The following is a 72089-nucleotide window of genomic DNA, read 5'->3' as shown; positions in this document are numbered from 1 at the left end:
TCTTCGTTGCATGGATTTCTTGGCCGCAACGAGATGTGCCAGCCGGCTGTCCACTCTGGACGGTTGGGGAGCGCCGTCGTCCACGGCTCCGCGGGATCTGTCTGCCTCTGCTTTGGTTGCTTCTTGTCGCCAGTCCGTCCATTCAATCTCATCGGTGGCTTTCTCTACGTCCGCGAGTAGTACTCTGCACCATTCGCTGATGTCTTCAATCGGGCCCTCCTTCTTATCTTGTTCTCTATTTTTCCGGAATCTGTCCCAGTCTACGATTCTGGCCTTTCGGCAGACGTCCTCTTCGCTTTCATCCTCTCCCACGGTCACGCACAGGATCCTGTGGTCACTCCCCAGGTCCTCGAAAGAGTTTGACGAAGTGACCACGCCCGCGCCTGACCAGACGGAGAGGTCGGGGGATGTGTTGCGGCCCACTCCCTGTCCGATCCTGGTGTGCGAAGCCGGTTCGTTGAGTACAGTCAGGCCGAGCTTGTCCATCAGTCCGGCTAGCCTCTTCTCTTTCGGCGAGTCGGCTCAGTATCCCCATTGCGTGTGCGGCACATTGAAGTCTCCACATATCAGCAAGGGACTGGAGGCGGCCTTGGCCATCGCTTCGCGGAACAGGGCGTCGAAAGTGTGAGTGCGGTATCTTTGCGACGGGGAGCTATATACGTTGAGCACAAAAAGGCCGGTTTTCCTTCTTCCAATTCTTGGCACGACTTCGATCAGTACGTGGTCTATGTCCGACCCTTCGTGGAACACGAGTTCGTGTTCGATGAAGGCCGTCCCGCGTTTAACCAGGGTGCACACCCTGTCGTCCCTCCCCATGCACTCGTAGGGGGGACCGCACGTCACATAGACCGGGAGCTGGGCCCGGTCGAACGGTTCTTGCAAGGCAATCACGCCAGGAAGTTTGTTATTGGCAAGCGTTTTCATGTATTGTACCATCGTTGCTTTCTTGTTTTTGAAGCCCCTGCAATTCCACTGCCAGACTATGCGTCTGTTGTCGGACTTGTGGGAAACAGCATGATTGTTATGCAGAGGTGTTGGGGGGACACAACTGTCCGTGGGTCCCTCCTGCGCCGGTGCGGGTGGTGTTGGCGTTGTTGTCGCTGGCGAGGATGGCCGGTGCGTTTACCGCTTGTGACGATGGTACCCCGGCCCTTCCAGGCAGGTGGTGGTGATGTTGCTGTTGTTTCAGCTGCATCGTCCCGCGTTCCAGATCTTCGATGCTCTTATTCATGGCCGTGAGTCGGGTGTTAACCGCTGCGTACTGCGCGTGACCAAAGTAAATGGTGCATCTGCACCCACCTCTTCTTCATCACTTAGCTCATGATTCGATGTTGTATCATCGTACTTGCGGTCTTCTAGGTGAGGTTTCTTGCTCTCGGCTTCCCCGTCAGCCATTATTCTTGAATTCGCTGAAATTGGTTCTGAGTTGTGCAGAACCAAACGTGCTGGCTTTATGAAGCTTTGTGACGCTTGCAAGGCCCCAGGATTTTCATTACGGCCCATAGCATCATTCATATGGCTCTTTACGATTGGACGAGCATAAGGCTCGTGACGATGTTCTCGGCTTCCCACCACCGTAGCGGCAGGGTAATAGCCACGTCCTTAAAAAAGAAATGTAGGCCGCCTAGCTCGTTGAATCTTCACCCGAGGTCTTGTTAATCAATCGTCGTCAATGGTAACCGTAAAGGTCCAAAAGCAAGAAAACTGACAGCACCACATAAAAACAGTGACCGAACAGATACACTTCTTCTTCTTCCCAGCTAGAACCCTTGTGCGCGCACTAGCTTCCATCCGGCCACAATAATTAATTACTGTCTTCGTTGCCTCACCAGCGGTAGCGTGCCAGTTTGTCCCATTCTCACCTCGTGGCAGATAAGGCTTTGGAACGCTGTCGTAAACTCCACCCGCGCACTTCGGAGTCGGCTTTCATTGCCCAGTCATTTCCTCGTAGCAGAACGCTACGAAAACGCTGCGAGATATTGTACCGAATTCGGGTTCGGTCCAGGTTGCACCGTCTCTTTTGGGATTAAAAAATTCACCGATAATTACGGTACTTCATAATGCCAAATGTATACGTGTTTGCATTTCGCGATATACTGGCTGTAGTGGACAATGTGTCTCGTGCTCACATTGCAAATGGCGCGAAGTGTTGCGCGACTACTTCGCTTACCGGGAGATCGCGAGACGCAGCGCATGAGTGATGTGTGGACGCGGTTCACAGCAGCTGCTGCAGACAGACCTCCGCTCATGCAGCGCTTTGTTTCCTAACAGCACCTCGCGCAGATGAGCTATAATAGATTCAGACAACTACTGAACCCGCACTTTTCATCGTAACAAATATGTGCATCTGTACATATGTCATGTGTTATAATACGTGTCACATATGTGTCATGTATCTCTCTCTTTCTTTCTTTTTAAATTTGCTGTTTCAATTTTGTTTGTATTATGTTCTCGCGATAAGTGCGGTATTTTGCGCGAGTGATACGCCACTTTTTATGTTACCGTGCACTGTACTTTTCATTCCTTTCCTGACGACTCTTTGTATTGCTTTAGCGTTTTTATTTGTAACACGGTTTTGCAAGCACTTTATCATTATAAACAACATTTGCTCTCAGATTTTTACCTCTCATGTAACGGTTTTGTGTTGTCATTTGTTCAACAACGCCCCCCTTACTCAATGCTCCTCTTGGGGCCTGTAAGGTACTTTGAAATAAATAAATAAATAAATAAATAAATAAATAAAATATATGGTATTGATGGACGCGGTCTTCGCATGCCACCGGTGAACGGACCACTGCGCGCTACTCTGGCGCCATCTTGTAACGGTCGTCGCCGCAGGACCCGTCTTGCGCGGCAGTACGCTTTTCTTCTCGCACTCTCGCCATACTCTCCTCCTCCGCTTTCCTCTCGGCGCTCTCTTCGCTATCGCCGTCTTTCTTAGCCCGCTGCGCTCCGTGTTCGCTCTTTCACCCTTCGCTGGGCTCATTCGCTCGGTTACACCAACGCAAGAACGGGAGCCTAAAGGCCCAACCACTGGCACGCGTCGGCAAGTTTCGGCACGTGCCAAAGCGTCAAAAGCGTCGGTCGGGAACAGGGCGAAGCGTGACGACGCGTAGCGATTTTGTCAACTGCCGATGCTAGAAGTTAGCAGACGCAAGGCGAAGCTTCAACCGTGTGTACCAATGAGAGGCTGCGACGCGTCGCCGACGTTGACCAATCAGAGGCTGCGAAGCCTCCGGCTGCTGTGCCTATGATGGCCACTGATACGAAGACGCCGACACCAACGATCGTCCCTTCGGACGGACGACGCGCGCGACGGTGTTCCTGAATGGCTGTGTTGTGATAGTAGGCCGACAATTGCACGACCGATGACGGTGGGTTGTTGCAGTGCGACGTGGATCCGAACCGACTTCAAACGACGCCGACAAATTCGACCTGTCCACTTGGTTCCACCGGCTACAGTGCGATAGTCTGCTAAAACATCCATTCGAATCACGAGTGCCACAACGACTGTGCTTGGTGTATGTGCATATTGTCGTGCTCAAAAGGAATGGAAACATGCTTCTGAACTCCGCAGCCAGGATAATCAGCACTCGCCTACCGCCGATGTTGTTTACGGACCGCGCAGGCCTAGTCTGTCCATCGAGTTAGTATCGGGTGAGTGAACGAGCCCAGCTGGAAAACTCTGCCGAATGAAATGAATTTTCAGTTGCGTTTCGCGCTCCAGCGATTTAAAATATGGCACTCCTGACTTCGTGTGGTGTGTGATGTGGTCAATGAACCGTGTGGAACTTCAAGTGTTGAACCGCGGCGTGTTTCGTGTGGTCTCAGTTGACTCAAGTTTAACGGGCGAGCTCTGCGCTGTTTCGAGTGGCAAAGATAACTTTCGAAAGCGAAAGACATTTGTCCAGCCCAGTGTCTGTTGTGAAGTATTGAATGACGCGTTCATCTCTGTATTTTCGGATTCTGTGCTGTGCGCAAGCGCTGTTTTTTCTGATGTGCATTATTTTCCAATGCTTCCTATTACCATTGACCTTGATGGCGTTGTAAAGTTGATACAGACCTCAAAAGTTTCTGCATGCAGCGGAATAGATGGTATCAACACGAAATTTCTTAAAGGAACAATTACTTATTCAGCGATAATTCTGAGCGAAATCTTTGCTCAGTCACTTCAAACCACCATCCTTCCGAATGATTGGAAGGCAGGGATGGTGATTCCCGTACATAAGTCTTGCAGTCGGTACTCCCCACTTAATTACAGACCTATATCCCAACCAGCGTTCCCTGCAAATTAATGGAGCACATAATTTACTCACACCTGGTTTTACTTCTCGAGTAAAACATATTTTTCACCCCCTACCAACACGGATTTAGAAAACACTATTCCTGCGAAGCACAGCTTTTGTCATTCACTAATGATTTATTCCAGGCGATGGATGCTAACGTTATTATTGACTGCATTTTTTTAGACTTCGCCAAAGCATTCGATTTGTTTCACACGAATTACTTTTAACTAAATTAAGTAACCTCAACATGACCCTAACGTGCTTGCTGGGATCAAGTGTTTTTTGTCTAACCGTTTCCAATTTGTTTATGCTAACGAATACTTCTCTTCCACTGGTCGAGTAACCTCCGGTGTACCCCAAGGCTCAATTCTAGGACCATTATTATATTTAATTCATATTAATGACCTCCCAGACGAAATTAAATCATCAATTAAGTTATTCGCTGATGACTGTGCTCTCTATCGTGTCATTGCTAACTCTGGCGACTGCGATACTCTTCAATCAGACATTGGCATAGTAACATCATGGTGTGCTAGATCCCAAATGAAGCTGAATTCTAATAAATGTAAGGCGATGCGCGTGTCCCGTGTTGTAAGAAATACCACCCATCCTACGTACAATATCAACAACGTACCTGTAGAAAATGTATCATCATGCAAATATCTTGGTATCTACATTACACACAATCTTACATGGAACATTCATATAAATTACATTTACGGTAACGCTAATCGCATGCTTGGGTTTTTACGGCGTAATTTTTCATCGGCAACTGCAGCTGTAAAGTTATTTCTGTACAAATGCTTAGTGAGGCCTAAACTTGAATATGCATGCTCCATTTTATTTTGGACCCTTCTACTCTGAAGCTAAAAAACACCATCGAATTCATTCAGAACCTAGCTGCTCGTTTTATTCTTTCGAATTATTCTCGTCATGCAAGTGTCTCATCAATGAAATTAACCCTTGACTTGCCTAACCTAGAGTTACGTCGTAAATACTTTCGCCTATGCCTTTTTCACAAGATTTATTACTCTAACGAAACACTTAAGGACGAACTAATCTCCCCGCCATCATACATATCGTCACGCACGGATCATCGTTTTAAGGTTGAAGTTCCAACTTGTCGCACCAACTTTTATTTTGATTCCTTTTTACCAAGAACGACGAATGACTGGAACCGCCTCCCTGCCTCCATCACTGACATTTCTGACGTCACAAACTTCAAGAATATTGTTCACGAATTTATTTGTAATAATCACCACTCCTCCCTGTAATGCCCCCGGGCCTTGAGAGTATGATAATAAATAAATAAATACACACTAGTAGCCGAACAATGGGAACTACGTGCGTCATCAGCAATGCCGGGTCAGCTGACAGTGCGTTATTCTATTCGGCGTGTGAATCCAGTTCAACAAGTTCACAGTACTCCTTCACTCACTTCTTACAAGCTCATGGTCTAGTTGGGGATAAATTGCTCGTGCAGGACTCAAGAATGCTGACGCACTGAAGGAAACATTACACAGCACAGTCATGTTCGAGTCAGGGTGTTCTTACACTTGAGCACTGCAAAAAGAAATGATCTGCTTGCAATAAGTGCATCGTGTGCAATGCATAAGAAGACCTGCTTCATCGAAGGCCTATGAATACAGCCATGTATACCAGCATTGCTTGGATGCCTGCTTCTGAGTGCATACTGAGGCGAGTGCATTGCGGGGGACGTGAAACTGTGTCATCAGTGCTTTGTGCAGTCGGTATGTTTAAACTCCCCAAATCTCTTCAGCTTCCAGCAAAATGTTTCTCGCTCCGATACAGTAAACTGTACAGTCCGGAAAAGATAAAGACCAAATGCCTAATGTATATTCGCTGAATGTGCTTAACAAGTTAACATTTCCACTGTAATATTACGCCGGTGTATAGCCTATATGCTTGAAATAAATACATTCCGTAAAGGCGAATGACTGGGCCTACTGTAACATACTTTGTAGAAGCACTGCAGTAAGTCCTACCATGAGTATCAGCCACAACAAAACTGATGCGTGTCCAACCAACTTCCTCTGAGGCACCCCTATAAAGATTATTTGGGCCCTTCCCATTCCAGGTGTAGCATTCTGTCCTTCTCTCGACTTTTCCGTATATGTCACCAGCACTGTATCTAAGGACCATCGCATTCTTGGTTTTGTGTCCCATGTCTCCCTTCCCTGTGGACCTGAGGTTTTCCGAGCACTCTACACTTCTATCATTATGCCACGGGTTGAGTACTGCTCATCAGAACAGTCCCTGCATGTAACAAACTCTCGTTGCTGACAAACTTGATTTTGTCCAGCGCTGGGCAACACGCCCCCTCTACTCCCGTCTTTTCGGTCGTCGAAAGCTCATGCCAGCCTACGAGGAGTGCCTCAAAGCCCTCAAGTGGCGCACCCTGCAATATCATCGCAACATTGCAAAAGTCCGTCTATGCTGCAGGGAGCTTGGCTGCTGTCGAGACAGCACTCGTCTTTCTTCTTCAGTCCGTCTGAACAAAAGGTCAGCCCAGCCTGAGCACCATATACGCCTGTACGGCCCGATACTGCAACTCCATGATTATATTTTGTTCGTTTGTTTGTTTGTTTATTTGTTTATTGACAAAACCATGCTCAAGAGCGGTTTGTCTTGGTGCCAAGGCAAACGGCGGCACTAAAAGCCACCTGACTAGTCCTTTGACACCAGACAGCACGCGCAGCACACGACATGAGCGCAATATGCTTCAAAACACACTGCAAAATATCAAAAACATACAAATAAAGATGCACGTACAGAGTATCAAACACGGTAAAGCAAGATAAGGAAGTATGACAGAATTAGTCGTCAACACATTCGTCATCAACAAGACACATAACTATTAAGGCCAATGGACTACAATTGGATTGAAGAGATCAAAACAAATTTACAACAAAATTACAACTGTTGGATGAAATACATTTTAGTGAGTTTTCTGAAAGCAAGCAAGGAGGGAGAACTCTCTATTGTATCTAAATACCATGGATAACAATTCAGAAGGTTCGGAATTTGCCACTTTAATAATTGCATACCGTATCTTGTTCGCGTTTTAATCTTTACAAAGTTTTTATTTCTGAAATAATATGGTGTCTCCGTATTTGCGTATGTACGAGAACACAGCTCACGATTTGCTTTTTATTCGAGAAATATAAATTCCAACAAACGCTGTATATATAAGATTTCTATATGAAGTATCCGGTCCTCCGCAAAGTATGGGGATGTATGATCACGATTAGGTAGGTTTTGAATGAATTCTATATTTTTCTTCTCCATTATGTATACTCGTTCCAAATTATACTTTGATGTAACCCCCCAAACTAGCAGACAATATTGTCACGTGGTGGTGACATTGAAGAACACAGTAGCAATACTGTGAAGGACAAAACCAACATTTATTGGGCGAACCTGTGCCCACAAAAACAGGCTACACTTATAGCACAACGATAGCGGCGAACACGGTCGGCATTCATCGAGCATCTGATCAGCGGTTCCAGCGCGTCGGCTTTTATACAGAGTTCATCGAATGTTCCAGACTAATCGTTGGGACTCGCGTACCTTCCACAAAGTTCTACACCATTCGGGTCACGCGATGAAATCAGATAACACAAGGTTCGGCGACAACAGACAGCGGATAGAAGCATCAATAACTTTCCAAAAACTTCGGACACATGCAGGCGCGTCCCGCGCTGTGCGATAAGATTTGTTAGGCGGCGAAACCTGGTCGCCCGATAAATATAAGTACACGTGTCAATATTGTATACGGGAATGTACACTTCTAAAATAATGTTGCCGTTTTAATCTTACTGCCAACAACGTCCGAAACCTATTTAGCATTCCAATTGATTTAGCAATGATACCTTTTATAAACTTCACGTGACTTGGGCATCGAATATTTTCATGAGAGAGTACCCCTAAAGACTTGTATTCTGAAGGCTGCTCTAATGGACATGATTTAAATGTTATAGAGCTATCAAGATGAACTGGTTTATTAACGGATGAGAAGACAATGTATTTGGTTTTCCTAACATTCAATAAGAGTTTATTTGCATCTAACCAGCAGGACAACTTTTGAAGCAATAAATTAACAGTATGAGTGAGAGACGAAAGGTTATTAGATGTGAAAGAAACATTTGTATCATCTGCGTAAAGGACAATGTCTGTGGTCAGGGGGGTGTTGACAGTATCGTTTATATAGAGCAAGAATATTGGTCCTACTATAGATCCTTCCGGAACTCCATAACTTATGAATTCCGTATCCGACTGTACATTCTTAATTACAACGAACTGAGTACGGTTAGTCAGGTAACTACGCGGTAACTTAAGTGGGAATCCTCTTATTGCATAATACGGTAACTTTGCAAACAGTATGGGATGTTTAATAGAATCGAAGGCTTTGTTAAAATCTAAGAAAATGCCTATCGTATACAGTTGATTTCCTATATTGGTTAGAATTTTTTCTCTGATGTTTAATAATGCTGACTCAGTCGATTTTCCTTGCCGAAATCCGTACTGGTATTTGGATATTAGGTTGTACTTACATAAATGTGGAGAACATCTAGAATTTATAACTTTCTCTGCTATTTTGGAGAATAGCGGAAGTACTGATATTGGTCTGTAGTTAGAAATACAGTCAAGAGGACCACCTTTATGCAGAACTGAAACCCTAGCAACTTTAATTTTATCCGGAAATATTCCTGTCAACAAAATAATATTCATTAGGTGCCAAACTACGTCGGATATCAAATCTGAGACCGCTTTAGTTGCGGCTGCTTTGATGCAATAGAAACCACACGAAACATTACTTTTAAAACTGGTAATTATACCAGCAATTTCAACTTCGGTAACCGGGTAAAAAAATAAAGTTTGTGGCAAACTGTTTTCTATAAATGCTTCAAAATCCTCACAGGTGGTCCCTTCCGATGCTCCAAAAGTCAAAAATTGATGGTTAATCTCATTAGCGAGAGCCTTACCAGTGAATCTCTGCCCATCTATTTTCATTTCTTGAGGGACGTCAGTTGGCGTTTTCCGTAGTAGGTCTTTGATAGTGCGCCAGGTTTTCTGAGGGTCATAATATATTTCAGCAAATTTACTAGCATAATGAAAAATTCGGGACTTCTTAATATCCGATCTCAGCTTATTTCTTATCTTTTTAAATTCTGTAAGCATTGCCAAGTCTCTGTGTTTTATAAGTTTATGGAAGAGTTTTTTTCTTCTTTTACTCGACGCAATAACTCTCATGTTATCCAAGATTTCTTTGCTTTCTTACACTTCTTAATTATTTTGATCGGAAACGCACCATCATATGCTCCAATAATTTTATCAAGAAATCCATCATAGAGGTCATTAGGATTAGTCTCTTGCATTAATCTACCCCAGTCTATCAACGATACAAGTTGTCGAAAATTATCAATACAACTCGATGTTATGGGCCTAACAGTTGTGCTTGTAGCTATGGGTGTCACCCTATGCACCGAGCGTTACGGAGCAAAACAATAAAGAGACATATGGTCACTGATAGCAGTAGTAAGTACGCCAGCATTAACATCGTTTTTATCAAGATTTGTGAGGCATAAGTCAATCAGAGTCTCAGAAGTGGCCGTTATGCGTGTGGGAACATCAATAACATTCGAAAAATAATTTAACGATATAATATCGACAAATTCTGTAACTAAATCAGTTTGGTTTAAAATGTTTATATTGAAATCACCTAGTATAATTACTGCCGATTTAAAAGATGAAAAATATTCCAACATTGGTTCAAAAAAGCGGTAAAATTCTTTTAAGGATCCAGAGGGCGGACGGTAGATAACTCCAAGTGTGAATACGTTAGCTGCGATGAAAAGGGACACAAAATCTGGATTAACAACAGAGTATTCGGGTATAACATTATATGAAAATTCATTTCTGATATAAAGGGCCACGCCACCACCCCTCCTGTTTTTTCTACATAGTGCCTCGCAATTGTAGCCATCGAGCTGTACGACATTCCAGTCACAACAAATAAACCACGTTTCACTAAACGCCAGTACATCGAAATTGTAGTGTACAGACGAAAAAAAAAGAGTGCACTTCTTCCTCTTTATTCCTTAAGCTCTGCGCATTTAAATGGTAATAAGAAAAAAAACTTGATTGCTTCTGTTGCACAGATACAACGTTGCGGAAAGATGCGATATCATGATAACGGCAGGAATCTTTGCGACGGGCGCTGGAAATCACTATCGCATTTAAGAACGGAGGCTTGACCGCCTATACCATTTTTTCGAGGTCATGTTCGTTACGGATACGAATGACGCCATCGCCGTCGTCCTTACCGACAAGCACATGCCCATTCTTTTGCCACACAAAACGGTGGCATTTTTCTTCCGCCTTCTTTCGCGCAAGCCACATTAGATGTTTGTTGAAAGCAGTCATGTTTTCAAAGATACGCATGTTAGGCTTTTTTAGCTTAAGGACAGAGCGGCTCTGTAACCACGCTTCCTTAAGGGTGGTTAAACGAAACGGAACAATTACTGCAGATTCTTTACCGGGCCGTGCTGGCAGTCGGTGAAGGGCGTCGACGTCGTCGGAGCTCGTTATTTCGGGCATTTCCAGTGTTCGGGCCAGGTCGTTAATCTTTTCCAGCAAGTCTTCAATCTCAGTTTTTACAATACCGTGAATTTCAATGTTCAGGCGTCGGCTCTACTGCTCCAGGTCATTCAGTTGATGTTTCATTTGCTCAACTACTGGCGAGGTACCCGATTCAACGCGTTCTGCCCTCTTCTTCAGGGAAGTAGCATCCTTCTCTTGTTTGTTAAGTTGGTCCAGTATTTGGTCGTACTTTTCAGAGATAAGAGCGAGTGACGATTCGATGCCGGTCACTTTCGTGACCAGTTCAGCAAGGGCGTCTACTTTTGCGACAAGCGGAAGGAGCATGGAAAACTTATCGCTAAGCTCAGTTAGTTTGCACTCAATGCTAGAGGCGTTTGATTCCCCAGGAACACATGCGCTTCTACTACTTGCCACTACACAAGGTGCACAGTTCCAAGTAGCTTTCAAAGAGTCCTTTTGTTTGCGGAATTTAGAGGCGCGAAGGCCAGAGCGACCTCCAAGGTGGTAAGGGTAATCACAGGAAGCACACGTCATGAACAAATCACCCTCAGACACTTGGCCATGGCAATTTAGGCACTCTATCAAGCTTTCCTTAGACATCGCAGAGAAAACGGCAGCGGCATTTGACATACAGAGTTCTCTCCTCCCACCCCGCCCTTCTACTCGGATTCCCCTTGCTTGCGACGTGACTGAATTGCCCCTCCTGCGTGTTGTGCACCCGTCGGCTGTGTGCTTGTGTGTAGTGCTCTGCAATTGAGCAAATGTGAGTGTGTCTGCACGTGGAGGGGGAGAGGGGCGTCCTCTGTACTCTGCGAATTCCTCTTCTAGATGGCTGGCTTTCAGACGGTGTAGCCTACAGGCATCAGCCTTTCTTTAGTCTTCCAAGCTGTCTCCAGTGCCATTTTACCACTAAGATTATTATTATTATTATTATTATTATTATTATTATTATTATTATTATTATTATTATTACCATCATCATGATCGTCATCATCATCATCATCATCACTACGACCACACCGAACGTGTTGAAACCAGCGTGACACGTAATTCACAATATTTCTGGAGCTTCGTGCGCTCTCGCTCTTCTAAAGAGGGCCCCAGTGATGTATGCCTTCTTTATGAAAATCATGGTAATATATCAAACACTGCGGATGGCTTTGCAGAACATCTATATTCTGTGTAAAAGATGCTTCAAGTAACCTTCCTTCTCAGGCTGGAACAGTGTGTGCGCTATCTGTCAATGAAGACTGTTTTCAAGTCCATGAAGCGCCTCAAACCATCCCTTTCTTGTGGTGCTTATGGTAATCCTTCAGCTGTGCTTAACCTTTTCAGACGCTGTCTACACAACTGTCTACAGCAAGATAGTGCATCAAGAGCGAAAGCACTGACCAAAGTAGTGATATTTAAAGTGTGTTGCATACATCTTCAAACACTTATTATGGGAATTGTGCTGCAATTTTCAATAACACGCAGAATGTTTTAGCAAAATAAGTAGGAAGGTAGATGGTTGGGTTTTCTTACTCTGTGTCAGTAGGTTGTATGTAGCGGGTTCACTCCTTTCATTGTTTCGCACAATGGCATGCACCAGGCATAATTTCCAAGTGGCTGGATAAGTGCTTCTCAACGTTTTCAAAAAAGGAAATAATTTATTTTCTCAGATTTGATGTCCCTGTAGCGAGTTTTTGCATTGAGTCGAAATTATGTGAACTTGACAAAACTCACTAAACAATTGAAAAGTCTTCATCTTTTCTGCAGCATTAAACTTTCTATGATTCTGATTATCCAAGAGAGGTGGCGAAAGCAAGTTTTCAATCAACGGGATAAGGTGGTGTCTGAAAGGGTTAAGACGTTTGGAAGCGTACTTGTTTCCTCTTCTCGCAAGCATCTTCAATAGTTCCCTGAAGTCTGGTACGTTTTCTAGCACTCGGAAGGTAGCATGGACATTGCCCATGCACAAATCGGGTGCTAGACATGCAGTTACTAACTGCCGGCATAAATCTATCATCTGGAGTGCGTCATAAGTATTTGAATCGATATTGCATTCCTTGCCTTCTGTTAATGCTTTAATACTTTAGTACACTATAATAAATGAACAGTATGGCTTTGTGTGTCGACGACTCAAAACTATTTGAGACTGTCAGCAATGTTCACCACTGCATCAACCTCCAAAAAAGACATTTTTTTCACTCTCGAGCAGGTGCAAAAACAATAAGGTGCTCTTAAATGCTTCCAGTGCTACGGCTTGAAGTCATATGCAGAAGGCACGCCATGTGCAATTTTCATAAACTCTTCGGGATGCTCCACTGCCCAGGTTAATGAAATGAGAGATCTTGGTGTGCGTACTTCAACAAAACGCTTAGCTTCTCTTCACACAGATATCCCACAACGTGATCTAGACGCTCTTGGTATTGTATGTTGTATATTGCATTATTTCCACTCTTCTCTTATATTTCTGAAATTGTATTCTGCTGTGTGCCTTCCACACTAGAGTATGGCTCTGCAAGGGGGGGGGGGCAACATGCAAATCTAATTCCGACCTCATTGAACGCATCCAGAATAAATTTATATCTATCTTGAAGCACAACCTTTGCCATTCTGGCGACACCAGTTGAGCCTTCTCAATATATACGTAAACTCGTATCTCTAGATTGAATAGTTAATTAATCGCACATTTTGTTCCTGTTTAACGTTGTCCACCACATTTCCTAAAACTTCTTGATAATATGTATTTGTACGTGCCGCAACAGTATATCAGGCAGCATTCCACATTCGTTGCCTGGCCTTGTTGCAAGATTTTGTTATATAATACTTGACTCCAAAACACATAAGAACTTTGCCTGTATTGACATACTTCAGAGTTCATTTCCTGTGTTTTGTGTATCTGTAGATAATGATGTGTGATTAACTCCCTTTTACGCTTCCTTGTTTCCTTTTTTCCCTATTTGTTTCTCTGTCTGGCATTGTTTTATCTACCACATTCATGTTTTCTGTACACCTTGTCTCACATATTGCTCGTTAAGTGCACCAGTAAGAAGGCTCTCTAGCTGCTCCTGGGCACTATAATAAACATTTCAATGATTGATTATTATCCTGGCATATAATCGTGCTTTTGAAGTATGTACTAGTATATCATTTCAGCACAATAGCTTTCTGTGCAATTAAAAAAGAGGCATGAATTAAGAATGTGCCATAATAATATGCTATGTACCTGATCATGTGCATTGTTCTATTAATTTCCTCTGAGTTTTAATAGTGGTTGGCTACTGTATTCTGTGTTGTACAAAAAAATAAGATGCCACAGCAATAATTTAGTGCCTCACAGAACAAATTGAATATATCTTTCTCAGTCAAAACATGATAGCAGGCTGAAAACAATAAACTGGTTTTTTTTGTGACGACGAAGTGTATAAATTGTGAAAATACCCTGTTTATATATATATATGTATATTTCTTATATTATGCAAATGAGATACCCCCATACATTCGAATAAGCACTTCAATAGTACGACTTGGCGAAGGGCAACGAAACACCCCTATTTACCCCCCCCCCCCCCCCCCCCCCTAGTTCTCAAGCTTGTATTATCTCACGGTATGCCATTCCATTATTGTCCAGAAAGACGAACTTGACATGTGGAAACCACTTATTATAGAACATGGCCTTTAGACTGTGAAATTTTTTTCTTGCAATACACTCAGTGTGAAGGCCTCCCGATGTGGTGTTTATGCATCAACACAACCTAGAATAATAAATGAGGTGTTCCATGGGCTAGATTTGGCAGAATCAAGAATCGGGAGGACACAAGCTACGAATTACGTAAATTTATACATTCTAGATTCCTTTTTTTTTTGTGAGTGCTGCAGGTGTTTCAACTCTTTCTTGCTGATTTTCTCAGAACCCACTTTTTCATGTTTCTTTCATGCACCAACAAGCATAACTATATCGACACGGACACTTTATCTGTGGTCGGTGACCGTATTTCACCGGCTAAAATATGTTAAACGCCATCGCTCGGTGCAGGATGCGCCTGGACGTATCGGAACTTTCGCGAATGTTATCGATGGTTCTGTCGGTTGTCTGTTGTCGACAAACCTTGTATAATCTGATAACATACGCGACACGAATTGTGTAGTAGTTTCTGGAAGGCGCGCGGGCACTAGCGAATGGAATGAAACTTTCGACGACTGATGTCTGCAAACCGACGCGCTTGACCCACACATGAGAATTTTCGACGATTGCCGACATTGCTCGCCGCTATCGTTACAATTGAGTCTGTATCATTTTTCACCGTTTCTACTACGTGACAATATTTCAAACACAGATTCTTTCAATGATGCTTTGCACGCCTAATTCCTAAATAATTGGTTGTGCAATGAGCTACCAAAAAAATGAAACGGTACAAAAGTTTTTGGTATGGAATGGCATCGTCGTGCAGGTGTTTGCAAAGCGATCTTGCAGACAGACGGGACGCGCGAGCGCAGATGTCGATATTTTGTGCACTATTGTTACTTCAAAGATAAAAACAAACTGTTGCGGCAAGAGTGCATTCGTTATTTAAACGTGTTTTACATATCTAAAAGAGCATACACACCACTAACTTGTTGTTTCAAAGCAGGCTATTTAGGCCCGACTTTGACGGATGAAGACAAAATAGTCCAGCAACAGTGCGCCGCAGCCGAGGAGCGTCCTTCGGCGCGCGTCAGAGCTTGTGTCCAGTGGTTGCGTGCACTCTCCTCCGACCAACGCGAAGCGAAGCGTTCGCTTGTCGGCGCGAGCCGAAGTTTGCTGACGCGTGCCAGTGGTTGGGGACTTAGACGCCTGTTGCTGCGTTGAGAGACAGCGTCGGCGTCTATTGGGCGTAACCGCGCAAACGAGCACAGCGAAGGATGAAAGAGCGATTGCGCAGCGCAGCGGGGATGAAAGACTGCGATAGTGAAGAGAATGCGAGGAGGAAAGGGGAAGAAAAGGGGGCAGCGGAACCAGGAGGTGGAAAGCGGAGGAGGAGGGTACGGCGAAAATGTGAGAAGAAAAGCGTAGTGCCGCGCAAGACGTGTTCTGCGGCGACGATCGCGACGAGGTGGCGCCATTGTGGCACGCGTCGTCTTTCCATCGATGGAGCCATCGACAAGGCATGCGGCAAGTGCGTCCACCGATAACGTCGGCACCAGGTGCGTCAGCGACGGGCTAGAGTTACTGTATACGCTACCAAACGTCGCAGAGTTGCGCGTCTGTTTTATCACGCCGCTATCGCTTCTATTGGCAGAACGTTATCACGTGGTAGTCAAGCAACCGTGCCCTGCTGTGAAGCAGATGCTCGGGCAAATTTTTGTATTTCCCGACGCCGCTGCTGCAGCGAACTGGATTGACACAAGTTATCGTCAGTCAAATTGAAAGCCACTCCGGCCAATCTTGGCGTTCGCTGTTCTAATGGCTTTTACATGCGGGCTAGCTGCGGAGCAACAACACAACGTGCGCAGCGCATCTCGCAGTTGGTTCATCGCAGTGTCATCGTAGTTCCATCGGAAAGATATCATTACTGGGTGCTTTGCTCCCAACTGCACGAATCGCTCTGAAAGTGGAAAATCTTTTTATTCGAACCCATGTGGGAGATCGGTTATTGTGCGGCGACTTCAGTGGTTGTTTCTCATGCAACGCTTGAAAACTGTGTCAAGAGGATCAAGAATATGCGAGGTAAGTTTTTCTTTGAATAGTCTAAGAGAATGCTTCACCATTTTTTTTAAATATAAGGTTGATGTTTGTATTTTTTATTTACAAATACTGCTATCTCATTTAGAGACATAGCAGAGGTGGGTTACCTAACTTATGAACACAGCATGTCAACCAATAAGGTTAGACAGTTCATCCTGAAATTGATTAGTCGGCAATGAACGCAGAGAACCATCGAAGTTATTCCATAATTCAACAGTGTGTGGAAAAAAAGAAAACTTGTAGCAATCTATTTTTGGAACGAAGGGATCTATGTTTAATGGGTGAGTAGGTCGGGTTACTCGCGCAGTAGGTGTGGTTAGCCAGATAGGTGCTTCAATGTTAGTCGACCCATGTACGATTTTGTGCAGCAGGATTAGACTGTCACACGTGCGACGAAACGACAACGGGTCCAGTGATAAAGCATGTGCGTGGGAGGACGGTAAAAACATACGGTCGCAACGGCCATAAATAAATCTAACAGCTTTTTTCTGAATGGCTTCTAGTTTGGAAATATCCTTTATGCGAAAAGGCGACCGCACTACAGAAACATACTCTAAAACAGGTCTAATTAGTGATTTATAGGCCGTAAGCTTGCACTCTTTAGTGCCGTGTTCTAAAGTTCGTTTTAGGCACCCTATTTTTCGCATCACTTTAGAGCACACTATATTGATGTGATTATGCCAACTAAGGTTAGTTGTGATAGTAATTCCAAGGTATTTGAACTCGCTAACTTCGTTAATACTGTATCCTCGTGTGCTGTAAATAAATTTTAGGGGTTGTTTTTAATTAGTTAAAGACATTACCACAGTTTTGCTGAAGTTAATGCTCATCTGCCATGTGTTACTCCACTCTGAAAAGGATGAAAATACGTTATTAAGCACTTCTTGGTCACGAAGAGTACCAATGTTAGAATAGATCACGCAATCATCTGCGTAAAGACGTACGTATTATGTAATGAACGCTTAGAAATGCCGATATTGTTCCGTGGTTTACGATATACAGTATTTGTCAAAGCCCTCGTTGTGAACGCACGTGTATATCGACAAAATGAGATACGTTAAACATTCGCGTTGTTTTGTTTTGACAAAAATATTGCGTGCTACGACGACGAACCTGGCAAGTGTTCCTCATAGATTCGTGGGGTGAAGCCCTAGACCCGTCGGCCCACGTATGCCTCTCCCCCCCCCCCCCCGCCCCCCTCCCTTTTTCTTTCTTCAGCAGCCCTGATGCATACGCTTCTTTTGTTTGTGTTTGAGCAGCACCTGGGGGCACGCGCCGATTACCTCGAAGTGTACAATGATATGGAAGCATGGGAATTGTATGTGAAAGTAGGGCGCTGACCGTTTCAGCTATTCCTAAGCCTTTATTATACTTGAGTTGCTCAACAACACGCTCGAGGAGATCGCCGAGGCGCAGAGAATCGCGCAGCTGGAGAGGCTGTCCAGCACCGTAACGGGAAGACGAATCCTGGACTTGCTCGGGTTTCGATATCACGAGGCGCGTGGACTGAAAGAATCACTGGTACCGGAAGTCAGGGACGCCATACAGACGGAAAACATGCCAAAGAATATGCACCCGGTGCATGACGTGCAAAGACGTATACGCAGGGCGGTAGCAATCCTCGAGAAGCATGGAAGACAAGAAGGCGTCCTCTTCGTCGATGCAGCCAGGTACCCGCGGCCAGTCGGTGACTCTGATGGCGACGAGGGACGTCGACCACCACCGCCGCTACAAGGGAATGTGCGAGACGAACCGCAGTCACCAGCACCACCACCACTACAGCTACTACGACAACAACGGCAGCAGCAACAACGGCAACATCGACACGGCCGGCCGACGGCGGCGGCGCCCGCCTTCTCCATGGCAGTCGTAGATACAAGGGGAACGATCCGAGTCACGGCATCAACGAGGCTGCCATCGGCCGAAGCAGCGGAAGAGATGGCCATAGCCCTCGCGGTACTCCACGGAGGTGCGGAGGATAACCTGATTATCAGCGACTTCAAATCAGCGATTCGGAATTACACCAAAGGTTGGGTGTCCGCGGATGTGGCGCGCATGCTCAACGCCCGGGCCGGGGACTTTGGATCCGGCACGCTTACAAACAAGTCCCTCAAGTGGTTCCCCGCGCACGTCGGGGAGCTTGGAAATAACAACAACAGCCGCGACAATAATGACAACAACAATGCTAACGGCCGAAGACGCACCGACACTCCACCCAACCACAACGAGCGCGCCCACCTCGTCGCGAGGCAGCTTACCCACCGCGACGCGGTCCCCCAGAGGGTAGCCGCTGCCGTTGTTGTGCGGGACCCCAGCGGAGGAGTGACGGCGACGGCGGCTGCCACTCCGTCTGATGCGGCCGCTGTCGTTACCAATACAACACAAATCGCGGCGGATGGAGTTGGGGATCACGCGGACGCCGACTGCGATGTCAAGGAGTTTCCGGCAACGTACAGAGAGGTGACTGGTCACTACAGGAAAGAAAGAAGAAAATATCCACAACCCCACGGGCGTCTAGACAGGTCCCAGGCGGTCGACCTAAGACGGTTGCAGACGGGCACTTTCACCAACCCCTACCACCTGCACCGCCTGTGGCCCGCGCTGCACCCGTCGCCCGGCTGCCCGTGGTGCGAGCACGAACGGGCCGATATGGCCCATGTGCTTTGGGAATGCCAACGCCACGTGGAACAAGGACAAAGAGGAAGGGGGGATACAACAGCGCAACCCTCTGAAGCGGGGCGCCTCGCTGAGAGATGGCAAGCCGCCCTCCTCAGCGAGGCACCCGAAGACCAGGAGTGGGCCGTCCAGCGGGCCAGGGCCGTTGCCGAGGATCTCGAAAGATCTTGCTCGGGCGATGGACCCCTGGCAGCCTAGCCCCGGGCACCAACATCAACAACCGTTGGACAAATAAAGTTTATTCCTATCCTCAGTGAATTGGACCCTCGAACGTGTGGTAACACTTGGTAGTATAGTTCTGTGGAGAGGCATCTGTTAAGGGGCGACACTGTTAAGGGGCTTCTGATAACGAGTCCTCAGTACCGCAGTTGTATAGCACTGTCTTATCCAAAGTCTTGGCGCTCTAGCACGGCGGATCGCAGGGTGTCGGGTTATTATCTTAAAAATAGAAAATAGAAATATATTTAGCGTGCTATTTTGCTGCATACGTTACGCAAGCCAAGCACGATAGAGTTGATAAACGAACACTGGTTGACAGAAAGATGTATAGTACAAAACTTAGTGGGTAGTGGTGCCAGGCATTTACATTTTGCGCCACGTATGACGTGTGCTCGCTCACCGTGATTGTTTGCTTGCATGCAGGATCATTTCACACCCGGTCAGTTTCTTCCCGAAGGACGGAATGGGAAAAACGATTGAAGGCAAATGCTGTCCCTAGCATATGTTCGCGTAAGTATACAGCAGAGCATGCTAATGCTGTCCTTGTTAAAAAGGGGCTGCCGTACCTTGAGTCAATATTCACGAATAGGTTTCAATTGCCGTGCCTGTAGATTCATCCTTACGAGTAACACGTGGAGCAGCACCTCAAGGCGTCACCACATCAAGATCAGGTGAGACTACAGACCCAAACCAGGCATTCTGAGCACCAGCAACTAGTTTTCTGTAGATACACTTGTTCTCCAACTTTTCCTGGTGTATACTTCCTTATCGTACACACTGATGAACACTAGAAATGGCGCAAGAGACCCCTCGCGCCTCTGGCATCTGCAAGGCTGCGTCAGCGCCTTTAGGTGCGATAATGCTCGTGGTCTACACCTAGCAGGCCAGACGCAGGTCTTATTATTTTCTGAAGCCTGCGGTCCAGTCCTCATGAGTGAACACAAATGTTTGCTAGTGTTAAATTGCGTACCGAATAATAAATGCACCTGGCATTGTGAGTACCCCTGAAAAGCTTTTCCTAATAAAGATGTTCCTCGGCGCTTCTCACGCTACCACTTCACGATAAGACACGATAAGACCGGTAAGCTTCACATTGCATTAAAAAAAATTTGTGGCATGTAAATTGGTTGTCAGTCCCTTTAGGTACGCCTTTTGCAATTGTGGACGCAACATTCCATTAGTACCAAAGACTGCACCTCTGGTGCAGATTTGCTAAGTGGCTAAAATTCACTATTTGCTGCATAAAATTCTGATCTCTACTACTTGTAACAGTTTTGTTAAATTGTTTATTTTGTCTATGATTTGTGTGCCACGTAATGCCTGCCTTGAAGGGTAATTAGCGAAAAATACGCAGTGGTGGTATCTGCAATAGGCGATTTAAAAAATATATACTGCTCACCTTTTGGAACCGGTATGTACTAATCTGGTTCCACTTTTCTGTGTAGCCTGCCCCTGTATTAAATAATTCTGAATGGTCTTATTTATGAATTACCTGTGTCTGCAATGAAAATGAAATGCTTTGATGTTCTCATGCATACGTGGCCAGTGTGTTATTCTTGTAATAAACAAATTTTATAAATAAGCTATTTTTATCACATCTTCATTTCAGATTGAATGGAAGCTCCCCTCACTTCTCTTGCGAAAATAGTAAAAGCTTGTCACATAGGCGCTGATGCTTGCTGCAGTGGCCTTGTGCACTTCACTCTTGTATGTTATCGTTCTTGTCCTGGATGCTTAACATATCAGCATTGTGGTTGGTCGAGCGAATTCTTTGAATATTGAAGAAACAACTGTAGATAGTTCGTACCAACGTGTTTGGGTATAATAAAATATTTAAAAACTGCCTCGTGACGCCTTACTGCAATAATTTACTTCTTCCTATTGAATTCCTAAAACTATTGAAGGTGTTTCGGGTAAAAACACCTGAACAAAAAAAATTTCAGTCAACTGCTTATGACGTCATGAGCGGTTCACATGAAATTGCTTGACTAGCCTGCGTGCTTGTGTAGGCTCTGCTAAAGAATTCACAGGTGGAATACAAAAGGCTACTGAGAGTCTGGATTTTTTTAAATAATGGGAGCACAAGAGTTACACTAAAGTTTTAGTTGGAAATACCAGTTTTGTGCATTGAATGCACCACACTGCTTTCACAGAACTGCTATCAAAAAGCTTAACATGATAATGAACCACTTGGGTTGTTGTTTCTGAACATAAAAGAGGTTCCTACTATGTAAAGATACTGCTGCTGGAGCAGGAGGCAAGAGGAATGAATGTCGGCATTTAACATATCGTAAGTGCCTAACTGTGTTTTGCGTTATTACCTATAATGTAGCCAGCCATCTCAATCTTGTGAGAAAAAAACTTTCACTACACTCCCACAGAAGGTTACTTCTGGAATCCCTGCATTGAAAAGGGACATAATGAAATTCCACTTGCAGGAGTGGCTGATGTCAAGTGCCTGCTGGTCGGTGGGTACGTTTCTACAGCAAATATAATGGGGTACCAGAGTCGCAATACTAATTGCTGGTAATTCATTCAGCGGTAGTATTTTAAAACGACTACACGTTGACAGCTTTCGCACATAATCAGGTATGGGCCTCATTATGTTTCGTGCAGTTCGCTTTGTAAACGACCACAAATTGATAAGGCTCACTATATCAAAATATTCGCACGCACATGCACTACTGTTTTTTTTTCTGAAATTTGCATTATGGTTTTATTTCCAAAATAGAGGGAGTTTGCGGCTTTCTGGTTTTTTTTCTGTGCTTTCTGTTTTGTTTACATGCTAAGAGAGCACTGCACTACACTTAGTAGCGTATTTCTCTCTGTTGAAACAAAATCTGAGGGCCAAGCAATATTCAAGCGAAGGAAAAATATTAAAGCATCTGATTGTTTACCTTTACTGATAACGTTTATCCAGGTTTTAATACATTATATTATTTCGAACGTTATACTGCCTTGTTATGTAGCTTTCTCTCAAGGAACTATTTTTTAGGATTTTTGTAGTCCATAGAATATCATGAACATATTCCCTAGGACAGTTCCGTGCGATCTAATTGTTACCGTAGAGGTTCATGAATGGTACATCTGTTAGGCGTATATAGAATACACAATCTATTCTATACACGCCAGTGCCCATACGTTATTAGGTCAAAAGTTCAGAGAAGGTGCGCAGGTGAATGCAAGTCTAAAAAACAACTGATAATATTTGGCGCAGCCTCTTACGCCGCGTCCTAAAAAAGAGCAGCTTCTTTTTCTTTTTCAGTTTCGATGCGCTTTGTTTGCGATTAGGCGGAAAAGTGGTCCACAAGCGCTGCAAAAGCGCCCACGGTCGATCGACGATACGTTAGGCATGTCGCCTGCAAAAACAGAGTACGGCTTCGCTGCATAGATTTGGTTGCTTCCCAAGCAAGATGGCGGACCTATGCGCAACTCTTCTACCTTTGCTAGCATATACAGCAATTCTACGATGGATGTATGGATGGTTGGATGTTATCAGCGTCCCCTCTGGAGCGGGGCGGTGGGTTGCGCCACCGAACTCTTGCTGTTATACTGCTTAATGTCCCACCTAAGTTAAACAATAATAAAAAAAATAATAAACAATATGACGGGCTGGGGAACAGCGCGCGAACGGCAGAACTCAGAGCACTGACATCGGGAACAGACGACGCGACGAGAGCGTTCATGGCGCTTCCAGCAAATTTTCACTGGGGTTGTAAGGCCTGAAGCACCGCAAAACACATTTTCGTGTGTCTGCTTTGGAGGAAGGTCGCCGTTTGTACGAGGCACGTCACATTTATGCCGCCAGGTAATAGATAAAGCAGAAAATTAGTGCAAATTACGAAGCTAGTGCACCCCGCCAACAGAGCTCACTGTGGTAAGCTAAGACGTCGAACACCAGCATTTATATTCCAGGGATTAATCCTGTGCATGTTTATATTGTCGCATTTAATCATCTCAATAGAGGGAGAGCAAAAAAGAAAAGATCACTGGTGGTGAATGGAAAGTGTAGAAAATGCATGCCACTGAGTATGTATATAACCACTGGGACGTTGGGTGTGTGCAACTGGCTATGTGCCCCAGGGGCACGGAGTAACACATTTAGGAGGTGAAACTCCCGTCAGCGTGAGCGAGTGCGGGCGACCAGATAAGGTCACAATTTTTTTATGCGCCGAGGGGGCCGTATACAGTGGCGGCGCCATGCGGCACGTCGTAGAAGCCGCAGCGAAAAAGAGAATGCCGCGCCCGGGCAGGCGGCTCCGGCGCGCTCTCAACGGCGGTAATTTCTTTCCAGGCCGCCAGGCGCCGCCAGCACGATAACGGCTCCGCGGGCTTGTGACCTTTTCTGGTCGCCGCAAACAGCGGAGTTTCCACTCCTAAATGTTTCTTGCTCCGTGCCCAGGGGTCAACGGGCATCTGCCGCTGTTCAATAAACCTTTTTTTTGGCGTCAACTTGTTGGCATGCACTGCAAGTATCCCAACATCGCACCTAAACGGTGACATTACCATAATGCGATTTTTCTTGCTAATCAGGATTGGCGTCCACGTTGTTGTTTTTTTCGGCTCTCAAAAAGCGCGTCCTTGCCAAATATGACCTTCAGCATCGCGTTTGTGCTCTTTAAGGCTTTGCGCGGGATCTTGGCCTAAGAGGTTTTCGCTGCTACCGAAGTGGTTGGCGAACACTGCTCTGATGTTGTCGTTAATCATACAATTGTGTACTATTTGTCAGAACACTGCAACTGATGCCAGAGGCGCTGCGGTGGCTATGAGCGATAACACGTAGGCTTGTGCGCGTATGATTCGGCTCCAATAGCAGTGCACGGTTGTTCAGATCGCTCTGCATACATAGTTCTGATGCTGCACGCACACCAGCGCGATGTTCTAACCATACGCAGGCTTCTCGCATGCCGACGCTTAACTGCCTTCGAGCACCTCTAAAACAAATTGACCTGTATAACAGAGGAATAACCTTAGAAAAAGAAATTCAACAAGAGGGGACACTCTTGAAAGACTGGCAACAGGAAACACGTCACGCCTAGTTTGAATTCATCCGTTAGTTCAGGCGAGCATCAGAAAAAAAGAATGTGAAATAAACTTACAGACAACATTTAATTTTCTTTTTCTTTCCCACTAAATGTGAAAAAGTTTTGCGTGCAAATGAACTTTTTGTGACTTATTGTTGTTGCGTTGCTTAGCAACAAGCTAACGGCACGCCAGACGCGCGTACATACGCATGTGCCAGGGAAGCCGCAGGAGTGAGCGAGGCCGGTTGCGGATGTGAAGCTCGTCTGCCGGCGACCCCTCTGTTCTGGATGTAGCCCGTTTTTTGCGCTCCCGGCGTTCTTTTTTGATCCGTCTGCATTTCGACACGGCGCAGCTGTACTACTGGACTACAGCAAGGTGAGGTTGACAGTCATCGACGCCCTTCAAGCACATTTAGGCTTACTGCAGAAAACTGAACATATATGGTGACGCAGTTATCGAAAAACAGCTCCGCCGTCCAAGCCTAGCTAATTTGAGTTAATTATTCGTAGTGGGAGATGTTTGCGACGCTTTCTATGAGCCCAAGCATAATTAAAACTTATGTCGGTAGTTTTTGGGCACGCTCGCCGCACCCGCACCTGGCTTTGTCACGCAGTTTCGCGTGTACTGAATCTTACCGGGGCAAGTTTGGCGCTTTCTCTGACCCCAGACATTACCGTAAATAATTTCAGTACTTTTTGGGGTACTTTTCAAGCACAGTGGCCGCGCTCGGCGTAGTGGCGCAGTTAGCGAAAAGCAGCTCGGCTCTGTGCAGCAGTTAGTTTCGCGTGTACTGAATCTCAGTGGTAGAAGTTCGTGACGCATTCTCTGACCCCAAAAAGTATTGTAATTCATTTGGTCACTTTTTCGGTTATTCTGAGGCATGCTCGCCACGCCTGGGGTTGTGAAGCTGTTAGCAAAAAAGCAAGCCAGCCATAGTGAGTTAGTTTTGCGTGTACTGAATATTAGTGGGACAAGTTCGTGACGCATTTTATAGCCCTGCAACAACAGATACCTTATTTCGGTACTCACGCTTGTCGAAAACGCGACGAGCGATTGCCGAGAGTGATAACACGGGAGTGTTGCTTGCGCCGGCAAGACGCGTAAAAGATAACACGGAGGAGCTCAAAAACTTGACATTTGTGTACTCAGAGCGACTGAAAACGCGCTTTGCACTCGCGAATCTGTCTTGAGTGTGACTAGAAGGCATTCTGCGAGCGTGTAAGATGGTCTGGCTGAGCCTGTGTTTTAGCCACCTCTGTGTACTTGGCATACCATCGCGTCGACTGAGGCCAAGTTGTTTTGGAAATGCGCAGCCACCCGTGTATTAGTGCTCTTAAGGTGCAGGAAATAATGCCCGGGAAAGGAGGGATGCTTGACAATCGGAGGTTTTCTTCAGATTTTATGGCATATTGGGAGGAGACTTTGCTGCGAAATGTACGTAAGAAGTGAATTTATCTGTAATGCCGCTCATTCACCACTTACGCACGTTTCGCCTCTACACGCAGTATTCATGTTAGGTAAATATACCAAAATGATACATGCTTGTAATTTCTTTCAGCTGATGGCATCCGGTGGAGCTTCGTACGGCAACGACTGCTGCTTACCTGGTGCCACAACTTTGGGTGAGTGTAGAAGCCCGGAACGAGCATTTATATAGAGCAAAATAAACAGTTCATCATTTCAGAAGACGTCTTGCGTTTTGTTTATGAAATTGCACCTGACAGATTCGGCGGAGTCTTGTAAAGGTCGTTCGCAATCATTTTTACTAAATAATGAAACGTTCCTACGCCAAGGCCACGCGTGGTTCAGCAGAAGCGAAAAAAAAAAAGAAATACCGCGCCGATCAGCGGAGCCGGCGCGGCGTGTACCAACAGGTGTTCGAAACGCGCGCGCCCAAAACCGAAACCGGAAGGTGTTAATACCATCCGCTTGGTGTGCCACAGTCAATTCGGCCACTGGGCTCTATGGGAGTGTCCGCTCTTGTTGAAATTTCTTAGTGCTCCATGACATCCGTCCACTTGCATATTTCTGACGCCGCACGCACTGCAGCGCGGTATTAATTCTAATCGTACGCAGGCTTCTCGCATGCCGACGCCCAATTGCAGTCGAGCACCTCTGAAACGAAATGACCTGTACAACGCAGGAATAACTCTGTCCATGTTCTTGTGCGAGTTCTGCGATGCGCGACACTTACAAAGAAGTGACCTCTATAACGAAGGATTCCGGAAGCCCCAAGGACTTCGATATAAAAGCAGTCGGCTGTATTACGCTTTTTTGACACGACGGACAGTTGGGTGTTGGTCACGTCGCACATAGCATGAGCTAGAGCCCTTGCGCGGGCACTTGCTTCCATCCGGCCACAAGAATTAAATACATTATTCCTTGCGTCACGAGCGGTAGCGTGCCAGTTTGTCCCATTCTCGCCTCGTGGCAGATAAGGCTTCGGAACGCTGTGTTTAACCCCACCCCCGCGTTCGGGGTCGGCTTTCATTTCGCAGTCATTTCCTCGTTGCAGAACGCTACGAGACATTGTACCGCCTTCGGGTTCGGTCAAGATGTACCGTTTCTTTCAGGAGTAAAACATTCACCGATAATTACGATACTTCCTGATGCCAAAAATATACGTGTTTTCATTACGCGATATATCGGCTGTCTGTCTCGTGCTCGCATTGCAAACGGAGCGAAGTGTGGCGCGACTACTTCGCTAACCGGGAAATCGCGTGAGGCGGGGCCTTAGTGATGCGTGGACGCGATTCACAGCAGCTACCGCTCATGCAGCGCTTTGCTTCCTAACAGCACCACGCACAAATGAGCAATGATAAATGCAGACAACTACTGAACCCGCAATTTTCATCATAGGAAATATATTCATTTGTACATATGTCACGTCTTATAATAGGTGTCACATATGTGCCATGTATCTCTCTCTTCTTTTGTTTGAATTTTGTTTGGTTTATGTGCTCGCGCTAAGTGCGTTATTTTGTGCGAGTGATAGGCCACGTTTTATGTTACCGTGCACTGCACTTTTCATTCCTTTCCTGACGACTCTTTCTATTGCTTTAGCGTTTTTATTTGTAACACTCTTTTGCAAGCATGTTATCATTGTAAACACCTCTAGCTCTCACATTTTTAGCTCTCATGTAACGGTTTTCCGTTGTCATTTATTAAACACCCCCCCCCCCCCCCTTACTGAATGCTCCTCTTGGGGCCGGTAAGATATTGTCAAATAAATAAATAACTAAACAAATTTATGGTATTGGTGGACGCGATCTTCGCATGCCATCGGTGAACGGACGACTGCTGCGCTACTCTAGCGCCATCTCGTAACGGTCGTCGCCGCAGAGCCTGCCTTGCGCGGCACTAGGCTTTTCTTCTCGCGCTTTCGCTATACCCTCCTCCTCCGCTTTCCTCTCGGCGCTCCCTTCGCTATCGCCTTCTTTCTTGCCCCGTTGCGCTCCGTGTTGCCTCTTTCACCCTTCGCTGTGCTCGTTCGCTCGGTTACACCGACGCAGGAAGCAGAGCCTAAAGACCCAACCACTGGCACACGTCGGCAAGTTTCGGCACGTGCCAGAGCGTCAAAAGCGTCGGTCGGGAACAGGGCGAAGCGTAACGACGCGTTGCGATTTTGTCGACCGCCGACGCTTGAAGTTCGCCGACGCGTGGCAAAGCTTTGCCCGCGTGCAACAATAAGGGGCTGCGACGCGTCGCCGGTGTTAACCAATCGGAGGCTGCCAAGCCTCCGCCTGCTACGCCTATGTTGGCCGCTGATGCGAAGACGCCGACACCAACGATCGTACCTTTGGGCGTACGACGCGCGCGACAGTGTTCCTGAATGGCAGTGTTGTGATAGTAGGCTGTAAGAGTTGGGGTCGGTCATGAAATAAATGGTAGCTGACCCGTGCCGTCGTCCGAATCATCCCCGCTGAGGACATTGTTCAAGGGATGGACTTGTTCTCAGCGATAACGAGGAATATGGGATATATTTACAATATAACAGGAAGAGTGGAGAAGGTTACATTTCATAAGTCTAGTATGACTGAAAGCGAGGCACCCGCCGTGATTGCTCAATGGCTATGGTGTTAGCCTGCTGAGCACAAGGTCGCGGGATCGAGTCCCGGCCACGGCGGCCGCATTTCGATGGGGGCGAAAGGCGAAAACACCCGTGTACTTAGATTTAGGTGCGCGTTAAAGAACCTCAGGTGGTCGAAATTTCCGGAGTCCTCCACTACGGCGTGCCTCATAATCAGAAAATGATTTTGGCACGTAAATCCCCATATTTTAATTTTTTAACTGAAAGAGAATGCACACCGAACAGCCGACAATGGCTGCTTAAAAACACTCTGTCCTCCCTAGATCCCTAGGTGAGGGAAAATGGCCGTTTAACCTTCGACCAATAGGAGCGTCCGAAGTCATCGTAGTCGACCCGCCTTTGAGGGGTTGCGTTGACGCACTCACTTCCGTACTTTGGTTTCACTGAACACAGCGAGGTGAGAGGGTTCTCGTTGACAGAGGTCTTGACCCAAGCAGGCGTCTCTTGAACCCAGAGCTGACCCCGCAGTCAGTAGCCGCCTCGTCTCTCCATTGACTGTGACGACTTCCGGGGCCCGTGAGAAAGCACCGCAAAGCATCCTTTTTCAGGAGTTCTCTCGCGCCAAGCAAACCGTGAAGGCGACAGCGAATCGACTAACAATACTCGGTCCGCCAAACGTGGCTAGTCATGTCGGTGCCGTCGTGTTGTTGAGGAGGCAAGCATTGTTGTCTATGCAAAGCGAGTCGTCGCTGCGGGCCGGGAAAATTCTTCAGGTGGGCACTCCTGCAGGCCGATCGTAACAAGACCTACAATGGCACGACCGACGACGGTGGGTTGAGGCAGTGCGACGTGGATCCGAATCGACTTCGAACGACGCCGACAAATTCAACCTGTCCACTGGGTTCCTCCGGCCTCAGTGCGATCGTATGCTAAAACATCCAACCGAATCACGATCGCCACAGTGGCTGTGCTTGGCGTATGTGCATTTTGTCGTGCTCAAAACGAATGGAAACATGCTTCCGAACTCCGCAGTCTGGATAATCAGAATTCACCTACCACCGATGCTGTTTATGGTACGCGTAGGCCTAGCGTGTCTATCGAGTTCGTAACTGGTAATTGAACGAGCCCAGCTAGAAAACTCTGTCGAATGAAATGAATTTTCAGTTCTGTTTGGCGTGGCAATGCTTCAGGATATGGCACTCCTGACTGCGTGCGGTGTGTGATGTGGTGAATCAACCACGTGGAACTTCGGGTGGTGAACTGCAGCGTGTTTCGTGTGGTCACAGGTCGGCTAAGTTTAATGGGCGAGCTCTGCGCTGTTTCCACTGGCAGAGATAACTTTAGGAAGCGAAAGACACTATTTGCCGAACAATGCGAAGTACGTACGTCATCAGCTGTGCAGTCCGTTTCAGCTGATAGTGCGCTATTCTCTTCGCCCTGTGAATTCAGTTCTACAAGTTCACAGTATTCCTTGACTCATTTCTTTCAAGTTCATGGTCTAGTTGGAGATAAATCGCCCGTGCAGCGCTAAAGAACGCTGACGGAGTGAAGGAAACATTACACAGCATAGTCGTGTTCGAGTCAGTGTGTTCCTATACATGAGCACTGGAAAAAGAAATGACCCGCTTGAAATATGTGCACCGTGTGCAATGCAAAAGAGTACATGCATCCTGCAAGACCTATGCATGCAGCCGTGTATATCAAGATTGCTTTGATGCCTGCTTGAGAAGCAGCACATACTGAGTCAATGAAACTGTAATTGGCCTTTGGACGCTTTATTTTTATGGTGAGAGCAGATGGTGCGAGTGCATTGCGGGGAAGTGAAAAGGTGTCATCAGTGCTTTGTGCAGTCGGTATGCTTAAACTGTCCAAATCTCTTCAGCTTCTACTAAAATGTTTCTCGCTGCAACACTATACTCTGGAAAACACTGTACTCTGGAAACTGTACTCTGGAAAAAGATCAACTTGAAACCAAGTTCCTAATGTATATTCGCCTAATGTGTTTTACAAGTTAACGCTTCCACTGCAACATTATGCCTGTGTGTACAGCATACGTGCTTGAAATAAGTACATTCCGTAAAGGCGAACGACTGGGTCTTGTGAGGATTGGGGGCTCAATGCCTCCATTCGTAACTCGTTGTCAAGATTGGAGTCGGGCATGAATTAGAAGGTAGCTGGCCCATGCCGTTGTCGAACTTATCCACGATGAGGACGTGGTTGAAGGGAAGGACTGCTTCTCATCGGCAACGAGGAATATGGGTTTATATACAGCATCTACATCAGACTAGCATGACTGCGAGAGAAAGTACATCAGTCTAACATGACTGCTTGAGAAATATGCAACAGTCTAACATCACTACTTGAGGAAAGTGCATCAGTCTAACATGACTGCTTGAGAAAGTGCCTCGAGCATCCGCACAACAGCGGTTTATAACCATTCGGTCCCCCCTCGATTCCAAGGTAACGGAAACGTTCGTCCAGTCATCCTAAACAAGCCGCCTCTCCGCGGGACGGCTTACACACACACTCACCCACAGGTTCACGGTCCGGAACCGACGTCACATGGACTTCGTAGAACTCGGAGCTGACCCCCGCAGCGCGGCCGGTAGCCCATTGTCTTGCGTCTCGAACCCCGCGTGGGAAGACGCATCAGTAGACGTTCCCGCGGGCACTCCCCCGCTCGCGGCCAACCAGGTGGGCGGTGGCGGGCTCAGTAACAATAGTTGGTCCGCCGACCGCGTTTAATCACAATGGCGACGAGGCTAGAGCGTAACGGTGGCGTTCCAAGCAAAGGTTGCCGCCGCTGTCGCAATTGGCTGGCAAAACTTGCACCTGAGCAGGCCGTTCTTAACAGCCTACTGTAACATACTTTGTAGAAGCACTGCAATAAGTCCTACCGTGAGTATCAGCCATAACAAAACTGATGAGTGTCCAACTTTCTTCGTCGGAGGCGTCCCTATAAAGACAATATTGGCCCTTCCCATTCCGGGTGCAACATTCAGCCCTACTGTCGACTTTTTTTACTCGTACCGTGGCCACACCTGTCACTGGCACGAAAAGCGAATTGTGTATTAGTGCAATACTTGAATTGCACCGGCTTAAGAAACGATTTATAGAGTCCCTGTGCATAGTGTCCCGCCCACACGCACTCCGTGCTCACTTTCTCCCCTTTTCCTCTTTCTATTCCCCTTTCTTCCACCCCCAGTGTAGGGTAGCAAACCGGATGCTCTTCTGGTTCACCTCCCTCCCTTTCCTGTCCTTGCTTTCTCTCTCTGTCACCAGTACGGTATCTAAGGATCATCGCATTCTTGGTTTTATGTCCTGTGTCTCCCTTCCTTGGGGTCCTGAGGTTTTCCGAGCACTCCACACTTCTATAATTCTGCCACGGGTTGAGTACTGCTCATCAGTACAGTCCCTGCATTTAACAAACTCTCGTTGCTGACAAACTTGATTTTGTTCAGCGCTGAGCAACACGCCCCCTCTGCTCCCGTCTTTTCGGTAGTCGAAAGCTCATGCCGGCCTACGAGGATTGCCTCAAATCCCTCAAGTGGCACACCCTGTCATACCGTCGCAACATTGCAATAGTCTGTCTATGCTGCAGGGACCTTGGCGGCTGTCTGGACAGCGGTCGTCTTTCTTCTTCAGTCCGTCTGAACAAACGGACAGCACTGCTTGAACACCACCACCCCTGTACGGCCCGACACTGCAACTCCATGCTTATATCTGGCATACAGAGGTCGCCCCCCCCCCCCCTCGGGCCATTCGGATTCCCCTTCCTTGCGACCGGACTGAATTAGCACTCCTGCGTGTTGTGCACCCGTCGGCTGCGTGCGTGTGCAGCGCTCTGCAATTGAGCGAATGTGTGTGTGTGTACACGTGGAGGGGGAGAGGGGCGTCCTCTGTACTCTGCGAATTCTTCCTCTAGATGGCTGGCTTTCAGGTGCTGTAGTGTACAGGCATCAGCTTTTCTTTAGTCTTGCGAGCTGTCTGGAGAGCCATTTTACCACTGAGATTATTATTATTAATATTATTATTTTCTATTATTACTATCATTATTGTTATTATGATCATCATCATCATCACTACGACCGCACTGAATGTGTTGAAGCCAGCGTGACACGTAATTCAAAATATTTCTGGAGCTTCGTGCGCTCTCACTCTTCTAAAGAGGGCGCCAGTGATGTATGCCTTCTTTTTGAAAATCGCGGTAATATAACGACACTGCTGATGGCCTTGCAGAACATTTATATTCTGTGTTAAAGATGCTTCAAGTAACCTTCCTTCTCAGTCTGGAACAGTGTGTGCACTCTCAGTAAATGAAGACCTTGTTTTCAAGTGCTTGAATCGCCTCAAATTTTCCCTTTCTTTTGGTGCTGATGGTATTCCTTTCGCAGTGCTTAACCCTTTGAGACACTGTCTACACAATTGACAACAGCAAGATAGTGCATCAACAGCAAAAGCACTGACCAAAGTAATGATATTTGAAGTGCGTTGCATACATCTTGAAACCCTTATTATTGGAATTGTGCTGCAATTCTGAATAACACGCAGAATGTTTCAGCAAAATTAGTGGGGATGTAGGTGGTTGAGTGTTTTTACTCTTTGTCAGTATGTTGTATGTAGCGGGTTCACTTCCTTCGTTGTTTTGCAATATGTCATGCACCAGACATAATTTTTAAGTGGCTGGGTAAGTGCTTTTCAAGGTTTTCAAAACAGGAAATAGTTCTCATAATTGATGTTCTTGTAGCGAGTTTTTTGCGTGGAGTCGAAATTATGTGAACATGCCAAAACTCACCAACAAATTGAAAATTCTTCATCTCTTCTGCAGCATTACACCTTCTATGGTTCTGAAGATCCAAGCAATGTGGCGAAAGCAAGTTTTCAATCAACGGGATAAAGTGGTGTCTGAAAAGGTTAAGACGTATGGCAGCATACTTGTTTCGCCTTCTCGCAGGTATCTTCAATAGTTCCCTAAAGTCTGGTACGTCTTCTAGCACTCGGAAGGCAGCATGGACATTGCCATTGTACAAATCGGGCGCTAGACATGCAGTTGCTAACTGCCGGCCTCTATCTATCCTCTGCAGTGCTTCAAAAGTATTTGAATCGGTATTGCATTCCTTGCTTTCTGCTAATGCTTGAATATATTAGTACACTTTATTAAATGGACCGGATCCGTTTGTGTGCCGACTACTCAAAACTTTTTGAGATTGTCAACCGTGTTCACCACTGCATCAACCTCCAAAACAAGACATTTTTTTCACTCTCGAACAGGTGCAGAAACAATCAGGTGCTCTTAAATGCTTCCAATCCTATGGCTTGAAACCATATGCAGAAGGCAGGCTATGTGCAATTTTCATACACTCTTCGGGATGCTCCACTGCCCAGGGTTGGTGAAATGAAAGATCTTTGTGTGTACGTCAACAAAACGCTAAGCTTCTCTTCACACAGATATCACACAACGTGCGCTAGACGCTCTTGGTATTGTATGTCGTATATTGAATTATTTCCGAACCCCGAATTATTTCCGACTCCCGAAGAGTCCACCTGCAGAGGATGTGGGGCAGTCAACCCGGACGATCAACACCAGTGCACGCCAAAGTGTGGGTTGTGCGGGGGCCCACACCCTACGGCGGACAAAACGTGCAAGGAGAGATTCCAGGTCCCGTACATCGTCAGAAGGAGACGATGGGAGAGTGCGACGGTGGAAGCTTCAACAAGTGGGGCTTCGTCAACACCACATAGCAGCGACATGAAGAATCACTTCGAGCAACTTCCACCGCAAGAGCCTAGGGGGCGCTCCCGATCCAGGGGACGCTCTGGCTCCAGAGGGAGCCCACGGAGTCGCTCTCAATCCAGAGGGCGCTCTTGTTCCAGAACAAGGGCCAGATTACGCTCCAGGGGTCGCTCCGGATCCCGGCGCGGAGGCAGTCAAGTCCGGTTCAGGTCCTGCTCGAGGTCCTGCTCCAGGGATCAGTGCTCCCGAGTGCTACCCAACCTGGGCCGACCGAGTTCGAGGAACGCCGGAAAAGGTAACGCGGGGCTCACCGCCAGGGCATGATAGAGGTAACAACAGACTAGCACAACTTGAGCGCGAAAACGAGATGATGAAGAACACGATAGCTCGACTGATGACAGAAATTGCCGAAATTAAGAAGGGCAGTCAACCCGTCATGGCTGACAAGCAGCCAGCCACTCCCCAGCCAATGGAAGTCCCCATGGTTGAGAAGAGCGATACGGATAAGCAACCGGCATCTCCCCAGCCAATGGAAGTACCCATGGTTGAGATGATCGATACAGAGAGGCCCGCTAAGAAGAGGGCAATCGCTAACGAGCAAGAAAGAGCACCAGGCAGGGCCAAATCGGAGATTCGCGAGTTGCTCTCCGCTCTAAGTGACAGCATAAAGCAGATAAATGAAAAGTTCTCGCTCTTCCACAGCAACATGACGTCCATGGAGGAGCGCACTAATCGGCGGATGAGCAAAATTGAATCCTTCTTAGAAAACGTCGTAGCACCTGTGCTGGTACCTAAACCTCCTACACTCCCAGCAACAGCATCGACTAGTAAGAGCTCGGGGGCGATCGGCCCTACAAAGGTTAGCACAGCACCTCAAGAGCAATACGATGGCCACTCAAACTAGCTCATTCAGAATGTGGCAATGGAATTGCAGGGGTTTCCTTCCCAAGAGGGCTCCCCTGCAACGATATATTCGCTCACACGCAGAGAAGCCAAATGTTATCGTTTTACAAGAAACATTAACATCTAACGTCACGCTGTCTGACTACAAGCCCGTAGCAAAACACGATGACGGACGGGGGATCGCCGTACTGATTAGCAACAAGCTGACCCACATCACTCACGACCTTAACATGACCACAAGTAAAGTCGAATACATGATGATAGAGATAATTCCTAGCCCAACTAACCGCGAAAGTATATTCATCCTAAATGTCTACAGTAGTCCCAAAGCTCCAAGACAACGCTTCAAAGCCCTAATCACCAAGGCCACGCAACTAGTGCGCGACTCCCCTTTGATCATAGCTGGTGATTTCAACGCGCCGTACCACACCTGGGGCTACCCATATAACACTAATAAGGGGGAGGAGCTCTGGCGTGAGGCTATAAACCTAAACTTGATGCTAGTCACGGACCCAGCGTTCCCCACCAGATGCGGAACATCGTCGAGCCGTGACACGACACCGGATCTCACCTTTGTCAGGCAGGAGCAATGCAGCCGTCAAGTGGACGAACCTCGGGGTAGACTTTGGTAGCGACCATTATATCTTGGCCACGCACCTCCAAGTCGAGCAGAAGAGACAGCGTATGTTCCAGTACACAGACTGGGACAAATTTCGCAAAATTAGGGAAGAGCGAACGGAGAGTGTGGAGAAGCCTAGCCTCGAAAAATGGGTTGTACAGGTTAGACAAGATATCAAAGCTACCACCAAAGAGGTTTGTACCGATCTTCCAGTGGAAAAGATGGACAGCCGTCTGGCTCACCTGTTGGAGGCCAAGCAGTCGCTCCTCGCCAGGTGGAAAGGACAACGGCTCAACCGCAGGCTAAGAAAAAAGATATCGGAAATCAACAGAACTATAGAGGAACACTGCAGAGCCCTCTCTAAACAACAGTGGGATGAGGTGTGTAACTCGATCGACGGGCAGCTGCGCAACGGGGGCACCTGGAACCTCCTAAAGCATCTCCTCGACGAGACGAACACTAAGACCAACCAACGCAACACACTGGCGCGCACTCTACACACAGCAAAGCGAGAATATTCGAGCAATGAAATGTTATCCATACTAGTGAAGAAGTACCTATCAGTCCCATCGGGCCCTACACCACCTTCCCCTGACTACGAAGGCTCCGACAACCCTGAGCTCGACGCAGAATTCGGGATTGAGGAGATCAGGCAGGCGCTCCATGCCCTCAACGGCAGATCGGCTCCGGGTCCGGACAAGATCACAAACAAAGCTCTACGGAACCTGGACGAGAAGTCCATCGAATACCTAACGGACATCATTAACCAAACATGGAGCAGCGGTAAAGTCCCGGAAATGTGGAAATCGGCCAACACCATTCTCATCCCCAAGCCAGGCAAGCCGCCCAGCCTCGATAACCTCCGCCCAATTTCGCTCACATCGTGCGTGGGGAAGGTTGCTGAGCACGCAATCCTAAACAGGCTTTCACGCTACCTGGAGGACCACGACATTTACCCACACAATATGATCGGCTTCAGGGTCGGACTCTCGACGCAGGACGCGATGAAGCTCATCAAGCATCACATTATTGACTGTAATACGCGGGACACGAGAGCCATACTACGTCTAGATCTGGAAAAGGCCTTCGATAACGTTCTTCACTCGTTCGTTTTGAACACCATCTCGAGTCTCAACCTGGGGAAGCACTTTCATTCCTACACGAGATCTTTCCTGTCAAACAGAGAAGCCACCCTTAAGATCGGGGACCTGACTTCAGACATGATCAAGCTGGGGTCTAAGGGCACGCCACAAGGGGCAGTCATATCCCCAACCCTCTTTAACCTCGTCATGATTGGACTATCCAGGACACTCTCTGCTATCGACGGTATCAGTCATACCATATACGCAGACGACGTTACCATCTGGTGTACGGGAGGTAGTGACGGACAGGTAGAGACGGCCCTGCAAGAGGCGATTGATGCTACCGAGAGATACCTTGAGTCCACGGGCCTTCGGTGCTCACCGCACAAGTCGGAACTGCTACTTTATCGACCTAAGCGCAGAGGCCCGAAACCAAAGGGGTGGAAACCACTCGCCGAATGCGACATAAAACTGCGTACAAACGACGGAGGATATATTCCGAGGGTGGATGCTATCCGGATTCTCGGCATGATGGTAGAGTCGAATGGTTCAAACAACCAGACAGTGCTGCGACTCACTAAGAAGACAGACAATGCCATCAGACTAATCAGAAGAGTGGCCAACCGGCAGCAAGGCCTCGGAGAAGATAACCTCGTGAGATTGGTACATGCGTTCGTAATGTGTCATTTCACTTACGTCGCGGCTATGCACAACTGGCAAAGATCGGAGCGGGATAAGCTCAACGCATTAATCAGGAAGGCAATCAAGAGAGCTCTCGGCCTCCCCATATACACTCACACGGAACGCTTACTTCAACTTGGCATGCATAACACGCTAGAGGAAATAGCGGAAGCACAGGAGAGGGCCCAGTTCATCAGGCTATCTACGACACAAGCTGGAAGACACATTTTACAGGAGCTGGGCGTTCCCCCAACAGTAATCAAAACAAAGTTCTGTAGCATCCCTCGAGAGCAGCGGGACCGCATCATTGTCGCCCCGATCCCACGAAACGTCCATCCAGAGCACAACGTGGGAAGACGTCGGGCGCGCGCGAAGGCTCTCCTGGACAAGGCTCGTGAACAGGCTTCGGAGAACAGTTTCGTAGACGCAGCGCGCTACGCCGACGGACAGGCCTTCGCTGTAGTTAGCGTAGACCATGAAAGGCAGATAACGAACGCAATCTCGATTCGGACGACGTCCTCTGAGATTGCAGAGCAGGCTGCAATAGCGATGGCTTTATTGGACAACAAGAGGACATCAATCTACAGTGACTCCATATCAGCTGTTAGGGCATTTGCCAAAGGAACCATATCCGAGCTGGCCCTAAGGATACTAGGAAGCAAGGAGATCAAGCCACACACATTGATCTGGTTTCCAGCCCACATGGGACAGATCGAGGGTGCCCCGCCCAACCTCAACGAGTCGGCACACGGAGCTGCGCGAGGGATCATCAACCGCGTAGCTACCGGGCAGCGTGACGCTGTGGGTACTGACAATCGGGACTCTCCTTCCACGTACACCGAAATTACTAAGCACTTTTACTTGGCTCGGAGGATCTACCCCCTCCCACATTGCAAACTCAATAGACATCAGGCTATGACACTAAGGCTTCTACAGACGGGGGCTTACCCAAACCCCCTACTTCTTCACCAGGTGTACCCCGAAATTCAGACAACAAATGCATGTGCACTATGCAATGATTTAGCGAATTTACCTCACATGCTCTGGCGATGTCCCGCGTTACACAGCGATGAAAACAACACTTCTTCACGTTGGGATGCGGTCCTACACAGCCCCAACCTCGAAGAACAGTTATGGGCTGTCCAACGGGCCCGCGACGCGGCGGAGAGACTCGGCCTCTCTGTCCCGACGTGGGAGTGGCCCGCTGCGCGCTAGTGCGCGCCCTAAAGGACACTAATAAAGTTTTTCATCCATCCATCTGTTATATTTGTCAAGTTGTATTCTGCTGTGTGCCTTCCACTACTAGAGTATAGCTCAGCAGATGGGAGTGCAACGTGCCAATCTAAATCCGACCTCATTTAACGCATCCAGAATAAATATATATCTACCTTCAAGCACCACTTTTGCCATTCTGGCGACCGCAGTTGAGCCTTCTCAAATATACCTCAACTCGCACGTCTAGATTCAAGACTTCATTAGTCACACCTTTTATTCCTATATAGGGTGGTCGCGAGGGATCATCAACCGCGTAGCTACCGGGCAGCGTGACGCTGTGGGTACTGACAATCGGGACTCTCCTTCCACGTACACCGAAATTACTAAGCACTTTTACTTGGCTCGGAGGATCTACCCCCTCCCACATTGCAAACTCAATAGACCTCAGGCTATGACACTAAGGCTTCTACAGACGGGGGCTTACCCAAACCCCCTACTTCTTCACCAGGTGTACCCCGAAATTCAGACAACAAATGCATGTGCACTATGCAATGATTTAGCGAATTTACCTCACATGCTCTGGCGATGTCCCGCGTTACACAGCGATGAAAACAACACTTCTTCACGTTGGGATGCGGTCCTACACAGCCCCAACCTCGAAGAACAGTTATGGGCTGTCCAACGGGCCCGCGACGCGGCGGAGAGACTCGGCCTCTCTGTCCCGACGTGGGAGTGGCCCGCTGCGCGCTAGTGCGCGCCCTAAAGGACACTAATAAAGTTTTTCATCCATCCATCTGTTATATTTGTCAAGTTGTATTCTGCTGTGTGCCTTCCACTACTAGAGTATAGCTCAGCAGATGGGAGTGCAACGTGCCAATCTAAATCCGACCTCATTTAACGCATCCAGAATAAATATATATCTACCTTCAAGCACCACTTTTGCCATTCTGGCGACCGCAGTTGAGCCTTCTCAAATATACCTCAACTCGCACGTCTAGATTCAAGACTTCATTAGTCACACCTTTTATTCCTATATAGGGTGGTCGCTGACATTCCCTAAAGCTTCTTGATCATATACATTTGTTCGTGCCGCAACAGTATAACAAGCAGCATTCCACATTCGTTGCATGGCCTTATTGCAACATTGTGCTATATAAGATTTGACTCCAAACCACATAATAAGAACTGTGCTTGTATTGACATACTTCAGAGTTCATTGTCTGTGTTTTGTACATCTGTAGATAATCATGTATGATTAACTCCCTTTTACTCTTAATCGCTTTCTTTTTTCCCTATTTGTTTGGTTTTATTGCATTTCTTTGTCTACCACATTTATGTTTCTGTAGATCTTGTCTCACATATTGCTCGTTAAATGCACCAGTACGAAGGCTCTCTAGCTGTTCCTGGGCTATATAATCATCATTTGACTTATTGATTATTATCCTAGTATAAAATCGTGCTTTTTAAGTATGTATTATTATATTATTTCAGCGCAGCAGCTTTTTGTGCAATTAAAGAAAGGGCATGAATTGAGAAAGTGCAATAATAATATGCCATGTGCCTGATCATATGCGTTGTGATATTATCTCTTCAGAGTTTTAATAATGGTTTACTGCTGTATCCAGTGTTGTGCAATAAAATAATATGCCACAGCAATTATTTCGTGCCTCACTTTAAAATTGATAACATCGGTCTCAGTCAAAACGTCATAGCAGGCTGTAAACAAGCAACTGGTATTTTTTTGTGCTGACGAATTGCATAAATTGTGAACATAGTCTGTTTATATTATATATATATGATGCAAAAGAGATACCCCCATACATTGGAATAAGCACTTCAATAGTACGACTTGGCAAAGGGCAACGAAAGACCCCTATTAAAACCATCCAATTCTCAAGCTTGTATTATCTCATGGTATGTCGTTTAATTAATGTCTAGAAAGACCAACTTCACATGTGGAAACCAGTTACAATAGAACATGGCCTTTACACTGCGAAAATGTTTTCTTGCTATACACTCACTGTGAAGGTCCTTCACTCAATGTGAAGGCCTCCCGATGCGGTGTTGATGCATCAAAACAACCTAGAATAATAAATGATGTGCTACATGGGCAAATTTGGCACAATCAAGAATCGGGAGGAGACAAGCTACCAATTACGTAAATTTTTCCTATTCTAGATTCCTTTTTTTTTTGGGGGGGGGGGGGGGGGGGGAGTGCTACAGCTGCTGCAATTCTTTTTTCCTGATTTTCTCAGAGCCCACTTTTCAAGTTCCTTTCATGCACCAACAAGCATAACCATATCGACACGGATACTTTATCTGTATCCGGTGACCGTATTTCACCGGCTAAAAGATGTTAAACGTTATCGCTCGGTGCAGGATGCGCCTGGACATGTCGGAAATTTCGTGAATGTTATCCATGGTTCTGTCGGTTGCCTGTTGTCCACAAACCTTGTATAATCTGATGCATACACGATACGAAGTGTGTAGTAGTTTCTGGAAAGCGCGCGGTAACCACCGAATGGGCTGGAACTTTCGACAACTGATGTCTGCAAACCGACGCGCTTGACTCACAGATGAGATTTCCGACTATTACCGACATTGTTCGCCGCTCTCGTTGCGATTGAGTCTGTATCATTTTTCACCGTCTCTATGACGTGACAATATTTCCAACGCAGATATTTTCAATGATGCTTTGCACGCCTAATTTTTAGATAGTTGGTTGTGCAATGAGCTACCAAGAAATGAAATGGTACAAGACTTTTTGATATGATATGGCATCGTGGTGCAGGTGTTTGCAAAGCGATCTGGCCGACAAACGGGACGTGCGAGCGCTGATGTCGATATTTTGTGCACTGTTGTTACTTCAAAAATAAAAACAAAGTGTTACGGCAAGACTACATTCGTTATTTACATGTGTTTTTCATACCTGAAAGAGCATACAGATCACTAGCGTGTTGTTTCAAGCTTGGTTTACAGCAGGCTGTTTTAGGCCCGACTTTACGGATGAAGACAAAATAGTCAAGCAACAGTGCGCCGCAGCCGAGGAGCGAACTTCGGCGCGCGTCAGACCTTGTGTCCAGTGGTTGCGTGCCCTCTTCATCCGACTAACGCGAAGCGAAGCGTTCGCTTGTCGGCGCGTGCCGAAGCTTCTTGACGCGTGCCAGTGGTTGGGGCTTTAGGAGCCTCTTGCTGCGTTGAGCGTCAGCGTCGGCGTCCTTTGGCGTAACCGAGCAAACGAGCACAGCGAAGGATGAAAGAGCGATTGCGGAGCGCAGCGGGGATGAAAGACTGCGATAGCGAAGAGAATGCGAGGAGGAAAGTGGAGAAAAAGGCAGCAGCGGAACCATGAGGCGGAAGGCGGAGGAGGCGCGCACGGCGAAAGCGTGAGAAGAAAACCGTAGTGTTCTGCGGCGACGATCGCGACGAAGTGGCGCCAGAGGAGCACGCGTCGTCCGTTCATCGACGGAGCCATCGACAAGGCATGGGGCAAGTGCGTCCACCGATAACATCGGCACCCGACGCGTCAGCGATGGGATAGAGTTGCTGTATACGCCTCGTGCACCGCCTGTAGAGGCGCCACTGAGAGCCACCTAGTGGACGCTTCCAACAGTACACGCGGGAGCAGTAGCAGACGACAGCCCTTTGCAGCAAGGATTGCTGAAGTTCGCGGCTACGATTTCTCCTTTGTTCGGGTGCGAGGCTGCTTCTTCTGCGGTGACAGCTCTAGAGAAGATGCTGACCTCTGTGCGAGCGTGTATGAACACGATGTTACCGGTGTTTGGGACAACATGGTCCACATACGCGCAAGATGTGTCCCGCAGACAAACGCCATGAATCCCATTTACATGACGTGGAGCTCATGTTCACTAGCCGATAAATTTTGTTCGATGGTTTTTTTTTTATTCTACCATTGCCGCAATGCTGCTTCTGTACCTGAATAATAAGCTCCCGTCGTTAGTGCATACTTATATCAAACAAATCCGCATGGTGCAATCTCTGCATATGCCGTTGTAATTTTTCTGCCGAGAATCCCTGGCTCCGGACATGCCGCCATTGGAAGATCAACCTGGCAACGTTTAACGCTAGAACGTTATCTAGTGAGGCGAGTCTAGCAGTGCTATTGGAGGAATTAGAGGGCAGTAAATGGAATATAATAGGGCTCAGTGAAGTTAGGAGGCAAAAAGAAGCATATACAGTGCTAAAAATCGGGCACGTCCTGTGCTACCGGGGCTTAGCGGAGAGATGAGAACTAGGAGTCGGATTCCTGATTAATAAGAACATAGCTGGTAACATATAGGAATTCTATAGCATTAGCGAGAGGGTGGCAGGTCTTGTTGTGAAACTTAATAAGCGGTACAAAATGAAGGTTGTATAGGTCTACCCCCTACATCCAGTCATGATGACCAAGAAGTCGAAAGCTTCTATGAAGACCTCGAATCGGCAATGGGTAAAGTCAAAACAAAATACACTGTACTAATGGGTGACTTCAATGCCCAGGTAGGCAAGAAGTAGTCTGGAGACAAGGCAGTGGGGGAATATGGCATAGGCACTAGGAATAGCAGGGGAGAATTATTAGTAGACTTTGCAGAACAGAATAATATGCGGATAATGAATACCTTCTTCCGCAAGCGGGATTGCCGAAAGTGGACGTGGAGGAGCCCGAGCGGCGAGACTAGAAGTGAAATAGACCTCATACTCTGCGCTAACCCTGGCATCATACAAGATGTGGACGTGATCAGCAAGGTGCGCTGCAGTGACCATAGGATGGTAAGAAGTCGAATTAGCCTAGACCTGAGGAGGGAACGGAAGCAACTGGTACATAAGAAGTCGATCAATGAGTTAGCGGTAAGAGGGAAAATAGAGGAATTCCAGATCAAGCTACAGAACAGGTATTCGGCTTTAACTCAGGAAGAGGACCTTAGTGTTGAAGCAATGAACGACAATCTTGTGGGCATCATTAAGGAGTGTGCAATAGAAGTCGGTGGTAACTCCGTTAGACAGGATACCAGTAAGCTATCGCAGGAGACGAAAGATCTGATCAAGAAACGCCAATGTATGAAAGCCTCTAACCCCACAGCTAGAATAGAACTGGCAGAACTTTCGAAGTTAATCAACAAGCGTAAGATAGCTGACATAAGGAAGTATAATACGGATAGAATTGAAGATGCTCTCAGGAACGGAGGAAGCCTAAAAGCAGTGAAGAAGAAACTAGGAATTGGCAAGAATCAGATGTATGCGTTAAGAGACAAAGCCGGTAATATCATTACTAATATGGATGAGATAGTTGAAGTGGCTGAGGAGTTCTATAGAGATTTATACAGTACCAGTAGCACCCACGACGATAATGGAAGAGAGAATTGTCTAGAGGAATTCGAAATCCCACACGTAACACCGGAAGAAGTAAAGAAAGCCTTGGGAACTATGCAAAGGGGGAAGGCAGCTGGGGAGGATCAGGTAACAGCAAATTTGTTGAAGGATGGTGGGCAGATTGTTCTACAGAAACTGGCCACCCTGTATACGCAATGCCTCATGACTTCGAGCGTACCGGAATCTTGGAAAAACGCTAACATAATCCTAATCCATAAGAAAGGGGACGCCAAAGACGTGATTATAGACCGATCAGTTTACTGTCCGTTGCCTACAAAGTATTTACTAAGGTAATTGCAAATAGAATCAGGAACACCTTAGATTTCCGTCAACCAAAGGACCAGGCAGGATTCCGTAAAGGCTACTCAACAATAGACCATATTCACACTATCAATCAGGTGATAGAAAAATGTGCGGAATATAACCAACCTTTATATATAGCTTTCATTGATTACGAGAAAGCGTTTCATTCAGTAGAAACCTCAGCAGTCATGGAGCCATTTCGGAATCAGGGTGTAGACGAGCCGTATGTAAAAATACTGAAAGATATCTATAGCGGCTCCACAGCCACCGTAGTCCTTCATAAAGCAAGCAACAAAATCCCAATAAAGAAAGGCGTCAGGCAGGGAGATACGATCTCTCCGATGCTATTCACAGCGTGTTTAGAGGAGGTATTCAGAGACCTGGACTGGGAAGAATTGGGGATAACAGTTAATGGAGAATACCTTAGTAACTTGCGATTCGCTGATATTGCCTTGCTTACTAACTCAGGGGACCAACTGCAGTGCATGCTTACTGACCTGGAGAGGCAAAGCCGAAGGGTGGGTCTAAAAATTAATCTGCAGTAAATTAAAGTAATGTTTAACAGTCTCGGAAGGGAACAGCAGTTTACAATAGGTAGTGAGCCACTGGAAGTGGTAAGGGAATACATCTACTTAGGACAGGTAGTGACTGCGGATCCGGATCGTGAGACTGAAATAATCAGAAGAATAAGAATGGGCTGGGGTGCGTTTGGCAGGCATTCTCAGATCATGAACAGCAGGTTGCCATTATCCCTGAAGACAAAAATTTATAACAGCTGTGTCTTACCAGTACTCACGTACGGGGCAGAAACCTGGAGGCTTACGAAAAGGGTTCTACTTAAATTGAGGACGACGCAACGAGCTATGGAAAGAAGAATGATAGGTGTAACATTAAGGGATAAGAAAAGACCAGATTTGGTGAGGGAACAAGCGCGAGTTAATGATATCTTAGTTGAAATCAAGAAAAAGAAATGGGCATGGGCAGGACACGTAATGAGGAGGGAAGATAACCGCTGGTCATTGAGTTACGGAATGGATTCCAAGGGAAGGAAAGCGTAGCAGAGGGCGGCAGAAAGTTAGGTGGTCGGATGAGATTAAGAAGTTTGCAGGGACAACATGGCCACAATTAGTACATGACCGGGGTAGTCGGAGAAGTGTGGGAGAGGCCTTTGCCCTGCAGTGGGCATAACCAGGCTGATGATGATGATGATGATGATGATGATGATGATGATGAATACATGTGACATCACCGAATAAGTGCAGTCGAAGTCGCCTCAAGAAGAGTAATTGCCAATTTATTGATGGAAACGCGTACACTAGCCAACGAGGTCACCAAACACACGGGTTAATAAAAGCGCGTGTTAGTGCTGTACCGCCGATGCAATTCTGCTGCATACGCCGATGAACTACCAATTTAAAATTGCACAAACTGCAGCGGGAACCGCTGCAGTTTGTGCAATTTTAAGTTCCCCAAGGGAGCTGCTTGGAAATGCACAAAGCTAAAGACTGACTAACTTTTCACTACTTCTTTATATTACTAGAGAGAGGTCCCACATGATATATTTAAAGGCAGAGCAGCGCCAGTCAAAGTAGATGAGCGCTGGCGGCAAGACCCGGTTTAGTCGTCTGCAGCGTAAGTATAAGAAAGAATTCAGTTGAGTACAAAACTCACATGCAAGAAGGGACTACGTTGTGAAACGAACAAATCACTCGACGTGTTAAGTTTTCTCTGGCCGCATCGAGGTGTGATGACTTCCCAAACGGGACGCGAACTTTTCAGCGAGGAATGGAACAAAAATACCATATTAATAAAGGGAAAATCAGACATGCACCCCTTCGTAGCAATTTCTACAAAGGAAACCCATACGGGTTCCTCGAAAGAGAAGCCTCAGAGTCGAAGAAAAATTCGTCCTGGTCCGGGACTCGAACCCGGGACCACCGCCTTTCCGGGGCAGCCGCTCTACCATCTGAGCTAACCAAGCGGCTAGTAGATGGCAGGGCGAAGTCAAATTTGTCAACAACACACGAAGCAAAGGCAAGTGTTTGACATAGTAGTTCTGCGGACACCCGCAGGTTTTCGGGTTTCTGCGGGTTTCCGCAGAACTACTACGTCAAAAATACCATAAGCAGCAGCTATTAGCAATTCTCGCCCGGAACTACCTATTTTCTAAACACGTTTCCAAAAACGCAAACAATATCTAAGATGCCCTCGGGCGAAAAGAATAAAGCTGTTAAAGAAGCACTTCCTTGGTATCGTTCCGATAAGACACAGCGTGATTTATACCCTTCATAAACAAGGCAGGGTGAAAACTTCGCAGCTCAACAGAATCGACAAGAGTTATGCATGGAGCAAGTAGCAACAGTTAAACATGTGCGAAGCCGCGGATAAAATAGATATAAAGACATGAAGTGCACGACAGCTGGTGCGAGGATTTACTGCGACACATGAAACCAACAATTTCAGTTCTTGCAAACTTCATTAGCTTGAACATACAACGCATTGCACTCGTGCAGTCGTGCTGCCTAGCTAGCGCAACGCGGTAAAGAAGCGGAAAACAATATAAGCAGCAAACAGCATTCCGAACTTTAGCGAAATGCCTTTAAACCTCATGCAGGCGAACTTCGTTGCTCACAGGTCTACTATGATCGAGTGGAAAAAAAACACCGACGAGACAAAGGAAAGGATGAGAACAATAAATTTCCCTTCGAAGCGACGATCCATTTTTGCTACCGTTGCTCCCGCTGATGAGGCTTTGCCGGGAATGATTAGAACCGTACCGCCGGCACGTTTTCACCGGTATTTGAGCCCCCCACCCTGCAACAATTGTTCTTCGACATTCCCTGAAGCTTTGGCCACCCCACACGTGCGAATGGTGTTGCCTATCTTGCTCTGAAAACGTGAATAAGACAGAGAAGCACGATCAACGACACAACAAACTACAGCGCGCGCCAGGCTCCTCTCCCGCATGTTCTGCGCAAGGCCGCCACCAGTGGCGCGTCCGTCGGTGTGCACGGCGCGTATACGCTACCAAAGGTAGCAGAGTTGCGCGTCTGTTTTATCACGCCGCTAGCGCTTCTATTGGCAGAACGTTAACACGTGGTAGTCAAGCAACCGTGCACTGCTGTGAAACAGATGCTCGGGCCAATTCTTGTATTTCTCGACGCCACTGCTGCAGCGAACTGGATTGACACAAGTTATCGCCAGTCAAATTGAAAGCCAATCCGGCCGATCTTGGCGTTCGCTGTTTCAATGGCTGTTCATGTGCGGGCTATTTCTTCAGCAGGCCTGATGCATACGCTTGCTTTTGTTTGTGTGTGCAGCACCGATTACATCAAAGCGTACAATGATCTGGAAGCATGGGAATTATATGTGAAAGTAGGGCGCTGACCGTTTCAACTATTCCTAAGGCTTTATTATACTTGAGTTGCTCAGTGAATTCGCCCCTCGAACGTGTGGTAACACCAGGTAGTATAGTTCTGTGGAGAGGCATCTGTTAAGGCACGACTCTGTTAAGGGGCTTCTGATAACGAGCCCTCAGTACCACTGTTGTAAAGCACTGTCTTATCGAAAGTCTTTGCGCTCTAGCACGGTGGCTCGCAGGGTGTCGTGTTAACATCTCCAAAATAGAAAATTGAGATATATTTAGCGCGCTACTTTGCTGCATACGTTACGCAAGCCGAAAGCGATAGAGTTGATAGACGAATACTGGATGACAGAAAAATTGATAGTGTTTCATTCCACGCCAATTGTCCCAACCTTGGTGCTCGACTATCACCATTTCTTTGAAAAAAAAATTGAGGACTATTTATTTAAAGCAAGAAGACTTTCTGTAAAACATTGTCGCAAAAAAGAAAATTTTTAGCACCGCTAGGAACATGTGAAGTTTTTTAGAAAGCTCGAAAGTATGAGTCGTAAAATACATTGTAAAAAAATTTTCTCTTCTTAAATTGGGCGAGCACACAATTTTCCCTTGAGAATGAAAATAGGCTTTACCCTTAAAAATGATGGGATCAAGATTTACGTTTCCGTCAGTTTTTTTTATACGGAACTAAATATGCAATATTTGGTGCATATTGGGAATTTTTTTGGAGACAGATAACTTCTACCGAAAGGTTATATTTTTTAGTAACTAATTGCCAGCAAGTTGTACCGTCAGCGAAAAATAATTTGCGACGAATATAATGTGAAATGGCCGGTACAGCTGGCAACAAATTTGCAAGAACGATAGTTTTAGCCTATGTTTAGTTGTAAATTTAGCATTCAGATGGTTGGGATAAAAATACGCTAAATAGTGTATTTATTAGAAACTTCCATTGTCTACAAACTGAGTAATTTTAATCAAATTACTTTTTGTTTTAAGCAGGAAAAAAATTTTTGAATTTGTGTTTTACCGGTCTCTGTGCTTGCACGTTTTCCCCTTCCTAGGAAAGCCTCCTAGCGGTAAGTACAACTTGCGCGGACGCAAAATTTCCTGAGTCGGTGGAGGAACATGTAGACAAGATAATCAGCTCCTCAAGTTTTTACTTGAGTGCATTATTAGAAATTATTAGCCAAGGCAATAAATAACGTGAGTCCCGATAGAGCGCATTTAAGCGGATGTCACCGTACACCGACGGCCTGCATAGCGTTTTGCACAGTGTCATGCACCAGGCATACTTTTCAAGTGACTAGATAAGTTCTTCTCAAGGTTTTCAAAACAGTAAATAGTTTATGCTCTCATATTTCATGTTTTTGTAGCGAGTTTTCGCGTTGAGTAGAAATTATGTCAACTTCACAAAACTCACTAAACAATTGAAAATTCTCGAGCTTTTCTGCAGCATTACACTTTCTGTTATTCTGAAGATCCAAGAGATGTGGCGAAAGCAAGTTTTCAATCAACGGGATAAAGTGTTGTTTGAAATTGTTAGGACGTATGTAAGCATACTTGTTTCTTCATTTCGCAAGCATCTTCAATAGTCCCCTAAAGTCTGGTACGTTTTCTAACACTGTGAATGTGTTGCATGGACATTGCCTATTCACAGACTGGGTGCTAGACATGCAGTTACTAACTGCCGGCCTATATCTATCCTCTGTGGTGCGTCAAAAGTATTTGAATCGGTATTGCATTCTTTGCTTTCCGTTGATGTTTAATACTTTAGTACACTTTAGTAAATCAACAGCATGGCTTTGTGTGCCGACGACTCAAAGCTATTTGAGACTGTCAGCAGTGTTCACCACTGCATCATCTCCAAAAAGGCATTTTTTTCACTCTCGAACAGGTGCAGAAACGATGAGGTCTTCTTAAATGCTTCAAATCCTATGGCTTGAAGTCATATGCAGAAGGCACACCATGTGCAATTTTCATACACTCTTCGGGATACTCCACTGCCCAGGGTTGATGAAATGAAAGATCTTTGTCTGTACTTCAACAAAACGCTAAGCTCCTCTTCCCACAGATATCACGCAACGTGCCCTAGAAGCTCTTGTTATCGTATTTCGTATATTGCATTATTTCCACTCATCATTTATATTTCTGAAATTGTGTTCTGCTGTGTGCCTTCCACTACTAGAGTATGCCTCTGCAGGTGGGAGTGCAACATTCAAATCTAATTGCGACCTCATCCAACGCATCCAGAATAAATTTATATCTACCTTCAAGCACCACTTCTGCCATTCTGGCGACCACAGTTGAGCCTTCTCAAATATACCTCAACTCGCACCTCTAGATTCAAGAGTTAATTAATCGCACCTTTTGTTCCTGTATAGGGTGGTCCATCACATTCCCTAAAGCTTCTTGATCATATGCATTGGTTCGTGCCGCAACAGCATACCAAGCAGCATTTCACATTGGTTGCCTGGCCTTATTACAACATTGTGCTATATAAGATTTGACTCCAAAACACATAATACGAACTTTGCCTGTGTTGACGTACTTCAGAGTCCATTTCGTGTGTTTTGTCTATCTGTAGATTGTTGTGTTATTATCGCCACTTGAGCGATTGCGGCGGCTCGACTATCGCTACAGCTTGCTATATTAGCCCAGTCATGCGGCCACCGGGCCGCATTCCACTACGAGCCGTCATGGAATAAACCACGTTTGGTTCTGCTTACACCTCTACCTTCGGCTGCGGTTTTCACCCTGTGAAAACACTTCATTGGCGACGAGGATGGCATTCTGATTAATTCGGCGGCAAGCTTACATGGCAACGAAAGGTCTGGCATCGGCGGGTGCACTGGCGCAAATCGTGGGTCGACTGGGACACATCGAGCCCTTTGACGAGTCCACAAGCGACTGGCTGTCGTACAAGGAACGCTTGTCGTTGTTTCTTCAGGTCAACCGTATCCCCGAGGACGACAAGGTACACGCTTTTTTTGAGTCTTATAAGCCCAAAGACGTACAGTCTTCTCAGGTCGTTGACTACGACGGAATTGCCGTCAGCTAAAGGTTTCGAGTTTTTAAGTTGACTTCTTGGTGACCATTTGTCACCGAAGGCGTCGGTAATAAGTGAACGCGCAAAATTTCACTGAAGAGCACAACTTGAGACTGAATCAATTTCGGAATATGTTGCGCAGTTGCGGAAATTGGCACAGACATGCGAATTTAAATCCGCCCTTGATCAGTCATTGCGGGACCGTTTTGTCGGTGGTCTGTGCCGAGAAGATATGCAGCGCGTGTTCTTCACGGAGGATAACAACCTAACCTTCTAGAAGGCCGTAGAACGAGCGCTAGCCATTGAAGCGGCGAAAAAGGGCGTTGCAGAAGTGCACGCTTCGGAATCAAGCGTATCAGACGTTCAGAAAGTCGGAGCGGTTGGGAAAACTGATGTGACGCAGGGAAATTGCTACCGCTGCGGATCTGCGAAACATGCAAGCAGACTGTGCCCGCACGTAGCGGCCATCTATTTCAAATATGATAAGAAAGGGCCCATTCAAAGAGCGTGCCAAGCTAACAAGAAGAGAACGACGAAGGGAGCGCGTCGAAACGCGATGAAGGGGTTGAGTTCCGTCCAAGCTTCTGTTAGCGTGAAGGGAATTGTTTCGCCTGGTATGGAGCCGATAAATATTTCAGTGCAAGTAAGTACAACACGTACCCTTGGAAATGGAGCTGAATACCGGGGCTACTGTGTCTGTAATGTCTTTGGATCAGTTTCGTCAAATGTTTCCCTCCATCAAGGTCGTGCCAACGACGCTGAAGCTGCGAACGTTCGATGGAGCCATCATCCAGCCTGTCGGAGTGGCTCACGTTGCCGTGCAGTACGGAGAGGAGAGGACCCAGCTGCCTTTTTACATCACAAGAGAAAAGGGACCCCCTCTGCTAGGTCGGCAATTGTTGCAAGCTGTGGGAGTTGGAGAAAATCCCAGCGCTGGCGCCAGTTGTAGGAGTTGAGGAGGACTTCGGGATGAAACACTTGGGAGGTTTATTTACATTATTTAAAGTGAGACTCAACAACAGTCTTACAGTCATTACGGGCCGGCAGCAACTCGGACGCTGCGACCCGTCGCAAGAAGTTCGAGAGAGATGAATCAGGGAATGCTCTGGAATCCTCTGGAATGCTCTTCTTGCTGCTCCCGGTCTCTCTTTTAAGCCCTTCGATGTCTGGAAGACGCGTCATGTTCGGCCAATGGGAGAGCCCGCTCAGATGACGCCATTTTCAGCCAATGGAAGGCGCCCGTGCGATGGTGTCACACCCGGCAGCTCCCTGCGGTCTTGCCTTGCTGACTTGCAATGCGTCGTCACAACGAGAGAACGCGGACGACGCCTGGGCCCCAATCGTCCGAGGGCCCTCTTCAAAGGCGGCCGGGGCGACGCTGCCAAGCCTTCCCGGTACATCACAGCCGTCTTGCTTCGGGACTCACGTTACCTGGAACAGTGCCGGGCTATCCCTTCGCTTTCTGGAAGAGTCATGCATTGAATAGCCCAACCGGCGGCGTACGAAGTGGGGGTCTTCAACTTGTTTGCCCGTGCGCGCCTCTGGAATGTGGCATCCGTGCTTCTGCGCTTCTCAATTAGCTGTGGTGCGATTCAATGTGGTCTGGGGAAATAAAAGGGGGCTCAGAAAAAGGTCCCGTATCTAACAGCTCGTCCTCGCCCCGGAAGTTCGGAATGGCCGGTGAACTCAATTCGCTGGCCATGAGGAACGCTGAACCTGCAGGGTACTGGGGTCGAGCCTCGTTAGACGAACTTCGGGATCCTGGGCCCTGGAGAACATACGTCAAACAAACAAAACAACACAGCGCTGCACCACGTGTAAGCGCAGGCTATTCACCCCTGACTCGCCAGGCTATTACTGAGTCAAAATTAACCCTGATCTTTTATTTCCCCAATTTTGACAAAGCAGTTCCAACCACCCCTCCAAACCGCTATCCATTTCTCCCCGAATTCCGACAAGACCACAGTGCTATTGTTGTAGCAAAACAATGGGTCGTTGCCGTTGCAAACAAACAGTGAAAACAGCCGAACATAACTTAAGTGGCCCAACTACTCGAACAGCGTGTTTCCAACCCTAACGCAGTGGCGTACTTATCTCACGTACTCCTTCCACTGAACAGTCCGGTCACCTTCACAAGTACGTAATCACAAGCGCGCTAGCCTTGTGGTCACTAAACAGAACGCGTACTTGCGTTGTTGGCAAACTTTTCATTACGACTACTCAAGTGTCTTTCTCTAGTCCATACAGGACACGTACCTTAAACCAGAACTTAACTTGCGTAACTTACGCACTCCGCAAAACCCTTTAAAAAAAATGCGTCCGCTAATAACTCGTTCCACGCACGCTCACTAAAGAAGTCAGAATACGGCTGCCCTCAACACACACGAGCAACCCAGTCATAAATCTGCTTCCTTCCGTCCACACAGGACACGCGCCAATGGAACTAAGAACGCTTCTCAGTGCAAATAATGCACTTACTGAAAACCTACGCGGTTAACCTTAGAAAATAAAAAAACGCTTATAAAAAAAAAGAAGGCTAACTAAAACACACGCGCGTTACGATAGGCCTCTCACCGATAACATTTACCCTCAGGTTACTCCCACACAAAAAAAGAAAGCCTATCTACTTATTAATGAACATCTCGCGAGACTACAGGTGTACATAAAACGCATCTTTCCAATCTCGGAGCTTCTAGAACAAAAAGACAAAGCTCATACCTTACATACTGAAAGAAACTAGTCTCAATTCGCGAAAATTTTCCGATGCTCAAAATAAAAAAAAATAAACACTTCATTTCTACGGAAGCGCTCTTGGCCTCCCGTTCCAAATGCTTACGCCTGACTCATACTTTGAGCCGTACTCGAGCTGGTCGCGGTTTGAAAGCTATTCTGGCTGCCGAGGAACAACAAAAGGGCTGTCTCACTATCAGCTCCCCCAAGACGTTACAGTCTCCTGCCAATTTGCGTCCTGGCGCCCCGTTTTCTTCATTAACTCGATTGACCGCGTCGCTACTCCCCACCTGATCTCGACTTGCCACCTTGCGCTTCTTTGTACTACACGCTGAGCTTCGAAAAGAACTACGGAACGACGAGGAGTTTAACTGCCCCGTGCCCTTTTTCCGCGTCCGTGCAGAACATGCTTTGTGGTCCCCCTTTGACCGGTGGCTCGAACGATTAGGATGCGTCAACATCGTCAGTGACGACCGCACCTTTCTTCTCCTCGCGCCCTGCCCTTTTGGGTCTCTCGCCGTCTTTGGCGGCGCTACATTAGTCGCCGCATTCCGATCTTTAGGGCGCTTCTTTCTGCGGCGCTTTCTCTTGGAATTCCCTTTTATGTCGCCTTCTGGTGCCTCGTGCTGGCCGTTACACATGTCGTCGGCCCGGATCGGTCTCTTACCCGAACAGTCTGAGTGATTTAAATTTAAATCTACTCTATCTTTGCGTTGACTGGCGGACAGCTCAACCGACTCTGGCACAATGCAGCAGGCTTTACTCGAGTTATGCAACTCGCACTCTTGCGAACTGCCCTCTACTGCATTGCCCAGCTCACGCTGTGCATCAGCACACAGCCCGTCGGTATCGATCGCTGTCTCACGCGCACAGCCCGAATGATTACTAACTGAATCATCCATCTCTAGGCTACCTAGACTGGCGGAGAGCCGCACCGATCCCTGAACAATACAGTTGTTCTCTCGTGAGCTACGGAGCTCGCCACCCCGAGAACTATTCTCAACTGCATCGTCCAGCTCGCACATCACTTCGGCACGCAGATCTGACCTGACATGGGTGCTCATGTCTATCGGGTCAACAGTACCCTTTTCTTCGCTAGCAACCTCGTTAACATTACCAGCGACGCACACGCGCGGTAACTGTGCCAATTTGTTCGCAGCTGGTCTATCTGTCTCTACAGTCATCTGTTGGCACAGCACCTCGTCGCTCTCCCTGCGGCCTTTAACGGCCTCGGTTGCCACTAAGGCATCGTTAGCAGCTAGCCTTTTCCCTTCACTTATGAATGCGCAGCCAATCTCACAGGCACTACTCTTCTCGTCGGATTTTGGCGAAAATCCGCAAGACACTTCCTCATTCCTGTGCTCTGTACTGCCTACAGAATTTTCAGACAGCCGTTGTCTCTGTGCCATTAACTGATCACAATACTGTATCTCTTTTAACAATGCTGCCTTCGCTCTCTCATACTTTTGCTCACGCTCACGCTTACATTCCTGATACTCATGTTCGCGTTCATTCTCACGTTCGTGACGCTCACACCTAAGAGTAAGTTCTTGAAGCTCACGCTTCCGTTCATTTTCGCGTTCTTGACGCTTACGCTCACTCTTACGTTCACGACGCTCACGCTCCCGAGGTTCTTGTATCACCTCCCAAGCAAGTTCAATGCTTTTATCATCATTGCCACTATCTTGAATCGCCTTTATGATAGCTGGCGTTTTCATCTGTTCGTCCGCCTCAACTCCCAAGTCGTCACACACCAACAAGAAGTCTAACCTCGTCAACTTTCTAAGATCCATGGCAGCCGCCCCGACTGGTGGTTAGAACTGTTTTCCTTAATTAATTTGTCCAAACACAAAATGCAACAAATTCCCGATTCCCAGAACTATCAAAATGAACACACAACATTTGAAGTCTGGGGAATCGAAAGGAAAAAAACCACGCGCTCACTTACGGTTGCAGCACCCTGCCATCCGGTTCATTGGTCCGCTGTTCGTGGTTCCTCAGGAATCCGTGGGTCGAAGGCTCGCTCTTCTTCGCTACTCCCAGCTTCTTAGGACCTCTTTCTACGAAGGCTCTCTCTTCTTCGCTCTTCCCGGGTCCTCGCGACTCCTTTGGACGAAGGCTCTTTTTTGCTGTTCCGGGTTCTTCAGGATTTCGCTCGACGAAGATTGATCCGTAGCGCTGCCACCAGCTGTTGCATTTGGGGGCGATCCCACCGCTAGCAACCAGTTGTAGGAGTTGTAGGCGATCCCACCGCTAGCGCCTGTTGTAGGAGTTGAGGAGGAAATCCCACTGCTGGCGCCAATTGTAGGAGTTGGAGGTGATCCTACCGCTGGCACCAGTTGTAGGAGTTGAGGAGGACTTCGGGATGAAACACTTGGGAGGTTTATTTACATTATTTACAGTGAGAGTCACCTAACAGTCTTACAGTCATTACGGGCCGGCAGCAACTCGGACGCTGCGGCCCGTCGCAAGAAGTTCGAGAGAGATGAATCAGGGAATGCTCTGGAATCCTCTGGAATGCTCTTTTTGCTGCTCCCGGTCTCTATTTTAAGCCCTTCGATGTCTGGAAGACGCGTCATGTTCGGCCAATGGGAGAGCCCACTCAGATGACGCCATTTTCAGCCAATGGAAGGCGCCCGTGCGATGGTGTCACACCCGGCGGCTCCCTGCGGTCTTGCCTTGCTGACTTGCAATGCGTCGTCACAACGAGAGAACGGGGACGACGCTGCGGCCCCATTGTCCGAGGGCCCTCTTCAAAGGCGGCCGGGGCGACGCTGCCAGGCCTTCCCGGTACATCACAGCCGTCTTGCTTCTGGACTCAAGTTACCTGGAACAGTGCCGGGCTATCCCTTCGCTTTCTGGAAGAGTCAAGCGTTGAATAGCCCAACCTTAGGCGTACGAAGTGGGGGCCTTTAACTTGTTTGCCCGTGCGCGCCTCTGGAATGTGGCATCCGTGCTTCTGCGCTTTTCAATAGCTGTGGTGCGATTTGATGTGGTCTGGGGAACTCGAAGGGAGCTCAGAAGAAGGTCCCGTATCTAACAAAGCCATCCGACACGACTGGAGCCGTATTTTCAAGCTCAACGCTATTGCCAAGTGGGACGATTCTGCCTGTTCCAGACTGCGCGCTCTTCTAGACAAGTACCAGAGTTTGTTTCAGGACGAACTGGGGATAATTACAGAAGAAAGAGCGACATTGTCCCTGAAAGAAGGTAGCGTGCCAAAATTTATGAAGGCAAGAAGTGTGCCCTTTGCATTGCAACCAGCAGTCGAGGCTGAACTTAAGAAGTTGGAAGACATGGGAGTCATTTCGCCAGTCGAGACAAGTGACTATGCGACGCCGGTTGTGCCTGTAGTAAAGAAGGACGGTGGCATAAGAAAATGCGGCGATTATAAGACCACCCTAAACCCTTGTCTTGAAACTGATCGCTATCCACTCCCGACAATCATCGAGTTGTTCACAGCGCTCGCAGGGGGCCAAGAATTTTCTAAGATTGACCTAAATCGAGCCTATCAGCAGGTAGTAATGTCAGAATCGTGAATAAATTAATTGACACTAAATACTCATAAATGACTTTTTTCCGTAAACAGGCTGCCGTTCCGGGTTTCTTCGGCACCTTCTATTTTCCAAAGAATTATGGACGCAATGTTGAAAGGCCTGAAAGGCGTCAGCTGCTGTTTGGATGACGTTCTCATCACCAGCAAGACGTCACACGAGCATTTTGCAAATCTCGAAGCGGTTTTGAAGCGGTCAACTGAGCGCGGCGTTCGAGTAAAGAAAGAAAAGTGTTCATTTTTCCAAACGTAATTACGGTATCTGGGCCATGTCATCAGTGCAGCAGGTGTTAGCACAACGCCAGACAAGATAGAAGCACTGATGAAAGCGTCCGCACCCACAGGCAAGCAGCAGCTACAATCGTTGCTGGGCATCGTAAATTACTACGGGAAGTTTGTTCCTCGATTGTCTACTCTGGCGAGTCCACGTTACAAATGTAAGAACCACCGAGTTAGTGCGCCTTGACTCCCATTCAGATGACGAGGTTTGGACCCGACGGATGATTCCTCTTGCATGGAATACTCCCTGAGGTCTCAGGTAGGTGAGCAGCTCCTCATCCGAGTACCATTTAGGGACTCCTCTAACAATGCACGTGTTTTTCATATAACTGTGTGGGACACGGGCAGATATGACTATGCCACCGATATTCTTGGCCTCTAGAAGGACGTTGGCTTGTCCTTCTGTCTCTACATTTAAGAGCAGTGCTCCCTGTGCTGTGAAGTGGCTCTTCACTGGTGCTCCACCGAGAATCGTTTCAAGCTGAGAACACAGGACAATAGGGTTTACTTGCCTTAAATCATCTCTTTCGGATGTTGCAGTGATTAACACTGGAATGCCCTCCGCCCTGTCTTTACGATGGCGCACAATTCGGAAACCACCCTCGTCCATGTCTAGGTCTGAAGCGTTCGCCACGTTGTCGTCATCGATGATAGTTGACTCGTCTTCAGATTCACCAGTGTCTTGTCGCTTGCAGTCAGGCTGGCTTGTACAAACCAGCTGGCGTTTCTGACCCGGTGTCAGCCCTTGGGAGGTCATGGCGGGGTGCTCTTCGGTGCCAGCTTGGTTCCTTCTAGCACCTTGTGAGGCGGCGGGTGGCGCAGCACCCGTCGGTCTCCGATACGGAAGGTACCTTTTCGAGTCGACAGACGTCTTGAACCGTTCTGATCAAAATTCTGAACGCCCGGAGAAGATCAACCTTGGTTTCACCAGACACGAGCTTGTCGACTACGTGGAGACACCACCACGCTGTTTTAAGTGTCAGCGCTTCGGACATATCGCTAAGTACTGTCGTGGGGAACAGAGGTACAAGCGCTGTGGGGGACCTCATGACTTTAAGACGTGTGCAAGTAAAGACAACTTTGTGTGTGCAAATTGCGGCGGTGACCATCCTCCTAGCTACGGTCGATGCCCGGCGCGGACAGCTGCTCAGCGAAGAAATAAGATGTTTGTTCTGGGTCCAAAGAGTGCAAGCGCACCATCGAACACGAAGAAGACGTCCAGAGCGCCACAACTAACTGGTTTGGAAACAGAGTACGCATCTCATTTCCCGCGTCTCACACCGATAAACGAAGTTATTGAGTCAACGCAAACGGTCACACCGGCTGAGAAACCTGTTCGAAAAGAGTCCGAAAAGCGCACCTATGCGGCCGCAGTAAACCGACCTCAAGTACCACTTGGCAACAGTCAGCAGGAAAACTGCCAGCATGTGATACTCGCTTTGTTCACGGCACTACGTTCCCACGTCGCGAAGATGCCTGCTAGTTCAACGAAGGATATGCTGGAAGCAGTGCTGGCTCTTGAGTCAGTAATACTCTGCTCTACTTCCACATACACTCAGTAGCATAATGGCAATGTTTCGCCCACTTGGTCAATTCCGTCGTCCAAAAGTGCCCTTAATAAGGCAATGGAACTGCGCCGGTATTCTACAGCGTCTTTCTGAACTCAGCCTTTTCCTTCGAGACATACCTATACCAATTCTAGCCCTCTCGGAGGCCGGTCTCCCAAATGGAAGGACGATCCCAGGGTATATCAGACATGGAAATCCGAGTATACCATCATTTGCAAATGGAAGTGCGATGATATACATAAGGCGAGAAATACCTCACGTCACCTTACCAGTGCAAGACCTTTGTTCTACCTTCTTGGAAGTCACCGCTGTGCAAGTGTGCCTAGGAAAACGAAAACTCAGTGTGGTGTCGGTGTATATAAGTCCACGCAGGAAGGTCTCCATGGAGGCATTCATAAAGGACCTTTGCATTCGTTGCCCCTCTCCTATAATAATCTGTGGGGACTTTAACGCACATCATTCGCTTTGAGGCAAGGAACTAGTCACAGCCGCGGAAGCTGCTGACTTGTGTATCGTGAACGATGGCAAACCGACTTTCTTCAGACCACCAGATTCATGGAGTGCCATAAACCTCGTGATCCATTCTACAGACCTTGTCGTATCGTCAACAACGGCCCCAGACAGGATGGGCAGTGACCACTTTCCGATCTTCACCAACATCACCGGATTTCACACTGCTGGGCGACAATTCTGTGCTGTGGCCCGCTGGGACACATACAGAGAAGCGTTGGACGAATCCCCTGGCGAGCTGTTCGCAGATATGCTGCGGAGCAAAAGAGTGGCTACCTCAATGTTGAAACTGCCAGATCATTTCCCTACTCCTAATTTGAAACTAAAGAACCTCTGCGCAGCGCGTAGGAGAGCGGAGCAAAAACTAATGAGAAAAACGGGAAATCCATCTGCGAAAACTGAATACAACAGGATAAACGCTGTCATCCGTCGTCACACAAAAAGATTAAGACGAGTTCAATGGGCTGCTTTCTGTGAGAGTTTATCGGCGTTTACTCCCATGACAAGGATATGGGGAGTAATGAATAGCCTATCCGGAAAGATTCGCCTACACAGGCCATTCGAAGCACTTGCTTTAAAGCAAGGAAAAGATTTGCGAACCCTTGCAGAAGATTTTGCAGACGTATACACATCTGGCAGATCAGCAGGAGTATCGAACCCTCTGTTATCTGGAGCATTACATACCATGGATACGCCGTTCACCTTTCGTGAGTTGGATTTGGCGCTTAGCAAATTAAGAAGACGCTGTGCTGTGGGTCCCGATTCGATCAGCAATCAGATGCTAACAAATCTGCCATATGAACGAAAACGAGCACTTCTGGACATATTTAATCACGTCTGGAACACAGGAGAGATCCCAGAAGCGTGGAAGACAGCATGGGTGGTGCCAGTGCTCAAGTCCGGAAAGGATCCTGCAAACCTCACCTCATATCGGCCAGTATCGCTAACATCATGCGTATCAAAGTTGATTGAAAGACTAATATGTACGAGGTTAACATGGTATCTTAAGCAAGGAAATAGACTGCCATCATGTATGACCGGATTTCGTCCACGGTTGAGTGCCCAGGACAGTGTCTTGGATCTACTAAGCCATATCGAGCACCATCGCGTAGACGGCCTTTCCACACTCGCCATCTTTATGGACGTTGCCAAGGCATACGACTGTGTGCTTCATACAGGCATCGTCAACGGACTCCGAGCCATGGGCGTCTCGGGAAATGCTCTTCGATTCGTCCATGAATTTCTCAGTGATCGATGTGTACAAGTTAAGCTGGGAAGTATAATGAGTGTCAAGCGACGCATTTCCCTCGGCGTCCCACAAGGGAGTGTCCTATCCCCCTTGCTTTTTAACGTTGCCATGGCCAGCCTTCCAGATGCCCTGAAAGTAGGTCGGACGGCAGTTAGAATGTCCATCTACGCAGATGACATCTGCATTTGGATCTTGCGGTACCAACACAAACGTTTGGCCCGGATAGCCCAGGCCGCAATCTGCACTATCGATCGCCACTTATCGACGCTTGGCCTACCCTTATCAGCAGAAAAATCAGCCTTCATGCTTTTCCCGGGAGTGAGACGCAAGTCAACACGTCTGACGCTGAATATCAGAGGGCATTCAATTCTTCGTGCAACTCATGTTCGATTCCTGGGTGTCACCATCGACAACAAGCTACTATGGCGTGGTGCGGTCGAAAGTGTTGTGGCTGCATCAGTGCAAAGAATCAACGCACTTCGTCGATTGGCAGGTGTACGTTGGGGAAACAATCCTGTATCCATGCTAAAACTGAACGCTGCACTGATAACAAGCCGCATTCTCTATCAGCTCCCTCTGATATCACCGTCATCGAGTCAATTCGAGCGCTTGGAGGCAGTGCACACAAAGGGACTTCGCTTGGCGATGGGAGTTCCAACGGCGGCTTCAAACAAGAAAGTCACTAATGAGGCAGAGTCTCTTCCACTCCGCCTCTTGGCATCTCAGGCCTTGCTGACGCAGCTATTAAGGCTGGGCGAGTCACGCGCAGGCACGGCGGTTCTCCGGCGGCTAAGATCAAGAACTCGCTCACATTTCAATGCGGCGCTGAACACCTTCCGATTTTTAGGATTGGAATGGCCTAAACGAAGTCGCCTTGACCCGCCATGGTCTTTTCCGGATGTTACCGCAGCCTCAATGTACCCCACCTACCGACGAAACGCACCATTTCAACTGCCGAAGCCAAGTTTATTGTGCTGGACCACTTGAGCGCTGTGTTTCAAAGCCATCTACAAGTGTACACAGACGGTTCGGTGTGCGCACAAACAGATAGCTGTGCAGTGGCATTCTGCATACCATCCCTTGATGTGTCATGGTCTGGCCGACTGGATCGCGCAGTTTCCTCTACAACAGTAGAAAGCGCCGCAATCACCGCGACTTTGCGGAAACTACGTGCCTTTTCTGCACGAGATGTCGTGGTGCTGACGGATTCCAAGTCAGCATTACAAAGATTACATCGGCACCTACCTCTAGAGAAATTTACAAGGCAGTCTCTGGCACTGATTGATGACCTAACGAGCAAAGGATTTAACATAAGGTTTCAGTGGATTCCATCACACGTAGGAATTGATGGAAACGAGGAAGCTGACGCCCTTGCACGCCTAGCGCTGACATGTGTCCCAAAAGTGAAAGCTCCAAAAGCTTTTGAAAACCCTAAGGATGCAATCCGCCTTCACTTTAGACAGATGCACAAGAATCCACACGAATCCTGTGTGACTCATGGATTTACACGCGAACAAGCGACGCTTTTATACCGCATCAGGACCGACTCCGCATACACCCCAGCTTGGTTATTCAAGACTGGGCTTCGCGCTTCCCCACTCTGTGTTTTCTGTGGTGACATTGGTGACATCGAACATTTCATTTGGCTATGCCCACAGTTTCACACAGAAAGAAAAGCGTTGGTCGATAACCTGCAAAAAAGCGGTCTCACGCACAGGACCTTTGAAGACGTTGTTTTCCCCGGAGGGCCCGCGGCATTCAGGAAGAGAGCGCAACGACTGCTGATAGCCTTCCTGCGAGACACGGGGCTCATCGACACCTGGTGACACACCCCCTGATCTCAACTCGAAGGAGCATCAGGCGGAACAATTGTCGGCTATGTATGCCAGGCTAACCCCGCCTGCTTCAACATCACCACCACCACCACCACCACCACCACCTCCACGTTACAAACTGCTGCGTCACGACCAACCATGGCTCTGGGATGAATCGTGTCAAAGGGTGTCCGAGGAAATCAAGGATGCGTTGGCGTCATCCTCGATCCTGGCGCACTACGACCCAGATAAACCTTTGCAAGTGGCATGTGACGCTTCCCAATACGACGTGGGCGCAGTACTTTCTCATGTAACTGAAGATGGAAGAACTCGGCCTGTGTTTCATGCGTTGCGCACATTCACTGAGGCCGAAAAGAAGTGCAGTCAGCTAGAAAAAGAAGCACTGGCCATTATCTTTGCCGTCTAAACGTTTGATTACGGATCACAAGCCATTACAAACAATTCTGGGGCAAAAAACGGGCATTCCACCAATTGCAGTGGCACGCTTACAGCGATGGGCTGTCACGTTGTCCACTTACAAGTACTCGCTCGTGTACAAAAAGTCCAGTGACAACGCAGAAGCAGATTTTCTTTTTCAAGGTTCCCGCTCCAGGGTCCTGAAGACGGCACGTCTTAATGCGAGGAATCGTTTTATGCTTTGCGTCTGGACTATATGCCGGTGTCCGCTAAGCAGATTGCGCTCGCTACAGCACGTGATTCGGTGCTCAGTAAAGTGCTCCAGCTTACAAGCATAGACTGGCCATTGCATTTGCGAGATGCGAGCTTAAAACCATTCTTTGACATACGTTTGCAGATCAGCGTGCATCAAGGGTGCCTTGTGCATGGCCTGAAGGTTGTTATTCCGTCCTTTCTTAGGGAAGCCGTGCTCGACAAACTGCACCTTGGTCATCCCGGCATTGTGCGGAGCAAGAAGCTGGCTCGCAGCTATGTGTGTTGGCCGTCAATTGATGCAGACTTAGAGACAAAGGTACGAAGTTGCCAAGCCTGCCAGGAACAACGGAATGATCCAGTTAAGCCACCTCTGCATTCCTGGTCATGGCAGACCGCACCGCGGAGGCGAATTCACTTGGACTTCGCGGGACCTTTCCGAGGAACTATGTTTTTAGTGGTTGTAGATGCTCACTCGAGGTGGCCGGAAATGTTCGTTATGCGAAGCACAACGTCCGAGGGTACTGTTGCCTGCTTGCGTGAACTTTTCTGCATATTCAGAGTGCCGGAGACGGTGGTGTCCGACAATGGACCACAACTGGTGTCCGAAGAGTTCAAGGCGTTTATGCGGAACGTCGGGGCCAGACATGTCGTGAGCGCCCCTTATCACCCAAGCACAAATGGTCTGGTGGAGCGTTTCGTGGAAACGTTAAAGTCTGCTCTACGCAAGTCATCTCCCGGTGAATCTATCGAAGAAACACTTCACAACTTCTTATTGGCGTAGGAGCGCAGGAGCAACAAGGACTGTTTTTGTGTTAATGACAGTGTTCTAGTTAGCAATTACAGAGGCCCAACGAAGTGGGTTCGTGGAATTGTTCTGACGAAGACTGGACCAGTCTCGTACAAAGTCATGGTAACCACCCCTCGAGGCAAGTTCATCTGGCGTCGACATCTCGACCAGCTGCTGGCTGGCGCCGGCCCTATGGTGACACGAAAGGCATCCCACTCCGTTTTCTCGGAGGGGTTCCTGGTCTTCCCTGAAGGTCAGACTGGTGTCCAGCCAACGTCAGAAGAGCCCATACCCAGGGAGTCCGTCCCTCCAGCTCCCGCTCCTCCATCAGAGACATCGGCTCCGCACAGGCGCTACCCGTCAAGACAACGCCGTCCACCCGAGCGATATTAAGCCGTTCTTTAACTATTGTATAAAGATACAAGTGCACCCTCTGAAAAAAAAAGAGGGAAGAGTGTTGTGTTATCATCGCCGCTTGAGCGATAGCGGCGGCGCGACTATCGCAACAGCTTGTTATATAAGCCCAGCCATGCGGCCACCGGGCCGCATTCCACTACAAGCCGTCATGGAATAAACCACGTTTGGTTCTGCTTACGCCTCTTCCTTCGGCTGCGGTTTTCACCCCGCGGAAACATTACATAGATAATCATGTGATTAACTCCTTTTTACTCTTACTCGTTTCCTTTTTTTCCCTATTTGTTTCTCTATCTTGCATTTTTTTGTCTACCAAATTCATGTTTCTGTACATCTTGTCTGAAATATTTCTCGTTAAGTGCACCAGTATGAAGGCTCTCTAGCTATTCCTGGACACTGAAAAAAATATTTGAATGGTTGATTATTATCGTAGTATAACATCGTGCTTTTTAAGTATCTATTAGTATATTATTTCAGTGCAGTAGCTTTTTGTGCAATTAAAGAAAGGGCATGAATAAAGGCAGTGCAATAATAATACGCTATGGGCCTGATCATGTGCATTGGGCTATTAATTTCCTCTGTGTTTTAATAACGGTTGGCTACTGTATCCAGTGTTGTGCAATAATATAATAAGCCACAGCAATTATTTCGTGCCTCACAGAACAAATTTAATATATCTTTGTCAGGCAAAACATGATAGCAGGCTGAAAACAATAAACTCGTATTTTTCTTGTGATGACGAAGTGTATAAGTGTATAAATAGTGAAAATACCATGTTTATATATATATATATATATATATATATATATTCTTATATTATACAAATGAGCTACCCCCATACATTCGCATAAGCACTTCAATAGTACGACTTGGCAAAGGCCAACGAAACACCTCTATTAAAACCCTCCAGTTCTCAAGCTTGTATTATCTCACGGCAAGCCAATTCATTAAAGTCCAGAAAGACAAACTTGACATGTGGAAACCAGTTACAATAGAACATGGCATTTACACTGTGAAAATGTTTCCTTCCAATACACTCAATGTGAAGGCCTCCCGATGTGGTGTTTATGCATCAACAAAACCTAGAATAATAAATTAGGTGCTCCATGGGCTAGATTTGGCAGAATCAAGAATCGGGAGGAGACAAGCTACGAATTACGTAAATTTTAGCTATTCTAGATTCCTTTTTTTTTTTTTGCGAGTGCTGCAGGTGTTTCAACGCTTTTTTTTTTTTTGCTGTTTTTCTCAGAACCCACTTTTTCATGTTTCTTTCATGCACCAACAAGCATAACCATATCGACACGGATACTTTATCTGTATCCAGTGACCGTATTTCACCGGCTAAAAAACGTTAAACGTTATCGCTCGGTGCAGGATGCGCCTGGACGTATCGGAAGTTTCGCGAATGTTACCGATGGTTCTGTCGGTTGTCTGTTGTCGACAAACCTTGTATAATCTGATTGAATACGCGACACGAATTGTGTAGTATCTGCATGGCGCGCGGGCACTAGTGAATGGGCTTGAACTTTCGACAACTGATGTCTGCAAACCGACGCGCTTGACCCACACATGAGAATTTTCGACGATTGCCGCCATTGCTCGCCGCTATCGTTGCGATTGAGTCTGTATCATTTTTCACCGTGTCTTCTACGTGACAATATTTCCAACACATATTTTTTCAATGATGCTTTGCACGCCTAATTCTTACATAATTGTTTGTGCAATGAGCTACCAAAAATGAAATGGTACAAACGTTTTTGATATGATATGGCATCGTCGTGCCAGTGTTTGCAAAGCGATCTTGCAGACAGACGGGACGCGCGAGCGCTGATGTCAATATTTTGTGCACTATTGTTACTTCAAAAATAAAAACAAGCTGTTGCGGCAAGCGTGCATTTGTTATTCAAGCGTGTTTTACATATTTGAAAGCACATGCAGATCACTAGCTGATTGTTTCAAGCTTAATTTACAGCAGGCTGTTTTAGGCCCGACTTTGACGGATGCAGACAAAATAGTCCAGCAACAGTGCGCCGCAGCCGAGGAGCGAGCTTCGGCGCTCGTCAGAGCTTGTGTCCAGTGGTTGCGTGCTCTCTTCATCCGACTAACGCGAAGCGAAGCTTTCGCTTGTCGGCGCGTGCCGAAGCTTGCCGACGCGTGCGAGTGGTTGGGCCTTTAGGCACCCGTTCCTGCGTTGAGCGTCAGCGTCGGCGTCCCTTGGGCGTAGCCGAGCAAACGAGCGCAACGGAGGATGAAAGAGCGATTGCGGAGCGCAGCGAAGATGAAAGACTGCGATAAAGAAGATAGCGCGAGGAGGAAAGCGGAGGAAACGGGCGCAGCGGAACCATGAGGCGGAAAGCGGAGGAGGATGGTACGGCGATAACGTGAGAAGAAAAGCGTAGTGCCGCACAAGACGTGTTCTGCGGCGACAATCACGACGAGGTGGCGCCAGAGTGGCACACGTCGTCAGTCCATCGATGGAGCTATCGACGAGGCATGCGGCAAGTGCGTCCACCGATAACATCGGCACCCGGCGCGTCAGCGACGGGCTAGCGTTACTGTATACGCTACCAAAGGTAGCAGAGTTGCGCATCTGTTTTATCAAGCCGCTAGCGCTTCTATTTACAGAACGTTTTCACATGGTAGTCAAGCAACCGTGCACTGCGGAGATGTAAATGCTCAGGCTAATTCTTGTATTTGCCGACGCCGCTGCTGCAGGCAACTGGATTGACAGAAGTTATAGTCAGTCAAATTGAAATCCCCTCCGACCGATTTTGGCGTTCGCTGTTCTAATGGCTGTTCACGTGCGGGCTAGCTGCGGAGCAACACAACGTGCGCAGCGCATCTCACAGTTGGTTCATGGCAGTTTGATCGCTGTTTCATCGGAAAGATATCATTACCGGCTGCTCTGCTGCCAACTGCACGAATTGCTCTGAAAGTGGAAAAGCATTTTTATTCGAACCCATGTTGGAGATCGGTTATTGTGCGGCGACTTCAGTGGCTGCTTCACATGCCACGCAAGAAAGCTGTGTCAAGAGAGTCAAGAATATGGGAGGTAAGTTTTTCTTTTGAATAGCCTAGGAGAATCCTTCACCATTTTTTTTCAGATGCACGGTTGATGTTTGTATTATGTAACCAACGCCTAGAACTGCCGATATCGTTACGTCGTTTACAATGTGCATTATTTGTCAAAGCCCTCGTTGTGAACGCACATGTATATCGACAAAATGAGATACGTGAAACATTCGCGTTGATTTGTTTTGACAAAAATATTGCGTGCTACGACGACGAACCTGGCAAGTGTTGCTCATACATTAGTGGGATGAAGTCCTAGGCCCGCCAGCCCACGTATGCCGTGTCCCCCACCCCCGGCCCCCTCCCTTTTTGTTTCTTCAGCAGCCCTGCTGCATACGCTTCCTTGTGTTTGTGTTTGAGTAGTACCTGGCGATTACCTCAAAGCGTACAATGATCTGGAAGCATGGGAAGTATATGTGAAAGTAGGGCGCTGACCCTTTCAACTATTCCTAAGCCTTTATTATACTTGAGTTGCTCAGTGAATTCGCCCCTCGAACGTGTGGTAACAAGAGGTAGTATAGTTCTGTGGAGAGGCATCTGTTAAGGCACGACTCTGTTAAGGGGCTTCTGATAACGAGCCCTCAGTACCACTGTTGTAAAGCACTGTTTTATCGAAAGTCTTGGCGCTCTAGCACGGTGGCTCGCAGGGTGTCGTGTTAACATCTCCAAAATAGAGAATTGAGATATATTTAGCGCGCTACTTTGCTGCATGCGTTACGTAAGCCGAAAACTATAGAGTTAGTAAACGTACACAGTATGAAAGAAAGATTTATAGTACAGAACTTAGTGGGTAGTGGCACCAGTCATTTACATTTTGTGCCACGTATGATGTGTGGTCTCTCACCGTGATTGTTCGCTTGCATGCAGGATCATTTCACACCTGGTCAGTTTCTTGCCGAAGGACGGACCGAGAAAAATTATTGTAGGCAAGTGCTGTCCCTGGCATATGTTCGCGTAAGTATACAGCAGAGCATGCTAATGCTATCCTTGTTAAAAAGAAGCTGTCATACCTTCAGTGAATATTCACTAATAAGTTTCAATTGCCGTGCCTGTAGATTCACCCTTAAAGTCACACGTGGAGAAACACCTCATGGAGTTACCACATCAAGATAAGCTGAGACTACACACCCAAACCAGGCATTCTCAGCACCAGCAACTAGTTGTCTGTAGATACACTTGTTCTCTAACTTTTCCTGCTTTATACTTCTTTATCGTACAGACTGCTCAACACTATAAATGGTGCAAGAGACCCATGGCACCGCTGGCATCTTCAAGGCTGCTTCAGTGCCTTTAGGTGCGATAATGCTCGTGGTCTACACTGAGCAGGCCAGGCGCAGGTCTTATTATATTCTGAAGCCTGCGCTCCAGTCCTCATGAGTGAACACAAATTTTTGCTAGTGTTGAATTGCGTACCGAGCAATAAATGCACCTGGCATTGTGAGTATCACTGACTAGCTTTTCCTAATAAAGTTCTTCCTCAGCGTTTCCCACGTTACCACTTCACGATAAGACACTCTGACCGGTAAGCTTGCTATTGCATAAAAAAAAATTGGTGGCAAGAAACTTCCTTGTCAGTCCCTTTAGGTACACACTTTGCAATTGTGTACGCAACATTTCATTAGTACCAAAGACTACACCTCTGGTGCCGATTTTCTAAATGTCTAAAATTCACTATTTGCTGCCGAAAATTCCAGTCTCTACACTTGTCACAGTTTCGTTAAATTCACTAATTTTGTCTATGACTTGTTTGCCGCGTTATGCCTGCCTTGAAGGGTAATCTAGCCCAGAATGCGCAGTGGTGGTATCTGCAATAGGGGATTTCAAAAAAAATGAAACATTATTGCTCACATTTTGGAATTGGTATGTACTTATATGTTTCAAGTTTTCTGTGTAGCCTCCTCCTGTATTCCATACTTCTGCATTGTCTTATTTATGAATTACCTGTGTCTGCAATAAAAATGAAATGCATTGATGTTCTCATGCACTACGTGGCCTGTGTGTTATTCTTGTATTAAACAAGTTTTATAAATAAGCTATTTTTATCACATCTTCATTTCAGATTGAATGGAAGCTCCCCTCACTTCTCTTGCGAAAATAGTAAAAGCTGGTCACATAGGCGCTGATGCTTGCTGCAGTGGCCACGTGTACTTCACTCTTGTATTTTGTCGTTCTCGTCCTGGATGCTTAACATATCTGCATTGTGGGTGGTCGAGTGAATTCTTTGAATATTGAAGAAACAACTGTAGCTAGTTCGTAGCAACCTGTTTGGGTACAATAAGATATTTAAAACCGGCCTCTTGACGCCTTACTGCAATAGTTTATTTCTTCCTTTTTAAAACTATTGAAGGTTTTTCGGGTAAAGACACCTGAACGAGCAAATTTTCAGTCATCTGCTTATGACGTCATGAGCGGTTCAGATGAAATTGCTTGACTAACGCCTGCGTGCTTGCGTAGGCTGTGCTAAAGAATTCACAGGTGGAACATAAAAGGCTACTGCAAGTCTGAATTTTATTTAAATAATGGAAGCACATAAAGTTATACAAAAGTTTTAGTTGAAGTTACCAGTTTTGTGCATAGAATGCACCACACTGCTTTCACAGAATTGTCATCAAAAGGCCAGCTCACATTTTCATGATCATGCACTGCTTGGGTTGTTTCTGAACATAAAAGAGGTTGCTACTAAGTAAAGAGATTTCGTCTACTACTGCTGGAGCAGGAGGCAAGAAGAATGAATGTCGTCATTTAACATACGGCAAGGGCCTAACTGTGTTTTGCGTTATTACCTATAATGTAGCCAGCCATGTCAATCCTGTGAGAGAAAAACTTTCACTACACTCCCACAGAAGGTTACTTTTGGAATCCCTGCATTGAAAAGGGACATAATAAAATGCCACTTGAAGGTGTGGCTGATGTCAAGTGCCTCCAGGTCGGTGGGTACGTTCCTACTGCAAATATAATGGGGCACCAGAGTCGAAATACTAATGGTTGGTAATTGATTCAGCAGTAATATTTTAGAATGCCTACACGTTGACAGCTTTGGCACATAAGCAGGTATGGGCCACATTATGTTTAGTACAGTTCCCTTTGTAAAAGAGTACAAATTGATAAGGCTCACTATATCAACATATTCGCACGCACATGCGCTACTGTTATTTTTATTTCTGAAATTCGCATTATGGCTTTATTGCCAAAAAAGAGGCAGTGGCGGCTCGGCCCTTTCTGTTACTGTTTACATGCTTAAACAGCACTCTACTACACTTAGAAGCGTATTTCTCTGTTTGAAACAAAATCTGAGTGACAAGCAATATTCAAACGAAGGAAAAATATTAACGCATCTGATTGTTTACCTCAACTGATAACGTTTATCCAGTTTTTAATACACTATATTATTTCGAACGTTATACTACCTTGTTATGGGGCTTTTTCACAAGGAACTATTTTTTAGGATATTTGTAATCCATAAAATAACATGAGCATATTCCCTAAGACTGTTCTGTGCGATCTAATTGTTACCGTAGAGGTTCATGAATGCTACATCTGTTCGGCATATATAGAACACACAATCTATTCTAGATACGCCAGTGCCCATAAGTTTAATGTCAAAAGTTCCGAGAAGGTGCATAGGTGAATGCAAGTCCAAAAATACTGATATTATTTGGCGCTGCCTCTTACACCGCGCCCTAAAAAAGAGCAGCGTCTTTTTCTTAACGATCTTATCGAGTCAGCTGTATCGATGCGCTTTTGTTTGCGCTTAGGCGTAAAAGCGGTTAACAAGCGATGCAAAACCGCCCACGGTCGATCGACGATACGGTAGGCATGTTGCCTGCACAAACGGAGTACGTCTTCGCTGCATAGATTCGGTGTTTTCCAAAGCAAGATGGCGGACCTATGCGTAACTCCTCTACCTTTCGTAGCATATACAGCAACTCTACGACGGGCTGGCGAGCAGCGCCGCGAACGGTAGAACTCAGAATACTGACACCAGAAGCAGACGACGCGACGAGGGCGTCCACGGTGCTTCCAGCAAATTTGCACCGGGGTTGTAAGGCCTGACGTACCGCAAAACGCATTTTCGTGTGCCTGCTTTCAAGGAGAGTCGCCGTTTGTACGAGGCACGTCACATTTATGCCGCCACGTAATAGATAAAGTAGAAAATTAGTGCAAATTACGATGGAAATGCACCCCGCCAACAGAGCTCACCACGGAAGCTAAGACGTCGAACACCAGCATCTATATTCCAGGTATTAATTATATCCTGTGCACGTTAACATTGTCGCGTACTTAATCATCTAATTAGAGGAAGAGCAGAAAAGAAAAGGTCACCGGCGATGAATGGAAAAATGTACAAAATACATACCACTGAGTATGTATATATCCATTGGGACGTTGGGTGTTTGCCACTGGGTATGTGCGCAGGAGTCGACGGGCATCTGCCGCTGTTCAATAAACCTATTTTGGCGTAACTTGGGGTATGCACTGCAAGTATCCGCACATCGCACCTAAACGGTGACATTCCCTAATGCGATGTTTCTTGCTAATGAGGGTCGGCGTCGA

Source organism: Dermacentor andersoni, chromosome 9 (assembly GCF_023375885.2).
Source record: "Dermacentor andersoni chromosome 9, qqDerAnde1_hic_scaffold, whole genome shotgun sequence".
Lineage (NCBI taxonomy): Eukaryota > Metazoa > Arthropoda > Arachnida > Ixodida > Ixodidae > Dermacentor > Dermacentor andersoni.
The sequence above is the reverse complement of the archived record's forward strand: the minus strand, read 5'-3'. Positions refer to the sequence as shown.